The following is a 70,228-nucleotide window of genomic DNA, read 5'->3' as shown; positions in this document are numbered from 1 at the left end:
ATTGCTAGAGTGATATTTGTTATTCATCTCTTCAGAAGATGCTCAACTCACACCTCTATTACGCCTTGGAGCTGGTGCATGTGCTGGAATTATTGCCATGTCAGCAACTTACCCAATGGACATGGTACGAGGTCGTCTGACTGTCCAGGTATATTTTGGATATTTCTTCCTATTATCGAGGCAATTATTATTACAAATTCACTTTAATGGCTTAAATTTGTTTGAACTTTATTTCTTCAGACAGACATGTCTCCTCAGCAATATAGGGGAATATATCATGCTCTCTCTACTGTCTTTAGGGAAGAAGGACCCCGGGCTCTGTACAGAGGCTGGCTGCCTTCTGTCATAGGAGTTGTAAGTGAAGTGTTTTTTTATTTCTGTATTCTCTATAGTGCTAAAATAAATAGAATCCTCTATCAAATCGTCGGTGCATTCATTAACATTTCCGTTGTCGTATTCTGCACTGTGTTCAGTGTAGATGATGAGTTATAGTTCTGATGGGATACTTTTATTGGGTAATATTGTGGGAGGAAAGGTTTTATTCGCATTTTTGTATGAGATGTCTTAAGTGTTTTCTAATTTTTTTACAGGTACCTTATGTTGGTCTCAATTTTGCTGTTTATGAATCTCTGAAAGACTGGTTGATCAAAAGTAGACCTTTTGGACTAGTCCAGGACTCTGAGTTGAGTGTAACTACGAGGCTTGCATGTGGGGCTGCTGCTGGGACTGTTGGCCAGACAGTTGCTTACCCTCTCGATGTCATCCGGAGAAGAATGCAGATGGTAGGCTGGAAGGATGCTGCTTCGGTTGTCGTTGGTGATGGGAAGAGTAGGGCATCCCTGGAATATACTGGGATGGTTGATGCCTTCAGGAAAACGGTCCGTCATGAGGGGTTTGGAGCGCTGTACAAGGGTTTGGTCCCAAACTCTGTTAAGGTCAGTGATTAAAGGCATTATCTTGTAATTGATATTACAATCTTAGCATATCTTCGCGTACTTATGTTCTATCTAAACCTTAAAAACACATTTGTTGTTCTTTTAGGTGGTGCCGTCCATAGCAATTGCTTTTGTCACATATGAGGTAGTGAAGGACGTTCTTGGAGTTGAGATGAGGATATCTGACTAAAAAGCAAAGAGAACATTGAGCCACATGTTAAACTTTTGTTCTAAATCCGGAAGTGAGCGGGAATGGACTGCGTAGGAGAAGGTATAGTGTCAGTATTTTTTAATAATTGTAGGAGGAAGTTTAGAAACAGAGACCTATTATCTTTCAAGGAAATGATGTATGCACGCCCGATTGATATCTAGAGAATACGAGTAATTTTGCCTTGAGAGATTATATTCACGCACCCTGAATTACTTCTCTCACACCTTTTTAATTTTTTAATATTTTTCTATTAAGTGTTAGTGGTGTGTAGAAAATGTTAAAAAAATTAAAAGGGTATGGGAGAAGTAATTTGAGATGTGTGAATATCATCTCTCTTTTGCCCTTTGTATACTGCGTGCATTTTCGTGCGAATCAGTTTGGCAAACTAAAACCGATGCTGTATAATCAGCTGGCTGTTCGTGATTATGAATTCGAAACTCTTATTTCTCGTACGAACCAATAACATCTGACATTCGACAGGAATGAGTTTAACAAAGAATGAACCATCTGCATAATTTTATACATGCCTGGCATACTGACACTTTTCGTGACCTACCTAAATGCTTTATAAACACTAGCCTTCAAAAGAAACACAAAAAATGGAATCCATGACAACAATGCATGATGCAAAAGGACTAAATATTGTCGTGTTGCAAATTGCAATCGAAGAAAAAAAATTTTGATCAAGGCTGAGACGAAGAGGCCCTCCCCTGGCCTCTTGCAGGAGTTGTCTTCAAGAGAACTTCCTTGACATGATCGTACCGGCTTTGGTGATACTCGATCCAAATGCACAACTGTCTTATGGCTTCCCTTTTCTCCTCTCCTAATCCCAGCATGCCCTCCTTTTTCTCCTCCACCATCTTCTCCAAGTCCGCCGCTTTCTTCTCAAGTTGGCTCACGGCTTTGATCAGACTCCCCTTCTCCACTTCTTCCTTGCCTTTGCCCGCATCCTCTCGACCTGCTCCCCAAGCATGAACGCTTCTTCTTTCTTATCTCTCAGTTGTTTGATTAGGTCTTCCACCTCCCTCTTCAACTTCTCCCTCTCATTATTTGTTTCCGCAACCCAGTTCTTTGCAATGTGAAGCTGCTGTGACGTTTCCAGAATGCAAGTCTCATACTATGCATAGTCGTCCACAAATTTATTGATCACAGATTCAATTCCGCTCAAAGAACTGTTCACATTTTCTGAAACGAGTGTGATGTTTCTTTGTTAGGCTTCATTGTTTGCAGTGATTACACCAGACAACCTAGCAATCCTGTCTTCAAGTGCTCTCTGTTCTTCCAGGAATTTCAGTTCAGCCTTTTTGAAGCTCTCTTCTTTCTCGGTCAATACCTGCTCTGTAACCCGGAGCTTCTGGTTTGACAGGCGGAGCTTAACTTCAATATTGCGGGAGCTTTCAACCAAAGAACTAAGCTCGTACCCTTTTTCTTCTAGATCTCGTTTCAGATATTCAACCTCTTGCTCCAAATCAGCTATCATCTCATCTTTGGATTCAATTTTTTTACTGAAATCTTCTGCCACTTGCTCGACTTTCCTTTCTGCAGCGTCGCAATTGACCTTAGTGTCCTGGAACTGACTCTTCAGCTGTATACATTCCTCCTTTAACTTGCTGCATATCTCCTCCTGTTCATTCAGCAGTCTTTGATGATCAGCGATTTTGCTCTCTAAATCAACCTTTTCATTTTCCAATTAGTCTCTTCTCAAATTCAACAATTTGATCCTTTAGCTCCACAATTTCTGTCTCAACTGGTCACTCTCAAGGCTTTTAGTTCTTATCTTCTCTTCAAGTTCTGAAATTTGGGCTTGTAATGAGTTTCTTTGTTCTCAATCTCAATTTCTGTATCTCTTTTGTGACCTCGCAAAGACTCCAGCTCCAGTTTCAGTCCTGTCACAAGAGCCTCTGATCCGATGATTTCAGCTGACGTTTTACTCTCATGCAGCTCATGCTTCTCAGACAGAGTTGAATATTCCTTTTCCTTCTGATCCAATTGCTCCTTCAGATGAATAGATTCACTACTGCTATCCTCATGTTTTTTCGTGAGAGAAGAAAGCTCAGCTTCTCTCTTTTGATACTGACTCAAGTACTGAAATTCGGACTTGTTGTCCTGCATTTACCTCTCCCAGTTGTTTTACTTCAGTTTCTGTGCTCTCAATTTTCACTTCCATCTCTCTTTTCTGAGCTCTCAAAGATTCCATTTCCAATTCCAGCTCTGCCACAGCAGCCTCTAATCCCGTAATTTGAGCCAATGTCTTCTTCTCATGCAGCTCATGCATCTCAGAAAGAGTTGAATATTCCACTTCCCTCTGGCCCAATTTCTCCTTTAGCTGACTAGATGCAGTTGTGAGTTCTTGTATCACATTCTGTGCCTGCTGAATCTCAGTTGAGATCTCCACAATTTTCAAGGTTTCTTCCTCCTTGGCTTTCAGATTGTGGCTTAGATCTGATACCTTCTGCTCCGCAGATTGCAGATGCTGCTTCATATGGATAACTTCCCCTCGAACAGATTCCAGTTCTTGCTCAAGGGTTACTTTTTCATCTTTCAGCTGATCAACCATGGTTCTTAATTCTGCTGTTACATTTTCTCCACCTTCAATCGTTCTCAGAGCGGTCTCTTTCTCCTTAATCAAGTTATCTCTCTCTCTTTCCAGATCTTCCACTTTTTGATTCAGTTCAGCTTCTATCTTTTCACCAGCTTCCAGTTTTTGTTTAAGTTCACTATTCTCGGCCAAAATTTGTGATTTTTCAGCATCTAACTTTTAGGCGTCAGCCTTCAAGTCAATGACAATATTCTTCGTTTCTTCTATCTTGGTCAAAGCCGCCGCACATTCTGAGCTTAAAGCTTCCTTCTCTTCACTTGTTGCTGTCAGTCTCCTGTTCAGGTCAGCAACTTCTTGATGCGCCAATTCAAGTTCATGCTTAATCCCATCAGTGATTTTCTGAAAGTCACTTTCCAGCACTCCATTTTTACTGCTTCTGTCATTTGAAGAATGTCTGGAATCTGTGTCTGAACTTGATGAAGAGCTGCTGTCCTTTTCTTGTTTGCTCCAAACTTTCTTCAGCACTCAGGTTCGGTGATCATATTGTGCATAGAGTGATTGGCACTCTTTGTGGAAATCCTGAATTAGCTCCGGAAGTGGTTCCTTTTTGGAGTTCTCGACGGAGGTGTCATCTTTTTCTTCAGGATCTTCAATATTTTATTCACCTTCTCCTCAATATCTGCAGTAAAAACAGAAAACTTCCTTAAATTTCCATTTGATCGATCATGTAAGATGCAAGAGCGAAATATGTAACCATAGCAAAGTTTATCCCAATTGCATTGTATAGTTCCTGCAATGCCATCTCAAAGCCTAATGAAGAATGTTAGTAGAAAACTTACCGATTTTAGTTCCTTGCAGCTCTTCATGATTCTGTGAATTAATGTGACTTCCAAATAAGGACTTAATCGACTCCCTCACGCGGTGATTTGGCATCGCTTCAATTTCTAAGCTTCCCCAATAGATGTGAGTTATGATGAGGCTGTATCCATCTCCAGCTTGAAGTCTGAATCGCAAAAAAAATACTTCCCTTTTAAATCATTTAGAAGCATAAGATGTAAATAGATAATCTCAAGTGTTAAAAGCATTCGGCATGAGAGTTAAATAGACAATTGACCTTTAACATTTCTGGTCGTTAACTTTGTTTATTCTAAGAAACCTCAACTTAATGAGGTTTGTACGTATGTTTACCCAGGCATGGACTTCTTACTCATTTTTTATCCTCGCTCCATTCTCACTGTAAAATTATCATAAGAAAAGCAATAGATTATACATTCTAGTTTAGTTTAGTTCACATGAGAAAGACTTAGGTGAAATAGGATTCACGACAACCCACTCTATGAAACAGGATTCACAACAACTTGCTCTATGAAACAGGATTCACGACAACCCGGTCCATGAATCTATACATGGTAATGGAAACTAGCATGGTCCTTTGCCATAGCTACTTTAGGAAGCATGTACAAAGCTAAACCAACAGCTTTACCTACCAGGAATTTCCAACCAACTAACCAAATCTGAATCCGCTTTAGACTGATTTTCAATCCTGCGCGGCATCAGTTTTTTTATACAATAATATATTTATACTAGGACGGTGGAGGAATAAACTTGAGTGAAGAGGATGAGTGCACTAATCTCTAAAGAATTAGAAAAAAAAAAAAAAAAGGGCTACTTTTAAAAATGTTTTATTGAATCAAAATTAGTAAAATTTGCCAAAAAAAAAAATCAAAATTAGTAAAAGTCCAAAATCTGAGGCCACGTCATCTTAAAAAAAAGAGGTAAATCCCCTATAAAGCCTATTTGGGATCTAGAAAAGAGGAAAAGGATCCTCGCCGAATCCTTTTGTGGGGATCTAGGGGATCAAGCAATCATGGGCGTTCATCATATATCGTGTGGTCAGAAATTATTTGAAATTTAAAATTTAAAATTGAATATAAATAGTATCTAACGAAAATTAATCTTACGATATACGATGAACAATCGTGATTGCTTGATCCTTTGGATCCCCACAAAGAGGATTTGGCGAAGATCCTTGTAAAAAATGAGTTGTTTCTTTTTGTTTATTTCCTGCCCATTTAACTAAGAGCTAGACAATTGTCAACAAATGCTAGAATGTATGTGTCCAATGTCTTATGACCTAATGAATAGGGTGTTGAATTTCTACAAATATATTCCTAGTCCCCCTCTCTCAATTTATTAATATTATAATAATTTCGAACTATCTCCCTCCTTGATAATAGTAAATTTTTTACACTTAGTCTAGTCTTTACTTGTAAGCGAGAAGTCTTAGGTTTGATTCTCACCAAAACGAATTTAAACCATATTATTACTAACCCATTGTGATGCTTAGCCTACCCCTCCTCTTAGTCTAGCTAATATCGTTGGTTAAAAAAAATTATTAGTAAATTTTTTTGAAAAAAAGTCAACGAATGGTAGAATAAATAAAAGTAGAAAAAACCAGATTAATACTTTTTTTTTTTCCATATCCACCCTCAGAATACTAATAGAATTACGTAATTGCCGCTTTTAACCAGTAAGTCCAGCTGACAATCAAATATAGGAAGAAAAATATATTTACCTTAATACGCTCTTTTCCTTCTCTTCAAGTCGTCTTCAGGAAGTTTAGTCAAGAACTGCTGACCTCAAAATCTTAGCAACCACCAGGCAGTAAGAAATAATCAAATATTACCTCAGTAAATGAACAAAGCGAGTGAAAATTTTAACCATACACACAAATTTTTGCTCAATTTTTTTTAATAAAATTCAATTAGAAAACTCGGTTGATCCGATTTCAGAATATCGTTAACAAACTTAATCCAAAGCGAAAAATCGAGCAACAAATGTATTTACAGGTTGAAGAGAAAGCGAAATCAAGCATGCATAAATCAACTATGGTGGAAAAAAAGTTTGATCCGATCAAGAACTTCAAGAAAATTAGTGACGAAAGTTATACATAAAAAAACAGAGACTTCTTCAGTTTAGAGAAGAAAATAGAGTTGATGATCACTTGAAACTAAAAGTCGGAAGCGATTCAGGAGCCGGATGATCGAGCAGAGAGAAGCTTGCAGTTCTCCAATTGGCAAGAGTGAGGAGAGAGAAGGAGAGAGAGAGAGGGTGGAGAGGAGAGAAAGGTTTAAGAAAATGAAAGGGAAAAAGAGATTTTGTTTGGATTGGAGCGCTCAAAATGACTTGTACGCCATTTGTAACTTCAAATTTCAGGTGTGGAATCTTGGACCTTCTGGTTCCGTATTTGTCCCTATGTAATAAAGTTATTCCAAGTGAAGAAAAACTATACGTGAATGCGTATTATTGAAATGAGACACTAATAATACATGTAAATATTATCATTCTCGATTGTTACTATTATTTACCTGTTACATGTAAGCATTTTTCGCCATCAAGACACAATTTCTAGTCAGGTTTTCGTCTGAATGCAATCAAATTCTCGAGACTTGAGAGTTAGTGATAATTGTGTCGTAAGATTAAGGTAATTAGATTATTGGGTACTTGATGGCCCATGATGTCTTGCCACGTCAGTAAATTTTTCGTGATGGTTCGTTTGTTGTTGTTTTCGTTGTCCCACTCAATGTAACCGTCAGTCTACCATAAAACTTCTATATAATATCGGGATCAAACCAATTTTATAACTATAACGATGTTATCATATATACAGGTGTACGAGAAGAGACACTTTAGTAGTTGAACATGCCAATTCTTAGATGCAATATTAGAAAAACAAAGACACATAATTTCTTAAAGTTTCAATGCATACTTTGGAGAAATATTTTATTTTTTATTTTATTGTTTATTGACTATTACTATGAGGCAGATTTTAGGACGAGATTTAGAAAAATAATAATTTATTACAACCTAACGTAAATTGCATGGCCCCCGTACGGTCAAAAAGTCATTGCAAAATTGGCACATAAGCCAAACACAAATTTGGGGAATAAATTGATATGATCGACCAAAAAGTCATTGCAAAATTGGCACATAAGCGAAACACAAATTTGGGGAATAAATTGATGTGATCGAGTGATTGGAAAAATTGTATTTTGTCCTTACATAGGATTGACTCCATATTTGGATTCTTGGATGTGGTGCTTGTCCATTTGTTAAACGTAATTCCATCATGAGACCTTCCAGTAGGAGATGTTAACAATTCAATGATGAGATTTCACTTTTTAATATTAACAAGAAATTCTACATTTAAATTCTCCCACTCGTGATTATAAAAAAATTAAGATCGATATAATAAACATTTTATTTTTAGTTAACTAAAAAATGAATGTTTATTGGAGAACAATATAGAAATAAATAAAAATAACAGAACTTGAAATTCTAAAACTTTATTAATGAAAAATACATGCAATACAAAATAAAATAACATAAATAAATATAGAAATTAAAATGGTACTAACTTGACTGAATCATAGATAGAGGCTAGCGCAAAAGCTATATCCTTCGAACAATATTTCTAAGTGCTTGTGGTTTTACTACGTCTGCTTGACCAATATACAACTATCTAATCTACAACCTGCACTAGATTATAGAATTCTGGAAAATTGCTTTGTGTAAGGTTTTGTATGGGAGAGATAGAAAGGAAAAAGATGATATATGATGGCACTGAGAGTCTTCACTTATATAGACTATTTCATATCTTTTCAAATACATTTTGGATGTATCTAAAACCACACAAGTCTTTCCAAACAGTTGTGTCTATTAATCAAAACGTTTTGTAATTAATTTAATTAAAAACTTAATTCGAAATTAAAATTAATGAACTCTGATTAATTTTAACTTCTTAGGCCCCAAGTGCCCTTGTCTTGATTAATTAATATTAATATTCTATTAATATTATGGTATAATTATCACAAAGCCTAATCTACACAATTAGTGGCCCAAACTTCAATTCTCATTCCAAATGGTCTAATACCTAATCATTAATAAAGGTGACCAACTGAATATAAGGACCTCTAGGGAACTTGAGTTCCCTGATGTGGGACTAAAAGGAGCTCAAAACTCCAACAATACCCCACATTTTGAGCCGACTATTAGGTCCTAGGGTAAGGTGAAAAATGAGAGTAAACAATAGATGTGATACACATTAGGAGATGTGTCTTTTGGACTTGAACCTGCCTTAGTATATACTCATCGGATTTACTAAATGACGCAGTGAATATAAAATCTTGAATTGTTCATCTCCGCAGTAAACCAAGACAATAAGCAAAACATATGTCACACCAACACATCGCAAATTCATATGTTTGTGTTCATTTTGGTCTTGAACAAATCTTGGATTCATGAAAGCTTTAGAGAATGTAGCCATGTAATTCTCATAAATGCGATCCCACATTTACTCTCATATAGATGATATTGATTAAGAATAGGCTGCTACTATTTCACTTGATTTACAAGTATCAATATCATTAAACTAATGTATCCTACACCCATCAGCAGTCACCACGCTTCTTCCATCATAGGAATGGGTATGTAAGTGTGTTTCTTCTTTGAATCTAGCCAAACTAGTTTGCCTATTGAACCTAGACCATGGGATCTCCAATCAACTAGGTTAGGTTTCCATTTGACAATTTCATTTTACTCTATTGGCTTTAAACCTATTCCCCTTGATGTATGCTTAACTTGCTATCTTGACAAACCTTTAGTAAGCGGATTTGCGATATTATCTTTTGACTTAACACAGTCAATAGAAATTACACCACTAGAGAGCCATTGCTTTATTGTATTATGCCTTCGTCTAATTTGTCTAGACTTCCCATTGTACATACTATTATTAGCTTGATATTGTGCAGTTAGACTATCACAATGTATACATATTGCCGTTACAAGTTTAGGCAATATGGAATCATCTTCCAAAAAATCTCTTAGCCACTCAACTTCTTTCTCAGCCTTATCGAGAGCTATAAATTCTGATTCCATCGTTGACCGGGCTATGCACGTTTGTTTGGAAGATTTCCAAGATATTTTTGCTCCTCCTAAAGTAAATGCATATCCACTTGTGGATTTCGTATCAGTATTATCGGATATCCAATTCGCATCAGTAAATCCTTCAAGCACATGAGGATACCTCATATAATGTAATCCATAATTCATCGTGTGCTTTAAGTATCTCAATACTCAAATGAAAGCTTCCCAATGATCATGCCCTGGATTGCATGTATATCTACTCAGTCTACTCACTGAGTATGCTATATCAGGCCTTGTACAGTTCATAATGTACATAAGGCTTCTAATAACTTGTGAATATTCATGTTGAAATATAGCATCACCACTATTTTTCTTTAGTTTGCTTTTGGCATCAAAAGGAGTAATTGCATATTTACTTTCCAAATGATCATATTTTCTAAGTGTAGCTTCTGTATAATTGGATTGTGTAAGAGTGTTTCTTGGTTTCTTTTGATTTTTATACCAAGAATCACATCAGCTGGACCAAGATCTTTCATATCGAAACTTGATTTCAATATCTTCTTGGTCCAATTTATTATCTCTTTGTTAGTTCCCATTATAAGCATTTCATCTACATATAAACACAACATAACGCAAGCATTATTTTGAGTTTTTGTGTAGACACACTTATCACACTCATTTATCTTAAACCCATGTGTGATCATAATATGGTCAAATTTTTCATGTCATTGCTTTGGAGCTTATTTAAGCCCATAAAATGATTTCACAAGTTTACAAACTTTGTGTTCTTGACCTTTAACCACAAACCCCTCGGGTTGTTTCATATATATTTCCTCATCTATGTCTCCATTTAAGAATGTAGTTTTTACATCCATTTGATGCATTTCCATGTTATGGAGTGCATCTATAACAATCAACAGTTTTATTGAAGTAATTCTCGTTATAGGCGAGTATGTATCAAAGAAATCCAAACCATGTTTTTGATGGTATCCTTTAGCTACCAAGCAAGCCTTATATTTGTCAATTGTACCATCTAGTTTTAATTTCTTCTTAAAGATCCATTTGCACCCAATTGGCTTATTGCCAGGGGGCAAATTGACTAATTCCCATGTATGATTTTGCATAATGGAATCTACTTCACTGTTAATTGCATCCTCCCAAAATGGAGCTTCAAGAGTGGACATGGCATCTTTGAATGATTGAGGTTCTGTAATAAGGTCACAAAATCAAGCCCAAAATCCTTTCGAATTTTTGTCCTTTTACTCCTTCTAGGTTCAAGTTTTTCTTCTTCTTGAACTCTAGATGAGGATAAACCATCATCATGTTCTCTAGGTTCGTCATTAACTTCAGATACATCATGATGTAATCTCTTTTTCAAGAAATTAGACTTGCCCATTTTGTATGGAAATATATCCCCAAAAAATATTGCATTTATAGATTCTATAATAGTATTGACATGTTTATCGCTTACTTCGGAATGAAAAACTAAGAATCTATAAGCTAAACTATTAGATGCAAAACCAATAAAAACACAATCTATAATTTTAGTCCCTAATTTTGTCCTCTTTGGCAATGGGACTTGTACTTTTGCCAGGCAACCCCACACTGTAAGCAATTTAAACGTTGGGCTTCTTTCTTTCCATAATTCATATGGTGACTCCTTTCTCGTTTTAGGTGGAATTCAATTCAAAATTTTATCTGCAGTAAGTAAAGCTTCACCCCACAAATTGTGTGGAAGCCTAGAGCTATTCAACATGGAATTGATCATGTCTTTAAAAGTCCTATTTTTCCGTTCGGTAACACCGTTTTGTTGCGGTGTATATGGGGCTGTTGTTTAATGAATTATGCCATGTGTGGCACAAAATTTAGCAAAGGCATGAGACCCATATTCTCCTTCACTATCGGACTTTAAGACTTTAATCTTCTTGTTAAGTTGATTATCAACTTCTGCCTTATATTTCTTAAACATATCCAAGGTCTCATCTTTGCTATGAAGTAAAATAAACATAACAATACTTATTGAAATCATCTATAAATGTTACATAATAGTTCTTTCCACCACAAGTTGGATATGATCTAAAATCACACAAGTCATTATGAATTAAATCTAACAAATCATTGGATTTTTCATGCATTGATTTAAAGCTTTGACTTGCAAATTTCGATTTTGTACAAGTCTCACATTTAACATTATCTAAATAATCAAGTTTGGGCAGCAATCCTAAATTATGCATTGTGAAAAGAGAACGAAAATTTACATATCCTAACCTAGAGTGCCATAAGTTGGATGAATCAACAATATAAGCAGAATCATTATTTATTTTATTTATAGCATTAGCAAGTACATTCAGTATGAATAATCCATCAGCAAGGTAACTTTTTCCCTACAAACATTCCCCCTTTAGTTAGTACAAACTTATTGGACTCAAAAACTAGTTTGAATCCCTTATTACTGAGGATAAGACCAGAAACAAGATTCTTCCTTATATCGGATACATGAAGTACATCAAGGAGGGTTAATTCCTTTCCAGAAGTGAATTTGAGAACACATTTCCTTATTCCAGCCACCACAGATACAGATGCATTTCCTATAAACAGCTGCTCGTTTCCCTCGCCTTCTGGTATGAAGAGAATATATTTCTGTCACCACATACATGGCGAGTCACATCGGTATCTATCCACCAATCAACGTGGTCAGATACAAGATTGATTTTAGAAATCATTACAGCTAGGGCATCCACATCATTTTTAATCAGGTTTACGTGGTTTGTTGTTGCCTTGATTTCTAGGACCTTGATCCCTTCGATGGCGACATTCTTAAGCCCTATGGCCTAGCTTTCCACAAACCCAACAACTTCCCTTAATTTTCTTAAAGTCTTTGCCTTTCACACTGGGGACAAAGTTATTTTCATTCTCTTAGTTTTCTGGAATTTCGGCCTTTACTTTGATGAACTTCCTTCAACAACATACGCCTTGGCTTCCATACTTGAAACCAAGCCCTTCTCGTTCTTTCTATTGTCTTCTTCAATTCTTAGCCTTACAATGAGATCTTTGAGGGTCATCTCTTTACGTTTGTGCTTGAGATAGTTCTTGAACTCCTTCCACGAGGGTGGTAATTTCTCTATAAAAGACGCCACCTGAAAAGACTCATTGATCACCATCCCTTCAACATAAATGTTATGGATGATTTTCCGGAGATCTTTAGTTTGAGAGACAACAGACTTGGAATGTACCATTTTATAGTCCAAAAATTTGACCACGACAAATTTCTTTGAACCAGCATCCTCTGTTTTATATTTTTTTTTTCTCAAGTGATTCCCAAAGTTCCGTATCTATTTTGCATACCATGTAGACATCATACAACGAATCATCTAATGCATTGAGAATATAGCTTCTACAGAGGAAGTCATTATGATTCCAAGCATTTATAGCCGTCAGAGTTCCTGCACAAATATTATCTCCTTCTACACTAGGCACAGTCTCACACATAACATTAGCCAGATTCAGAGTTGTCAAATAAAACAACATTTTCTGCTGCCATCTTTTGAAGTTTTCGCCTTTAAATTTCTCAGGCTTTTCAAAATGAGGTTTAGTTCCTGATTGTTCTATACTGTTCGAAGATTATTGGAGAACAATTCAGAAATAAATAAAAATAACAGAACTTGAAATTCTAAAACTTTATTAACGAAAAATACTTGCAATATAGAATGTAATAACAAAAATAAATACAAGAATTAAAATGGTACTAACTTGACTGAATCATAGATAGAGGCTACTGCAAAAGCTATGTCTTTCGAACAATATTTCCGTCCCATTCTTGTGCTTGTGGTTCTATGATGTCTGCTTGACCAGGATACAACTATCTAATCTACAACCTACACTAGATTATAGAATTCTGACGAATTACTTTGTGTGTTTACTCTTTGTAAAATTTTGTATGGGAGAGATAGAAAGGGAAAAGATGATATACGATGGAACCGAGAGTCTTTAGTTATATAGGCTATTTCATACATTTTCAAATACCTTTTGGATATATTTGAAACCACACAACTCTTTCCAAACAATTGTGTCTATTAATTAAAATGTTTTTAATTAATTTAATAAAATTTAATTAGAAATTAAAATTAATGAACTCTGATTAATTTTAACTTCTTAGTTCCCAAGTGCCCTTGTCTTGATTAATTAATATTAATATTCTATTAATATTATGGTATAATTATCACAAGCCTAATCCACACAATTATTGGCCCAAACCTCAATTCTCATTCCAAATGGTCCAATACCTAATCACTAATAAAGGTAACCAACCTAATATAAGGGCCTCTAGGGAACTTGAGTTCCCCGATGTGGGACTAAAGAAACTCTAAACTCCAGCATTAGAAGCTAGTGCATGGTATCAGATTACGTTGATATACCAATCAGTTAAACTTGAAGAATACGGAATCAGGGGGAGATACATATCGGGGGAGCATCCATGATACATGCATGTTGTACTCTTTTTCTTTCCACTAGGATTTTCCATCTGGATTTTTCCTATTAAGGTTTTAACGAGGCAACATAAGCATACTTAACACTATATCAACAATCCAAGCAAAGTTGTACTCTTTTTCCTTTGCTACGATTTTTTTTTTACTAGGTTTTTCCAAGCAAGGTTTTAATGAGGCAACTGAAGTTGATATGTAGGCATCCAATGAGGAGTGCTGTAAAATTATGAGAATGAATGCCCATAGTAGTGTATTTGTTATTATGTGAAGTTTTCAACATTTCACTTTTTGGTTTGTCACAGATGTAGCTCTATATAAAGAGCACTTCATGTGTGATTACAAATACACAGCAAAGAAAAGAAGTCAAGCAATAATATCAGTATCTCTCCTTCCTCTTTTTGGAATCTTTTGTTATAGTTATGAAACTAAACGGTGTGATAACTAGCACCGTTTATCTCCTGTCCCTAGTAAAGGTTATCTCTCTAACTTTTTCCTATTTATAACACGTTATCAGCACGACTCTTTAACCTTAACTAGTGTTCATCTCCCTTCACCAAAACATGCTTTCTCCAAGGATTTTACTGTTCTTCTTCCTCCTCTGCTTGATGTACCCTCACCAAGATCTGCTAGCACCATGCCTGTTCTTAATTCTCAATATAACAATTCCTTATATTTTTTATTTCTTATTTGGTGTAGCTCCTGACTACTAACGCAATGTTTATTTATGTTAATTTTTCTGCGACCAAAGATGGTACGGTACAATCGCCATCTTGAATTGTAGATTTAATTTTACAGCAATTTTAGGTGGTGAGGCATAATCGCTCACCTTGCTTTGCATATTTAAATTTTCCTGCTGCTTGAGTGGTGCGATATAATCGCCCACCCCATGCTATATTGTTTCAATGTGAGTGGTGTGGTACAATCGCCCTCCTCATTAATCATGTAAATCTCGAGCCTGAAGTTTCGAGTGTTTATCATTTTGGCCTAAATATCAAAATGAAAAATTTGTAAAAACCAAAAGTTCTAACACTACATTCCTCTAGAGTATATATTATTGCAAGTTCTTACACATCTCATTTTTCTTTTAGAAAAGAAAATGGTGAACTTGAGAAAGCTTGATTTTGTTGCCCTGGATATTATTGGGAAGAATTACCTTACCTAGGCAGTGGATACAAAGATCCATCTACAGGCAGGGAACTTGGAGGAACCATCAAGGAGGAAAACATTGCATCCTTTCAAGTTCTGGCACATGCCATGATCTTTATCCATCGCCACCTTGATAAAGGACTGAATAGCGAGTACTTAATGGTTGAAGATCCATTAGCCATTTGAAAGGCATTGAGAAATAGATACAATCACTAGAAAACAATGATTCTTCCAAAGGTTTGTTATGAGTGGACGCACCTAAGGATCCAGGATTTCAAGACGGTTGCTGAGTATAACTCTGCAATGTTCAGAATTAGCTCCCAGGTGAAGTTTGTAGGGAGGCCATCACTGAGGAAGATATATTGGAAAAGACTTTCAGCACCTTTCATGCCTCCAACGTGTTCTTGCAGCAACAATATAGAGAGTGAGGCTTTATTAAGTACAATCAACTGATATCGGTGCTCCTTGTGGCTAAACAAAACAATATTGGATCAGCGCCGTTCCCAAAAGTGAATGTTGCTTCCCATGAAGTGAATACCACATCATCTCATGACAATAATTACAAACGAGGATGTGGCCATAAGCGAGGCTGGTGGAATGGGAAAAGCAAGAATCATGGTGCCCAGTTTCATAACCAGGGTCTAAGGTATAATTCAGGCCCGAGCTTCAAAAATGTAAATTGCCACAAAGGCAAAGCTCATATGAATAACACTCCTAGAAATCCTGAAGGAGCCTGCCATAGGTGTGGTGGCAATAGGCACTGGGAGCGTACATGTCACCCCCAAAACATTTGGTGGACCTGTATCAAGCCTCCCTCAAAGAGAAGGGTGTCGAAACCAATTTTCTGGACCAGGCTAAACCAATAGATATACCTGATCCAGTGTTCGATTTATCAGGACAATTGAACATAACCCATCTGGATGTCTCATATTTCATTGTGGAAAGAGGAAATGAAGTGTATTGGTCTAATTGAATCATTTATGTTTGACGTACTGTTATTATTTGAATTTGTAGTTTAAGCTCACATTTTAATTCAATAAAAGTGCCATTTCATTATGAATAAATTGTTTTTAACTATGATTCCCTTACTCAGAAAGCATGGATAAAAATTATGGTTATTCTCAAAACAAGAGAAATGACGAAGATATTTGTCTTGCAAACAGTGTAACCACACATACAATACTTCGAGATCGAAAATATTTGGGTATCAGCCATTTCACATTAATGAGTTTTTGGTTGTGCTAGCCAACCACCAATACTCCTCAGTATAACTCATGTTTGGGCATCACACAAACATTTCACATTACAAGTTTTTGGTTATGCTATTTATGTGCCTATTGTACTGCCACAACGCCTTAAAATGGAACCTCAGCGCAAACTGGGAATTTATGTCAGTTTTGATTCACCATCTATCATTAGATATTTGAAACCCTTGATAGGTAATATGTTTGCAGCTCATTTTACGGATTGTCACTTTGATGAAACGGTCTTTCCGTCTTTAGGGGGAGAAAAGATCGTTCTAGAAGAACGGAAGAGCTGACATGGGTTGTTACCTTATCTTATTTTGACCCACGAAGCACTCAATGTGAAAATGAAGTGAAAAGGATCATTTATCTTCAAAGTATTACTAATCAAATGCCAGATGCATTTACTGATGCTACGAAAGTGACAAAATCACATCTATCAGTGGCAAATGCGCCTGCAAAAATTGATGTACCTGTAGCATAACCAAAAACTCGTAAATGTGAAATGTGAAATGTTGGACTAATGCCCAAATATTTTCGATCTCGAAGTATTGTATGCATGGTTGCGTTGTTTGCAAGACAAATATCTCCGTCATTACTCTTGTTTTGAGAATAACCACAATTTTTATCCATGCTCTCTAAGTAAGGGAATCATAGTTAAAAACAATTTATTCATAATGAAATGCGATTGAATTAAAATGCGATCTTTAAACTACAAATTCAGATAATAAGAGTATATCAAATAGAAATGATTCAATTGGACCGATACACTTCATTCCCCTTTTCCACAATGAAATGTGAGACATCTAAGTGGGTTGTGTTCAATTTCCTTGATAAATCGAACACGGGATCAGGAATATCCATTGGTTTAGCCTGGTCGAGAAAATTGGTTTCAACATCCTTCTCCTTGAGGGAGGCTTGATACAGGTCCATTAGATGTTTTAGGGTACGACAGGTATGCGCCCATTGCCCATTGCGACCACACCTATGGCAGGCTCCTCCCTGATTTCTAGGAGTGTTATTCATATGAGTTTTACCTTTGTGGCGATTTAAATTTTTGAAGCTCAGGCCTGAATTATGCCTTGGACCCTGGTTGTGAAACTGGACACCATGATTTTTGCATTTCCCATTCCATCGGCCTCGTCTGTGGCCACGTCCTCATTTGTAATTATTGCCACAAGGGGATGTGGTATTCACTTCAAAGGAAGCAACATTCACTTCTGGGAATAATGTCGATCCAGTAGGTCGAGACTGATAATTTTTCATTAGGAGCTCATTGTTTTGTTTAGCCACAAAAAGCACCGATATTAGCTGGTTGTACTCAGTAAAGCATCATTTTCTATACTGTTTCTGCATGAGCATGTTGCAAGCATAAAAGGTGTTGAAAGTCTTTTCTAGCATATCTTCTTCAGTGATGGTCTCCCCACAAAGCTTCATTTGGAAGCTAATTCTTAACATTGTAGAGTTATACTCAGCAACCGTCTTAAAATCTTGGATCATTAGATGTGTCCACTCACAACGAGCCATTGGAAGAATCACCATTTTCTGGTGATTGTATCTATTTCTTAATGCCTTCCAGAGGGCTAATGGATTTTCAACCGTTAGGTACTCGCTCTTCAATCCTTCATCAAGGTGACAACAGATAAAGATCATGACCTTTGCCCGATCTTGAGAGAATTTCCTCCTTGATGGTTTCTCTAAGATTCTCTACCCCTAGATGGATCTTGATGTACACTACCCAAGTAAGGTAGTTTTTTCCAGTAATATCTAAGGCAACAAAATCAAGTTTTGCCAAGTTCACCATTTTCTTTTCTGAAAGAAAAATGAGATGTGTAAGAATTTGCAATAATATGTCTTTTGGATAAATGTAGTGTTAGAACTTCTGGTTTTTATATATTTTTCATTTTGATCTTCAGGCCAAAATGATAAGCACTTGAAACTTCAGGCTCGAGATTTACATGATTAATGAGGAAGGCGATGTACCGCACCACTCTCATTGAAACAATATAGCATAGGATGGACGATTATACGACACTACTCAAGCGGTAGGAAAATTTAAATATGCAGAGCAGGGTGGGCGATTATACCGCACCACCTAGAATTGCAATAAAATTAAATTTGTAGTTCAAGATGGGCAATTGCACAACACCATCTTTGATCGTAGTAACAACAACAACAAAACCTTTTCCCACTACATGGGGTCAGTTATATGAATCCTAGAACGTCATTGCGCTAGGTTGTGTCACTTCTTCCATTAGATCCTAGTACTCTAAGTCTTTTCTTAGAGTCCCTTCCAAATTCTTCCAAGGTCTTCTTCTACCCCTTCGACCCTGAACCTCTGTCCCACAATCGCATCTTCTAACCGGAGCGCCAGTAGGCCTTCGTTTCATATGTCCAAACCACCGTAATCGATTTTTTCTCATCTTTCCTTCAATTTTGGCTACTCCTACTTTACTTTGGATATCCTCATTCCTAATCTTATCCTTTCTTGTGTGCCCACAAATCCAACGAAGCATTCTCATCTCCGCTACACCCATTTTATGTATGTGTTGATGCTTTACTACCTAACATTTCGTGCCATAAAGCATTGCCAATCTTATGGTCGTCCTATAAAATTTTTCCTTGAGCTTCCGCGGCATACAACGGTCACATAACACGCCGGATGCACTCTTCCACTTCATCCATCCAGCTTGTATTCTATGGTTGAGGTCTTTATCCAACTCTTTATTCTTTTGCAAGATAAATCCTAGGTAGCAAAAGCGATCGCTCTTTGGCACTTCATGATCTCCAATCCTCACCCTTAACTTATTTGAGCCTCCATTTGCACTAAACTTGCACTCCATATACTTTGTCTTTGACCAACTTAGGCAAAGACCTTTAGATTCCAACACTTCTCTCCAAAGGTTAAGCTTCGCATTTACTCCTTCGTGAGTTTCATCTATCAACACTATATCGTCTGCAAAAAGCATACTCCTTCCTGGGTTTTATCTTTCGGTTTGTCCTTCATGAGTTCTTACGGCAGTCCTTACTTGATCATACCTATCATATGCCTTTTCCAAATCTATAAAGACCATGTGCAAATCCTTTTTCATATCTCTATATCTTTCCATCGATCTTCGTAAGAGATAGATTGCCTCCATGGTTGAGTGTCTTGACATAAACCCGAATTGGTTATCTGAAACCTATGTCTCTTGCCTTAGTTTATGCTTAATTACTCTCTCTCCCAAAGCTTCATTATATGACTCATTAACTTAATACCCCTATAGTTCATGCAATTTTGTACGTCGCAGTAAAATTCACATAAATAAACACTAGGTTAGTAGTTAGGAGCTACACCAAACGAGAATAAAAAATACAAGTAATTGTTATATTGAGAACTAAGAGCAAGCACGGTGCTAGCAGATCTTGGCGAGGGTACATCAAGCAGGTTGGGCAAAGGAGGAAGAAGAACAGTAAAATCCTTGGAGGAAGCATTTTTCGGCGAAGGGAGATGAGATCTGGTTAAGGTTAGAAAGTCGTGCTGATAACGTATTATAAATAGGAAAAAGTTAGAGAAATAACCTTTACTATGGACAGAAGAGAATCGGGTGCTAGATATCACACTGTTTAGTTTCGTAACTATAACACAAAAGATTGCAGGAAAAAGAGGAATAAAGAGATATTGATATTATTGCTTTACTTCTTTTCTTTGATGCGTATTGTAATCACACACGGAGTGCTCTTTATATAGAGTCACATCCATAACAAACCAAAAAGTGAAATGTTGAAAACTTCACATAATAACAATCATACTACTGTAGCCTTTTGGAAAACTGCACATAATAACAAACTACCGTGGAATTTTGAAAACTAACAAATATATTGCTATGGCATTCATTCTCATAAATTTACAATAAAGAAAAATATATTTACCTTAATACGCTCATTTACTTCCTCTCCAAGTCGTCTTCAGGAAGTTTAGTCAAGAATTGATGACCTCAAAATCTTAGCAACCACCAGCCTGCAAGAAATAATCAAATATTACCTCAGTAAATGAACAAAGCGAGTGAAAATTTTGACCATTCACACAAATTTTTTGCTCAATTTGTATATAAAATTCAATTCGAAAACTCGGTTGATCCGATTTCTGAATATTGTTAACAAACTTAGTCCAAAGCGAAAAGTTGAGCAACATATGTATTTATAGGTTGAAGAGAAAGTGAAATCAAGCATGCATAAATCAACTATGGCGGAGAAGAAGTTTAAACCGATCAAGAACTTTGTTTATTCTAAAACGTCAACTTAATGAGGTTTGTGCGTATGTTTATCCAGGTACGGACTTCTTACTCATTTTTTATCCTCGCTTCACTCTCACTGTAAAATTATCACAAGAAAAGCAATAGATTATATATTCTTGTTTGATTTAATTCACAGGAGAAAGACTTAGGTGAAATAGGATTCACAACAACCCGTTCTATGAAACAAGATTCACGACAACCCGATCAATGAATCTATACATGGAAATGGAAACTAGCATGGTCCTTTGCCATAGCTACTTTAGGTGGCATGTACAAAGCCAAACCAACAGCTTTACCTACCAGGAATTTCCAATCAACCAACCAAATCTGAATTGGCTTTAGACTGATTTTCAATCCTGCATGGCATCAATTTTTCTTCTACAATAATATATTTATACTAAGGACGGTGGAGGAATAAACTTGAGTGAAGATGATGAGCACACTAATCTCTAAAGAATTAGAAACACAAAAAACAAAATTAATAAATAAGGCTACTTTTAAAAATGTTTTATTGAATCAAAATTAGTAAAATTTGCCAAAAAAAAAAAAAAATTTAGTAAAAGTCCAAAATCTGATGTCACATCATCTATTTTAAAAAGGTAAATCCCCTATAAAGTCGATTTGGAACCCAAAAAAGATAGTTAACATGTAATACCTAAAAAAATGAGTTGTTCTCTCTATATATATATATCCAAAATAAAATTGTAAAAAATGAGCTGTTTCTTTTTGTTTATTTCCTTCGATTCACACCAAAACAAATTTGAACCAAATTATTGCTAGCCCATTGTGATGCTAAGCATATCCCTTATCTTAATCTAGCTAATATGGTTGGTTAAAAAAAAGTATTAGTAAATTTTTCTTTTGAAAAAGAAAGTCAACAAATGCTATAATATATAAAAGTAGAAAAAAACCAGATTAATACTTTCTTTTTCCAAAATGTACCCTCAAAATACTAATAGAATTACGTAATTGCAGCTTTTATCCTGTAATTCCAGCTGAGAGTCAAATATAGGACAGATTTTTCAATGTGATCGGACACGAAGTAGTACACCATGTGTCATTATACAAATGGTGGGATATATGTGTTAAAAAGTTAATAACTTAGGCCCTGTTTGGTACATCGTATAAGGCACCGGATAGGACTAATAATACGGTGTAACGTGTTTGGTGACCGTTTGGATTAAATAAGCACCGGATTAAATAATCTGGGCCCACATTTTTTACCCAATGTTTACCTGCTTAGTAATACCGTGCAAATGCACGGTACAAATTAGTCGGGCTTCGGTTGGAAAGAGCAGTCTTCCTTACCATCTCTTCCTCTACAGGCGCTCTCCAGTGCTCTCCAGGTGCTTTTTCTTCCTCTCCAGGCACTCTCTTTTCCTCTCATCCCAGGTTCGTCTTCTCAACTTCTTCTTCTTCGTTTGAATCACAGTACTTTTCAGATTTCTTCTTCTAGGATTCCGCCCCTCCCTCTATTCTTCCCCCTCCTCCTATTTTTCTTGCAATTTTCTTTCAATTGATTGAATCTAGTTATCATTTTCTCTCTAATTATGCAATTGATTATGTAATTTTGTGTTTTAATTAAAATTTTTGAATTTTAGGGTTTTCTATTGGGGTCGAATTTAGGGTTTGTTGTTGGTGTTGAACTTACAATTTTAATTCTGTGTGTGTGTGTGTGTGTGTGCGCGCAGCGTGTGTGTGTGTGTGTGTGTGTGTGTTTGTGCAGCGTGTGTGTGTGCAGGGTGTATGTGTGTGTGTGTGTGTGTGTGTTTATGCAGCGTGTGTGTGTGTGTGTGTGTGTGTGCAGGGTGTGTGTGTGTGTGTGTGTGTGTGTGTGTGTGTGTGTGTGTGCACTCGTGTGTGCGCGCGCGTGCTTGCAATGCAAGAGAAAACCAAGGGCAGCGTGTGTGTGTGTGTGTCTGTGCTTGCAATGTGCGCAGATTGTGTGTGTGTGCTCGCTTGCAATGCAAGAGAAAACCAAAGGCTCTGTGTGTGTGTGTGTGTGTGTGTGTGTGTGTGTGTGTGTGTGTGTCTGTGCTTGCAATGTGCGCAGATTGTGTGTGTGTGCGCGCGCAGCATGTGTGTGCTTGCAATGCAAGAGAAAACCAAGGGCAGTGTGTGTGTGTGTGTGCTTGCAATGTGCGCAGATTGTGTGTGTGCGTGTGTGTGCAGCGTGTGTGTGTGTGCAGATTGTGTGTGTGTGTGTGTGTGTGCGCGCGCGCGCGTGTGTGTGTGTGTGTATGTGTGTGTGCAGATTATGTGTGTGTGTGTGTGCGCGTGCGTGTTTTACAAGTTATGTGTGTGTGAAGATTTCTGAATCAGTTGATAAGTTGGGTGAAGTTTTACAAGTTGCTTTTGGGAAAGGAGTGGATCCAAAACCTGAGATTGTTTCAGAATTGTCAAAGATGGATTTGTCTATTGAGGATCAAATCAAGGTACTAAATATCCCTTTCGAAAAGCCACAGAATGAGAGGACATTCTCGTCTTTGGATGGTGCAATGAAAAAAGCCTTTGTACTCATGTTACTTGGACAAAGTAACCCCAATTGACATTTCAAACCAACAACAATATATTTTGTTAAAAGTTGTAGCATGCATATATTTTGTTAAAAGTAGCATGCATATATTTTGGCTATCTGGACAAACTGTTTCTTACTGAAACCACCTTGCATTTGTATATTTTATGAACTTGGATATGTGGTTGGATTATATATCGTAACGATTGTAGTTGTTTTTTGTGAACCTTTTTTTTATGTTATTAGAAAATATTTTGAATTTGATGTATGAAATTTACTATTTTTCTTTGTTATTTGAAAATTTATTTGGTTTTCAATAGGTATAAATATGAGAAAAGTTCAACAAACAAAGAAAGATTTGTTAAATTTTTTTTTCTTTTGTCCTATCCGGTTCAGTACCAAACACAGTATAAATAATACGGTCATTAATCCGATACAGCACCAAACGCCCGACTAATTTAGTCAGTACTATCCGGTGACTATTTATCCTATCCGACAGAAATAGTCAGTACAATCCGAGCTGTCAAACGGGGCCTTAAAAACTACAATTTTTCACTACTTGTATAAAAACACGTTGTGTATCATCACAATAAAAAATTTCTCCAAATATAGGAAAAAATATATATTTACCTTAATATGCTCTTTTACTTCCTCTCCAAGTCGTCTTCAAGTAGTTTAGTCAAGAATTGTTGACCTCAACATCTTAGCAACCACCAGCCTGTAAGAAATAATCAAATATTACCTCAGTAAATGAACAAAGCGAGTGAAAATTTTAACCACACACAAATTTTTGCTCAATTTTTGAATAAAATTCAATTCAAAAACTCGGTTGATCCGATTTCAAAATATCGTTAACAAACTTAATCCAAAGTGAAAAATCGAGCAACAGATGTATTTACAGGTTGAAGAGAAAGCGAAATCAAGCATGCATAAATCAGCTATGGTGGAGAAGAAGTTTGATCCGATCAAGAACTTCAAGAAAATCAGTGATGAAAGTTATACTAAAAAAAAAGAAAAAAAAAAGACTTCTTCAGTTTAGAGATGAAAAGAGAGTTAAGGATCACCTGAAACTGAAAGTCGGAAGCGATTCAGGAGCCGGATGATCGAGCAGAGAGAAGCTTCCAGTTCTCAAATTGGCGAGAGCGAGAGCGAGAAAGAGAGAGAGGGAAAGAGAGAAAGGGTGGAGAGGAGAGAAAAGTTTAAGAAAATGAAAAGGAAAAAGAGGTCTTGTTTGGATTGGAGCGCTCAAATTGACATGTACGCCATTTGTAGCTTCAAATTTCAGGTGTGGAATCTTGGAACTTTTGGTTCCGTATTTGCCCGTGTAATAAAGTTATTCCAAGTGAAGAAAAACTATATGTGAATACGTATTATTGAAATGAAACGCTAATAATATATGTAAGTATTATTATTCTCAATTGTTACTATTATTTATCCATTACATGTAAGTAGTTTTCATCATCAAGACACAGTTGCTAGTCTGGTTTTCATCTAAATGCAGTCAAATTCTTAGGACTTGGGAGTTTGTGATAATTGTGTTGTGTGATTGAGGTGATAAATTATTGGGTACTTGATGGCCCATGAGGTCTTGGCACGTCAGTAAATTTCCCGCGTTGGTTGTTCATTATGGAAAGGAATTCTCTCCGAATCATTTTCTCCTAATCCACCAAGTTCGGAGATCCGAATCATTGAAATTTGATTCAACGATTAAAGTTATTATAACTTTTAAAACGGGCTCCTGTTGAACTTTTAAAGTGGGCCATTGTTTATTGTCGTTGAATCAAATTTCAATAGCCTGGATCTTCGGACTTGGTGGATTAGGAAAAAGGGATCCAGAGAGGATCCCTTTCCATTCGTTGTTCCACCCAACGTCATCATCAAGCTACCGTAAAACTTCTATATAGCTATAATATCAGGATCAAACCAATTTTATAATTATAAAGATGTTATCATTGTTAGAATGACATGTCAGCAGCCACATCAGCAAAGCCATATCAGCAGAGTCTGCTAGAGTTGTTAGAATCTGTTGAGAGTTAGTTAGCACTATAGCCGACTAACTTGAGATATAAAAGGACAAATTGTAATTCATTTGTACTAAGTCGAATATAAAGATCAGATTCTGATTTCTCTTTCTAAAAGTGTTCATCTCTCTTCTCTCTTACATTTTTGTAGTCTTAACATTTCTTTTCAGTTTTCTAGTTTGGTTATCATGGTATCATTCGCCTGGACGATCCTTGGTGCTATCGTCTTCCACTGAAGGTTACAAACTGGTGATCTTGTTGGGGAGCGTCGATTTGAGTTTCTTCATCTGGGTCTTTCAATTTGTTCGGTTCAAGGTCTCGGATGATTGGTTTCTTAGGTTATACTCTTGAAACTTTATGCACAGTTACTGTTTGATAAATTGTCATAGTGAGAAGTTTGTTAAGTTTTCTTTGAAATTGTATTGAAATTCAAGAATGTTTGGTGAAATTTATGATTGATTGAGGTTAGTGCTAAGAAAAATAAGCATTTTGATGAAGAAAGAATTGTTACAAGCATGTCGATTAGAGGCAAATATAAGCATAAGTGAGAGTTTCTTAAAGATTGAAGATAGTGAATTGAAAAGTATGAAATCAAGATTGTGAGTTATAAGATTGTTAATTCAAGATTGAGAATTGAAGGTTGTGCATTGCAGTTTGTGAATTAAAAATTGTGAATTGAAGAGTGCTTGGTGCAAAGATTGTTACTGTAAAGATCGTGTTGCAGTTTGTGTTGAGAATTGTCTCTGAAGTTTTTTGAGTTGATATGGCGTCTAATAATGTCAAGATCAAAAGTTTGCTAGGAATGATAACTGTCAAGCTCCAAGATGATAATTTTATCAAATGGAGTTATCAATTCCAATCGGTTCTCAAAGGTTATGATCTGTTTAAGTTCTTTAATGGGGAATCTCAGTGTCCACCAAAGTTCTGCATTACTCCTGAATGTGGTGTCACCAAAGAAATTACTACAGCCTATAAAGAATGGGTTGAGAAGGATTTAGCTTTGCTAAGCTGATTGCAAGACTTTCTGATGAAGCCATGGATCATGTACTTGGTTGTCAAACGTCACAAGAAGATTGGGAATGTCTTCAAGACCGATTTGCTTCTAGTTCGAGAACCAATTGAAGATAGAATTTCATAATGCACAGAAAGAGACTAAATCTGTGGATAAGTTCTTACTCTAATTGAAAGGAATTAGAAATCAATTGGTGTCAACTGGAGAAAAGATCACAGAAAATGATTTTAAAATTGCTATGATGCCTGGTTTGCCACCAGAGTTTAAGGTTATTAAAAGAGTGTTGCTTGCTAGAGATACATCAATTTCACTCAAAGATTTTTTAGCACAACTTCTTGGTGCTGAAACTTATATTGATTCTAAGGTTACAAGTCTGTCAACCACAATGTCAACTATGTGTATTCAAGGTGAGCCTAGCAATTCACAGAAATATCAAGGAAGTTACCAAGGATATGAGCAAGGGGAGAGTTCTAATGCTAACAGGTCTTAGGGAGAAGTAAATTTTGATGGAGGATCTGGCTATGCTGGAAATGGGGGAAAGTCATTTCAGACACAGCAGAGGAATACTTACAACAATTATAATAATAGAAGATACTCTGGACATCCTAACAACAGTTTCATATACTAAAGGCAATCAAAATAGTTTTGGTGGGAATGGTTCAAATGGGTTCTTCTCTGGAAATGGTCCAAGACAAGGAAGTGGTTGGTAAGGTAATAAAAACTACAGATCATCAGTGTCACGAGAATCAATCTTAGCACCAGATCAATCTTTTGGGAATAATAATGTGTGTCAAATTTGGAAAAAAAAGATCATATAGCACTGGACTGCTATAACAGGAACAACTACTTATATCAAGGCAACCCTCCACCACCTCACTTGCTGGTATGACTACTCAATGATCAAATGGTATTGGTTCCAATCCTAATGTTCATGAGTTCTCTGTAGCTGTTACATGGGTAGTAGACACAGGTGCCATTCACCACATGACAACTAATTTAGATATCATCAATCAGGTTATTCCTTGCAATGATGATACTAAGATCACTGTTGGAAATGGTGAAGGTTTGCAAGTTCAACACATTGGATCCTCATCTATAAAAACATCATTTAATGATCTTATTCTGCATAATGTTTTACATGTTCCCAAAATTACCATGAATTTGTTGTTAGTTAAAAAGTTATGTAGGGATAATGGTTGTTGGTTTGTGCGTGATGATTTGGTCTTGTTTATATAGGACAAGGCAACAAGAATGATCTTGTACCAGGGAGAGTGATGATGGTGAGCTGTTCAAAATACCAGTTAGTGTGTTCTCTAATTCATTTGCCGCAAGGTTGGGGAAGTGTGCTGCATTTATAGGGAAGAAAGTGAAGACATCAGTATGGCATAAGAGATTAGGACATCCTTCAGAATAAGTATTGAATTCAATGTTGTAGAATGCACAGTTGCTATTGAGTAGTGAGTTATCTAGTTCTATATGTTCTGCTTGTATTCAAGGCAAGATGAGTAAACTGCATTTCCATGTAAAACAAGAGAGATCAAAATTTATATTTCAGAAGATACATTCAGATGTTTGGGGTCCTTCACTTTAGAAATATGTAGAAGGCTATAGATACTACATCAGTTTTATAGATGATTTCTCTAGGTTTGTACGGATTTACCCTATGATGAATGAATCAGATACTTTTTTCTGTATTTGTCAAATTTCACAGCTTTGTGTTTAATCAGTTCAATACTAATATTAAATGTCTTCAATCTAATGGTGGAGGGGAATACATGAGTAATATATTCCATAATTTTTTGGCAGATAAGGGCATTACTTATCAGGTATCTTGTCCACACACCCCTTAGCAAAATGGAATTGCTGAGAGGAAGCATAAACACTTAGTTGAGACAGCTTTGACTTTGATGACAGAAGCACAAATTCCTACATCTTTCTAGTTTCATTCTTGTTCACATGCCGTTTCTTTTATTAACAAAATGCCTTCAAGAATTTTGGAGATGAAGTCTCCTTATTAGGTTTTGTTTGATCAAGAACCAGAAGTATACAATCTTAAGATCTTTGGAACTGCTGTCTATCTACTAATTAGACCTTTTAATGCAAATAAACTACAACCTATAGCCATTCAGTGTGTGTTTCTGGGTTTTGCTATGGGGTATAAGGTTGTTATCTACTATGATATCAAGTCTAGAAAATTCATTATCTCTAGACATGTGATACATGATGAAGATGTGTTTCCTTTTCAACTCTTATGTCAATCTAGTTCCAAAAGTATTTTGCAGGCATACACCAGCACCGCATTCTCATGTTATAGTTCACTCACCTAATGCAGTTGGAAGTTCAACAGGAACTAGACAGAGTTTGCAAGAGGTTTGTACAGTGATTCATAGTGACTCCACCAACACTTTAGTGCCAAATAATCATATTTCTGATCTGAACGATATTGAGCAGACACCAGATTCACAACAGTGTATTTCAAGCATTAATGCAGAATCTTCAGAGATACAACACCATCATCATTCACCCTATCATCACTCTAGTACATCATCAATGTTGCTTGTCCATTCATCCACACAACTTGATGTAATTCTTCTTGTTTCTCCACAATCCAATTCATCTTCAGCCAATGAGTTAATTCCACATTCGATGACAACTAGATTAAAGAGTGGCACTATACCTAGAAAGAATTATGCATCATTGATTGCATTATGTCTTGAATTACATTCTCTTCAACTTACTTAGGATGAACTATTTGTTGGAGGGTATTCCTTTCTGTTTGAGATTATTGATACTTCAGAACCTTCATTATTTCGAAAAGCTACAACATTGCCTCAATGGCAGGTAGCAATGCAAGAGGAATATGACTCACTTTAAGCACAGGGCACTTGGATTTTAGTACCATCTCCAAAAAATAGGGCTATTGTTGGAAGTAAATGGGTGTATAAGGTTAAAAAGAATCTAGATGGGAGTATTGCCAGGTATAGAGCTAGGTTTGTAACTTAGGGGTTTACACATGAGCATGGTATTAACTATTTAGACACTTTCAGTCCTGTGGTAAGGCATACCACTGTTAGAATGATTCTAGCCTTGGCTGCAATAAAGCATTTGAACTTGAGACAACTTGATATCAAGAATGCATTTCTGGATGGTGACTTACAAAAATAGGTGTTTATGAAACAACCTCAAGGTTTTGTAGATGCATCTCATCCTACCTATGTATGCAAGTTAATCAAATCCTTATATGGATTGAAGCAAGCCTCACAAGCATGGAATTCCAAGTTTACTAGTTATTTGGAAGCCCTTCAATTTGTTGCTTCACCATCTGATACAAGCTTCTTTTCAAAATAGATGGCTCAGATATGATATTTCTGTTGCTTTATGTGGATGACATTATTCTCACAGGTTCAAATCCTTCAAAAGTTCAACAAGTTATTCAAGAGTTGTCTTCTGTCTTTGAGCTCAAAGATTTGGGTAAATTGATCTATTTCTTAGGATTGCAAATTCACTACAAGAACAATGGAGATATATTTGTGAATCATTCTAAATATATTAAAGACTTGATTCACAAGGCAGGTATGGACTCTTGCAAACCTGCAACAACTCCATGTAAGCCACATCAATAATTACTTAATGCAGAAGGTACTGTTTTGACGGATCCTACATTATATAGAAGTCTGGTTGGTTCATTACAATATCTGACCTTCACAAGGCCAAATATTGCATATGCAGTTAACTCAATGTGCCAATTTATGTCTTCCCCAACAGAATTGCACTTTGCATCTTTTAAACGAATACTGAGATATCTTTAGGGCACAAGTCAACATGGGGTTTTGTATTCTTCAGACACTATACTTGACATTAATGCCTTTTCAGACTCGGATTAGGCTACTAATCTTAATACTAGAAGATCAGTTACTGGATATGTTGTGTTTTTGGGTAACAATCCGATATCTTGGCAGTCAAAATGACAAAATTCAGTTTCCAAAAATTCTATTGAAGCTGAATATAAAGCTTTAGCACATACCACAGCAGATGTTGCTTGGGTGATAAATATTTTGAAGGATTAGGTGTTGGTTTGTTCACAACCCCAGTGATTCACTGTGATAACATGTCCACTATAGTTTTGAGTGCTATTCCTGTCTTCCATTCATAGATTAAACATTTAGATACGGATTATCATTTTGTTCGTGAGAGAGTTCAAAGAGGTGATTTGAAAGTAAGATACATTCCTATAGATGAGCAAACTGCTGATGTTTTAACCAAAGGTCTTCACAGTCCTGCATTTATTCGACATTGCTACAATCTCCAGCTTGGAAATCCCAGCTGAGATTGAGGGGGGATGTTAGAATGACATGTCAGCAGCCACATCAGCATAGCCATATCAACAAAGTCTATTAGGATTGTTAGAACCTGTTGAGAGTTAATTAGCACTGTAGCTGACTAACTTGAGATATAAAATGACAGATTGTAATTCATTTGTACTAAGTCGAATATAAAGATCAGATTCTAATTTCTCTCTCTAAAAGTGTTCATCTCTCTTCTCTCTTACATTTATGTAGTGTTAGCATTTCTTTTCATTTTTAATTACCTAAAAAACGATGCAAAATTATATTTACGTGTATACAACCCAGGAATTTAATGTATATCATGGATGATGAAATGCCCTTATGAGCAACACATCACTTGTTCTATACAAAAAGAAAGAAGAAATAATCGAAAAGAGTCTATAATGTGAAACAAACTTTATCAAATCAATGGCCATAACAGAGGCCTAAATTGCAATCCTGCCTCTGGCAGCTGTTGCAGCTGACCTCTTTGACACTGCTTCCTTCAGATCATCATAGCGGCTCCGGTGATGATCGATCAACACGCAGAGCTGCCGTATGGCCTCCCTCTTCTCCTCCCTAAGACTCAGTAAGTCTTCATCCTTGTCCTTTACTTCTTTCTCAAGATTTGCCACCTGACTCTCTAGTTGGCTTAACCCTTTTACTAAGTTCAGCCTCTCCCCAGCTTCCTTGCCCACGGACGCTTCCAACTTCCAAACTTTTTCTCTCAACACACTCTCCTGCTCTTCCTTTTCATTCATTTGTGTGGTTAAGAAATCTACGTTGTGCTTTAAACGTTTGATCACGCCAGCATTCTCGCTAACCCAAGTTTTTGCAGACTCAAGCTCCTCCGTCATTTTCACAATCCGATTTTCAAAGTTCTTGTGTCCCTCCTCAAATTTAAGCATCACTAAGTCCAATTCAAGCAATGTACATTTTGCTATTTTCGATATTTGCTTCAACTTTGTGTCCGGATCTTGATACGTTGCTAGCTTTTCTTTAAGATCTTCGTTTTCTTTCTCGTACATCTCTTTGAACTTCTTGTGGCTTTCCTTGTTTTCATTGTGTATTTGTTCTGCTACCCTGATTCTCTGATATAAGAGGCGCACGCTATCTTCAAGATTGATTCTATACTTCTCTGCCAATTCTTCCATCTTCCTTTCGACAAATCGTACATTTAACTTGGATTCCGAAAACCAAATTTTAGCTTGTTTATGCTCCTTGTTGAACTTCTTCATAGTTTCTTCATGTTCCTTAATAATCATCTGCTGATCGGAAATCTTGACTGTCAAGTTATGGTTTTGATTTTCCTTCTCACTCAGTATTTCCAAATACTTTTGGTTCTCTCTCTCAATCCGGCCAATCGTGTCTGTCAAGTTATCGTTTCGATTTTCCATTTCAGTCAGTTTGTTCAAATAGTGCTTGTTTTGTATCTCAATCTGCAAATCCAACTGGCTTTTCTGAGCCTGCAAGGAATCCATTTCTTGTTTCAAATTGCTTACCTGCGTCGTGAATTTCATAAGTTGAGCAGAAGCTTCAATATTTCCATTCTCGCATTCTTCACGAAGAGCGTAAATCTCATCCCCTCTCTCAGTCAACGTTCCCTCCAACCCAAAACTTCTAGAAATGAGAATCTCATTTTCTTGTCTCAACCTGTTGTTCTCATGGTTTCTGTTTTTAATCTGCTTTTCCAAATTCTTCTTTTTATTGCGTAGAGAGTTCACTTCTGATTCCAAGTCCTTCACCTTCGCGATAAAATATTCTTTTTCTTCCATCATTTTCTTCTCAACTGTGTCCCTTTTTGTTAACTCGTGCTTTAGATTTTCCATTTGTTGCAGATGCTTGGAGATTTCTTTGTTCTTCTTATCCAGTTGCGTTTCTAATTCAGTTTTTTGCTGGCGAATGATCTTCAATTCCTTCTGCATTGCATTGACCTGCTCGCTTAAGCCCTTGACTTGCGCTACTGATTCATTCTTTTTACTCACCATCTTTTTCTCCTGTTCACCTTTTTGCAAACACAACGAATCAACTTCCTGTTGCATATTTTCGGCCTGTGTCATCAATTCTGAAATTTTTGATACTGAGCTCTCCTCATTTCCCTTGAGTTTGTTCTTGAGATCAGATATTTCATCATCTCTTTCTTTTAAAACTAACTCAAGTTCCAAAATGCGCGCATGTAATCCAATATTTTTATCTCCTAGCTGTTTAGCTTCAGCAGATTTACCTTCCTTCCATGCTTCCAAATCTCGTTTCTGGCTGCACAAGGATTCCAACTCCATTTTAAAACCAGTTAACTGTCCCTCCAACTCTTTTACTCGAGCTGATGAATGATTCCCATGAGCCTCGTGAGCTTCGACAAGAGCTGAAAGTTCCTTTACTTTTTCATCAACTTCATCCTTCAAATCATTGTCTACAATCTCTGCTTGTTTTAGTTTTCTCAATGCTGCCAAATATTCTGAATTTATTGCTTCCTTTTCTCCATTTCCATATACTGACTTTCGCTTTAGATCACCAGAGCCTTCCGAATGTTCATTTTTGAGTTCATGCTTGATGCTGTCAGATCTTTCCAATCTGGCATTGTTACCTTCAATGTCTTCTGAAGAATAGTACTCGGAATCTGAGCTGGAGGGAGACATGGAAAAACCTTTTCGCTCTTTCTTGCCACGAACGATTCTCCCAGACTCTCCTACAAGATGATCATACAAAGCATATAGTGACTGGTACTGTTCGTAAAAGTTCTCAATGAGCGCAACAAGTTCTGACTCCTTCTTCAAATCTTTTCGGTTTCCATCTTTCTTCCCTAGGTCTTCGTTTTTTATAAGCTTGAAGATCCTCGTCACATTATTTTCAATTTCTGCAGATAACACAAATTCTCTAAGAAAAATAACTCTAACATCAAATGAAGTGGCAACGGTGAAGAATAACATATTACCGCAAAATATTTAGGGTAACAATTTTTAATGGTTTCCTTGGGTAACAAGCAAAATGACATAAATTTATATGCTAGAATGCAGTTTTGGAAATTTACAAAAGAACTGATGCCATACATTTGAACAAGAAATACTAACAAGTAACAAGGCTTGCAAGATCACATGAGCACAAAAAGAAGACAATCAATTTTATAAATTGTACTCAGCTATTGATCCTTTTCATGGTATTGCAGAAACTGAAATTTATGAATGCCATGAAAATAAGGGCTATTGTTTCAAGATTCACCGATCGAATGAGTGACTGGCATTTTAATCGAAGATCAAGGGTTGAGAGGAGAGAAATTTGGACCTGTTTTAGTCCTCTTCAGCTGCTCAGTTTTTTCAGGATCAACATGATTGTTAAAGGACTTAGCTATCTCCCTCCAGCGATGCTTTATCATCTCGATTTTGAATATTTCAGTAAATACTCATAAATCACCACACATAAACACAAGCCTCCATTCGTCTTGAGCGAGGCATATCGAAGACCTGAAAATCAAACAAGAACAAGATTAACAAGAAATAAAAAATCTCATCAAGTCAAAAAGGGAAAGAAAGATTCATACTCCGTATCGAAAATCCAAGAAATAGAATTCTCTTACAAAGAGTGTACGTTGTGATTAGAAATTAAGATTGACAGAGAAATATTTATGAATAATTATTTCATTACCATGACAAGGATTTCTATCGGTTGGCGATTCGTCAAGTTTTCATTAATTATTTCTTTTATTGAATGAAAGTTGTAGCATCAATTTCATCAAGTGGTGCCGGCAATCGTAATGAAAAGGTTGGACTGAAAATTTAGTAAGTAAAAAATAAACTAAAGACTAAAGACGGAAACAAGAATAAAATCACATTAAACTTTTCTTGATAATGTATATGCCCTAGTTTAAGATACATACAGAGATTTTTGGAGTAGAGCGCATTGGAAAACCTCATTGCTACTCAATTTTCTTCAACTTCGATTCCATCCTTAAATTGCAAAGCTGATTATTTAGGGCATAGGAGGTCCTTTATATCGTAAACCTAAATTCGAAGCGATTCAACAATCCAAAACTAGAAATCTATACTCAATTTTCTTCAACTTTGATACTTTTGCATTCAAACCTAAAATTGAAGCGATTAACCAATTCAAGTCTCAAAACCTATTGTCTAACTCGAAATGATCCTTCTATCCCCTGAAACAATCAAAGTTGAAGGGTAGAAGTGAGATTTTCTCAACGTGTCTTCGTTTTGCAAAAAAAAAACATTATGTACATACATAAACCATAGAATGACATTTGAGAATAACCTTTACTAAAATGACATTTGAGAACAACCTTTACATTGCCCAACAAAAAACAAAGAAAGAAAGAGTTGCTCCTAAGGATTTGGCCACTAATTCAAGATCGCATTTCCCTTAATTTACATATAGAAAGGTGACACCTCTTACCTAGCTATTGCCATACCAAAAGGGCTTAAACCCCTTTTTCATAAAGGCTTCAATTAAATGTAGGGTTGGTTGCTTACCACTTCCTACTTGCTCTTAAATTTGCCAAATTTTAAGTTTTTTTTTTTTTTTTTTTCTCAAATTAGACAATGAGAAACCTTATTTGTTGATGTTACATTTCATTTGTTTTTATAAGACAAACGCTACGATAATTATACTAAATTTATCTGAATTACGTAAACAGAGAAAAACAATAAGTAAATGATGGAAACACATCAGAGAGAAATAAGAAATGGAATTTTTTTTCTTCTTCTCTTGAAATCTCCTATTTTATAAACAATTATTGGATCAATAAGGCGCAAGCTTTGAGGTATTTGAATAATTGAATAATATTTCTTAGCTCATCTCAGAATGTAAAATAAAACTAAATAAAAAAATTTATGGAATTGGAACTAGTAAATCTTTAAAGCAAATCATGCAGTAAAAACAAAATTATCTTCAAGAATTTACCCAAAAAAATTACCTGCAAATCGAATGCCATTTTCACCAAGCCAATCAATTTTTATATGAGCTCAGAGGATCCAAAAGAAATATTTGATTGCAACTGGAGCAGAATTTAAGATCTTTTTTCTCAAAAACCAAAAAATAAAGAAAAAGAAAAGCAGGATTTTGGGAGGTGAAACTTGAAAAAGGGAAATAACTGTAATTTCCTTGGTTTTCTTTACTGGTCATTTGGGTGTCCTGCCTACCTGGAGAACCAAAAATTGGCACTTCTGGTAATGGAAATACCTTTTGATTTTCTAAATATTACAATAATAAGCCAATGGAAATCAACGTCTCAGATTCGCGCTATCTCGGGAACAAAAAGAGCGAGATGCTAACACTTGTGCATTATGAGGTACACGCAAAATATCAGTATTGTTGGAAATATTAATGTGTAAATTTAGAGAAATATCGGTAGATGTATTGAATATCAATATCGATATTGGTTGCTTTCAATGGAGATGAAGGAAATTTAAAATGAAATTTTAAGAATTGTTAAATATTGGTTTAGATGAAATACAAGAGTTTTTCCAATATTTACATATGAGTCAGAAATATCGACGATATCTGCTGAAAATATCGATCGTATTGAAGACCCTCTATTAATAGCATGCACGTAACTCTCATGTGTGAGTCGAAAATTGTATTTCTTCCCTTTATTTTGTTCACAGCCTCTCTTCTCCCTCCCCCTCTGCAACTATTTTCCACCGTCAGCACAAAGGCATAAAGAAAAATCCTAAATTAGCAAAACTCAAAGCCGTTTCTATATTTAAATCTCAACTGTAACCTTATCTTGCTGCCTAAAAATCCGTTCTTCAACTTTTCTAAAATTCAAGTCATTTATTTATTTCTATCAGCAAAAAGAAATATATATTTTGAGTTTTAACGATAAAGATAAAATAAAAGATAAAGTGAATAGTATCAGGATTGACTTTTTAGTGTAAAAATGTGATTTTTCGTTAAAATGAACAACACCAGAAGCTTTTTGTTAAATTCCCAAATTTATTCCTTGCATCAAATGCCTTGATCAAGGACCTTAGCAAGAATTCAATGCCAATTAAAAGAAAAAGAAAATTCCAGAAAAGGAGAATATCCGTTAAACCATCTTCAAACCAATGGTGAAAAATATCAAAGTTTAGTTCTGTATTTTCAACTATCCATCTATACGTATAAGGTTAGGCAGTTTTTTCTTTCAACAGTAAGGGGCCTATAATTCTCCCCCAAACTTTATAGTTTGTTCAACTTTTGTATTTGACTTTTTTTTTTTTTTTTTTGCTAATAATTTTGAATTAGTATTTATATCATCTATCTTATTTTATTTTTACAGACATTTTCATGTAAAAACTTTAAGGTAAATCAGTGTGTATTTGTAGTGTACTAGAGGAGTTTTAGTGTTGGATGAGATTTGGATTAATTAATAATATTATTTTGACCGCTTGATTTTTTTATTATAAGAAATTAATTAAATTGAATTTGAGCTGTTGAATTAAAAAATGTAAATGGACACGTCACACTGGATCAAAACAATGCCAATGGCGCACCATGATGGGCCATAGAAAAAGGGTAAATAAGTCATTTAATATTAAATTTTAATGTGGGGTGCATTCAATATTTTGTGGAGTGCTAATATAAAAGCCTTAAAAAATCTAGAACATCAAATGTGTTTGGCAAAACAAATAAAAAGTGTTATTTAAAAAATAAAAATAAAAATTGCTGTTAACGACAATAGAAAAGCTACTAAGGCTGGGTTCGGTTTACAAAATTCAGAAAGTTACAAAGATACAATTGATGTTAATAATCCACGTGTTATACCATGAGCGAATAATGGAAGATCGCTTTTCTTCAAGTGCACAGATAACACCACAGCAGGAAAATTACCAAGGAGCTTGGAACATGAAAGGAATTGCAAACTATCCGGCCAAAGTAGAAAACAATGTGTGCAAGGGTATAGCCCAAGAACAAGTACTTGTATCCCGAAATGAATTGCAAAATCTCAAGCCACGAGGACATATTTGTCGATTAAAACAAGTTTCGTTAGACATTACCATCGAGCATGGTTTCTCAAAATCAAGATGATCATTAGCCAAGCAATACAACACTTTTCTCTGTATTTACACAGTAGAGGAAACTACAAGGTGCAAAAACTTACTAGTCCTCATCAGAAGACACCTTTTGCCTCTTCCACTTGTAGGCAGCTTCCAATATCTTGAGATTTGTCGTCTGAGCTTCCTCCGGGAACATGTAATCAATATATTCCTCGTACCTGCCAAAGTCTCAACAAAGATCGGTTAACATATGGAAAACTAAATGAACTCACCAAATGGAACCAACACAAGAAGATCAAAGCTACACTCCATTTTTCAGTATAAAGGATTCTCTACACCGAGATGAATAAATGAGAAACGAATATAAAAAGTTAAGAACATAAAATGACATGAGAGTTGATCACATACCCAGCAGGGCCGTCTTCAGTCATTATTGGCCTCCTCTTCTTCAGTTTCTTTGGAAGCTTAGATTGGACTAAGCTAACATCACCCAAATCTCCAAAGCTCGCCTCCATGTTCAACCACTCTTCGAGCAACATACCTCTTTCTTCCTTCAACTCAGGTGCTGAAGTTCTAAAGTAGTTAACAGCTTTCTCAAAAACCCCTGATGTACAGAGAAAAAAAAAAAAAACAAGGGTGAGATATTTTCAACTGTAAAAGAATATAGATTAGCCAACTCTCAATTACTATTCTATCCATTAACTGCTTACTTCGAGCACGGAGAAGACATTGTTTCTTCTGTTCAAGAAGATAATCCTGGGCTTGGTCTTCGGCCATATCTGAATCCACACCATCTTCCACTATAGCAGATGCCTCAAATTTCGCATAACTGATCCACACCTTTAGGTGTTTTGTTCGGTCTAGGAGTCTCTCGTAAAGTTCTCTAGTTCTCTCAAATTCACCCTCTGATATTTCAAAGTCAATGTATGCCTGTTGTCAATTATCAATCAAATTAGTAACAAATGTTATGTTGTCATCTGAACCTGTACTGCATAAACTAGTAACATCAACCTTAGCCAACAAATTAATATTTTTCAAAGATTTTCTAGAACAGGTTCACAGTTGCTACGTTGAGAAGCTAGGAACATGTTCTCTGCATCAAAAACTAAGCTTTAGACACAAATCAATCAGTAGATAGGTTATAAAGGACCAAAAAAACTTCGATACAACTGAGAATAATAGGTATTTTGCAAGGTGTTGCTTCTGTTATTTCTTCCAATTCAAGTTTTGCAAGTCAAGAACTATAACTAGGCACTGGTGCAACTAACATCCATGACATATTATGTTATATGTAATGAAACATCATAGAAGAACATAAAAGTGCAAGAAAGATTAATATATTCCACAAGAAACTATCAAAATTCAAACAACAAAAGGTGTATTAGAAAGAAGGATGTCCCCATGTCTTACCTTCCACAACAACTCAGGCATGTCAAGTGATGGTTGGGCAATCGCAAGTTCAAAAAGCGACCTGGTTCGTTCTGTCTCGCATAAAGATTGCTCTAACTCTGCATACTTGGTCCACGCATAACAATTTTCTGGGGACCACTCCAGATACTTTTCGTACAACTTCCGACATCGATCCATATTCCCAAGGTTCAGCTCGATCTCAATATACTTCTTAAATATCTGTTTTAAGGAAGCATATTATAAATATTAACTATAAATTTTGACTTGTTGAATGGGCATTGTTAAAATGAGTATATGTATTTGCTGAATATACCTTACCTTATCTTTAGGTGCCTTGCCTATTGCATTGCCAAGGATCATTCGTGCACCCTTGAGATTCAGCTGCCGTATTTCAAACTGGGCGGCAAGGAGCCATATTTTTGCAAACGAAAACTTCTGGTGAGGAATCAGATTAAGGCACTCCCTGGAAAAATTTCTAGTATAGTGAGAAATCTGTTCAAAGTATTCAGGACGTGTCCACGTGCCAACTATGTCAAAGGTAACAAATGTAAACTTATACAGTGAACCTGTGTTTTAATTTGCATGAATATTTTCACCAAATAACGGCAATATGCATTGCAAAAACTCCAAATTGTAAACCATCAAATTAGTTGTGCAACAAAAAATGTTTAAAAAACTAACAACAAATCATGCCTTACAAAGAAAAAACTGAAAGCTCATCAGTCCACTGTCATGATAAACTATACATATAATATAAGAACACCAAAAATACAACTTTATACCCAAATTGCTCAAATAAAACATTGGTTTTCTACAGGTAATAGTTTTCAAGCATATCCTCATATACATTCAGTTATAAAAAATAAATAAATAATTAGTCCCAGTGCACTATAGCAATTCATGTACTGAGAAAGCTGAACAAGATTTATTTTCAATTTTACACGTAAGTAGTCACGTATCATTATTGACTTGAATAGTAGTTAAGGTAAAATATGGCAAGAACAAAACAATCTTCAGGTACATCAACAAAACCATAGGCTAACAAAATGAGGCATACTTATACACATCTCGTGTACGCTCCATGTCTGAAGCATCAAGCTCCTCGTAGAGTGCATAGTTAATCCTAAAATTGCAAAAGAAACAAACAATCAGCAATAATTATTCAAACAAATGAAGCTACATCAAAGTCAAAGCATAAGCAGAGTAGCTAATTAACCGAGGCTTAGTATGTGTACCACATACCATAAATAAATGTATCGTTGCCAATATCGCTTCTCCTGAGCCGGAGGAACATTAGCAATTGCTCGCTCATAAATTTCTCTAATTCTATCCTTATTCCCTGCACTCTCTTCTAGCCTTATATAATCAAACCACGCATCATAATTAAGAGGGTTCTTCCGAACCTCATCCTCATACTGAAACCTCCTCTTTCCCACAATTGCATCCTCAATGCCTTGTCTATCTCCATACTGCTTCTCGAAACCCACAAACTTCTTATACAAGTCATCGGCCCTTCCTTTGGGAATATGATCAAGTGCAAACTTATAAATACACCTTGCTCGATCAGTTTCTTTGCACCGCTCTTCGAATTCAGCGAAAGCCACAAATAACTGCTCAGCCTCCTCGTCATCGGCTAGAATCTCCACTGCTCTCTCATACACATTTCTCGCCCTCACAACCTCACCATTCTTCATCTCAAATTTGGCAAACCGAATCCACGCACCAACTTTTGGATGACATTGCACAAACCGCTCAAAAATTGCTCTAGCACGCTCCACTTCATTATAGCGAAGCTCAAACTTGATGAAGGAGAGCCAACCTTGCTGGTCCGGCATCCAATTCATCCACCTCTCGTATATCTGTCGAGCACCGGCCACATTCCCTATAATCTCTTCCATGTGAATGTACTTGTACCAGAGCTGGTCAACTCTGGGCAAGAGTGTGACCGCACGGTCCCACACGTTTCTCGCATGGTTAATGAACTTGTTCTTCATCTCCACCTCAGCATACTTAAGCCACAGGGTGTGGTTCCGATAATCGACCTCAAGAGCACGCTCCCAAACAGAGCGAGCACGCTTGAAGTCCTTCTGGGACTCCTCCCATTGCGCATACTTGATCCATACACTGACATTCCACCTCACACGCCGGATTAGGTCCTCAAATTCCTTGCGCTTACGGAGGCGGTAATCAGCAAGCTCAGTGGGATCAGTGATCTTCTGTTTGGGAGGTCGGATTTCAGCCTCCTGACGCTCACGAGCCTCCCGAAGAATTTGCTCGGCGGTGATTTGTACAGGGGCTGGGGTTTTGTTCTTAACCCTAGTTGGTCGTGGGAGCTTGACCTCGGTGTCCTTTCGGGTTAGGAACCCTAGGGATGGGTCTGCGTCCTTGTAGGAGCCCATGGCTAGGTTTTTCTCGCCTGGAAACAAGTAATTTCAAAGTTTTAACCTGGAATTACTGAAACTTGATATTTTAGAACAAACTGGAATCGGAGAATTTTATCACGGATTGGAGTTTTACCTGGATTTCGGAGAAGAAATCTCGCAGTTTCAGAGCGCGGGATCGCCGGAGAGACGAGAGGGAATAGCCGTTAGGGTTTTGAAACTAGAGGAATTGGGAAACAGGGGGAATGGAGCGCTCGTAGAGGGGCTCGTGGAGGATCCGAAGGGGATTGGAGGAGATGCGCGCATAAAGTTTCGCTATAGCATCACGGTTTGGTTTTTAATTCTTTTACCTCCGCTTCGTGGGCAAAGAGGTTAATGCTAGCTCAATCATAAGATATTCAGTTCAACACATAATTCGTCAAATTTTAGTTCGACTCTTTCAGGTATCAAATTTGAGACTGAATTTATATGTCATGGTCTACATCAGTTTTTCAGGATAAAATTATCTTTGTAACAAGAGGCATGTTTATGGATTAAGGAGTTGCTAATTTATATTCTAAACTTTTAACTTTAATTTTAACCGATTATCCTCCTAATTTATATAATTAGCCAGTTTTCCAGATGTTAGATTGTTGAGTTTTTTATCTAATTTTCTATCTATTTTGATTACATGACAAATATTCAAGGGCAGTACTGTAATTTAACCCTAATGTGGACATCATTTTACTTTTTTCTTCTTCTCTTCCCGCTTGTTGACTTCATATACTAGCAGCTACAAAGTATTGCCCTTGAGCATAATTTACCAAAACAAAATTATGTTTTTGACCTCATACAATTGTCATGTATTGTCTGCATGACCAAGATAAAGAATTTCAAAATCTAGAGTCGAGAAAATTAGTTATTTATAAAAGTTCAGAGAGTAATCTGCTAAAATTAAAGTTCCAAGTGAAAATTAACAACCCTATATAAGTTTGGGAAGTAAGTTGACAAGCAATTCATGACAAACACAGCTGATGAGATCAAGAATTCAGATTCCTGGGACTGATTCTAGAATACGCAGCGATAAAGATTTATTAAGAACTCGCAATAATTGGTATGTGGGAACAAAGGATTAAGACAAGGAGATATGCACTGATCGACTGGGAGCCATCTTTGATGGTTTGTGTAAATATGCTCGGTATAGTAAGTTTGAAGTACATGGCATACTAAGAAATGGAGATTTCAGCAGTTCCTCTAAAGTAATTTCCTCTATGAGTTTTGATCGGAATGAAGACTATTTTGCTACTGCCAGGGTTTCAATGAAAATTAAGATTTTTGAGTTTAATGCTTTCTTCAATGATCCTGCTGATATTCATTATCCAGTGATTGAGATGTCAATCAAATCAAGGATCAGCTGTGTTTGCTGGAACAACTATATAAAAAACAATCTGGCTTCATCTGATTATGGTGTAATCAAGGTCTGTATATCCTGTGACATATTGACTGTTTTGTGTTACTGAAAAAAAAAAAAGAGAAAGGATCTTCGCCGGATCCTCTTTGTGAAGATTCCGGGGATCTTTCAATCATATCCGTTCATCGTACATCGTGCGACCAGTATTGTCAGGTTTTGTTTATATTCAATTTTAAATAAAAAAATTTACAATAATTTCTGACTGCACGATGTATGATGGACGGATGTGATTTGAGGATCCCCGGGATCCTCACCCGAAAAAAAATAGTGCTGTCTGAATGTTGACCTGATAGTGTCTGCATGTTCATCCTTTTGATATATGTGTCACAGAAGTAGTCTAATAGAGATCTATGACTATTTAAGCTTTGTCTATCCTTGTCTTTTCTCATGGATTTGTTTGTGGCTCATTTTTCTCCAATATATTGTCTAATAAGTGACTATTGCTTGCCCTTATTTTTAATTAATACTTGCATTGCATATAACGTAATATATACTTTATTGATATCCAGTTATGGGATGCCAGCACTGGTCAAGAGTTTGCTCAATACACTGAGCATGCAATGAGGGCTTGGTCTGTGATGCTTCTGAAATCCCTTTTTTGGGGGGATGGTTCTTTTCAGAGAAACAGTTTAGATACCATTAAGCACGCTGCAAATGTATGCTGTGTACAGTTCTCTTCTCACTCCTCTCATTTTCTGGCCTTCGGGAGTGCGGACTACTACACCTACTGCTATGATCTTCATAATACTAAAATTCCGTGGTGCGTATTGGATGGGCATAAGAAAGCTGTAAGCTATGTGAAATTTTTGGACTCAGAGACCCTTGTTTCTGCATCCACTGACAACACATTAAAGATATGGGATCTTAGCAAAACCAGTATGAGTGATCCATCCACCGATGCTTGCAGCCTAAGCCTTGGTGGGCACACCAATGAGAAGGTTGGCTACCCCACTAATTTTTTTATTGGCTCTTTATGCTAGAACCTATTTCTATTTCTGTGCGATTTTGAGATCTAGATAACACTTGCTCTAACTACATTATAACTGTTTGACCAAGTTTATGTTTTTTTTTCTCAGTTGGTCACACTTTGGATGCTTACTCACCCAGAACTTTGTCGCGTTATCCGTTTCAGATGGTTACATAGCTTGTCGTTCAGAAACAAATGAGGTGCATATTTAATCCCCATGCTACATGGTACTTGTATTAATAAAATGAAGAATGAATGGGCCTCCAGTTGAGTTATAGGGAAATATTAAACCAAAAATAAAAAAAAGGTAAAAGGAAATATTGAAGATGAGCTGGTAACTTCTAGACAGTGCTTGTGCGAGATATACAGTCTAATCATAATCTAATCAACTGCTTTAACCTTTTGTGTTGATATCTTCCAGGTTTATGCTTACCATAGATCTCTGCCTATGCCAATCACTTCACACAAGTTTGGCTCCATTGATCCTATTTCTGGAAAGGAGACCGATGATTATAGTGCACAATGGGTTTCGAGTGTCTTCTGGAGAGGGAAATCAGACATGGTGGTTGCTGCCAATTCAGACGGGTGTATAAAAGTGTTGCAGATTGTTTAAGGAAAAGGTAACTCCTTTCACATCAATTAAGAGGTCATTATCCTTTTGAAACCTTCTAGAGTTTTCTTCTGGTGGCCCACTATAAAGTTGAAATTGTAAGTTCATACGGAGAAACCTTAGAAAGTAAGATGGAACTGAGAACCTCGGGTTCTAGCCACATCCTTGTTTGATAGGTGCCAAACCGACTGAATGACTGATGTCGTACAAATTAGCTGCAAAATATAGTATCTGAAGGACATCAGCTGGTTATGAAAACATTTTGAATCTTCAAATCTGAAGATTGTCATACCAGCACGAGAGCTGACAAGGTTTAAACAGTGTCGTATTGCAATGAATAAAGGAGATTTGAGGATTTGTTTGGGGTACTCGGCTTCAAAACTTTTAAATTTTGACCGAATGTGAAATCAGGGGAAGCAGGTTGCAGATTAACATATATTCTTGGAACAGCTTTGTCAATCATTTTCACACTAGCTATCAGATAATGTGGTCAGCTATTTAGGTCAGAATATATGTTCAATATTACGCTATTCATTTAGAGTAGCTGCTTGTTGAGAAAAACATCCGAAAAGCATTTGTAACACTTCCAACGAAGGCGATCTCAGTTGAGTTGTTTTCAGTAGAGTGTAGAAAATAGGGTTCATCTATCGTGAACTCTTCGGCGACCAGATTTATAGGACAGTCGTTTTTGGGAGACCACAGAATTGAGTTTGTATCTCATATGCGATTGCGCGATTTTATCTTGCAGTTTAAATTTATGTCATCTGTGAACCATAGCCAAACATCTTGATAAAGGTATGGATTGCGTCCTTTTAATTTTATCTTGCATCTATGATACGCTGAATTGTAACTTGAATGAGAAACCACATTCTTCATGTCGTGATTTCCTCACGACCCTTTTTCCCCGTCACACCCTTGTTTATTTCCGGTTTTTGAGAGAATAAATCAAAGTGGAATAGGAAATAAACAGGAGTGTGCAAAAAGAGAAAAATATATAGAGAACAAGTTGCATGAAAGACTATGCGGATGCGGAATTACGTTCATATAAATGCCATGCGAGAACATAAAAACTGAAAACGAAAAAACTTTACTATAAGATCTTCAAACCTAATGGACCTATAACAGTAAGAAATTTAAATTTACGGAGATTTTTAGTTAAATGGAAGGGAACAAAAACTGATCTGTACTTGACAATATGTATCGTGGATTTTTTTTTTACTGTTTGCTAAACTCTATTCGACGCCTGCAAGTTTCTGGTGTCATGTATGTGATGTGAAACAAAAGAAAGCCTAATGTATCTCCGAGTCCGAAACGTGCCCCCTCGTTCTGTGCCTGCTTCGGCTCGCACTACTCTTTGTGTTCATAGGACTTGGCGGTGGAGGGCTTTGGTTTGTCTTCATACTGCGTTGACATGGTTTTGCAGGTGGAAGTTTCGGTGAAGCAAGTTTTGGCGATGGAAATCTTGGCGACGCAAGTCTTGGTGTTGAAAGTCTTTGTGTTGACGTCCTTCCTGTGGTTGGTGTTTTTGATGTCCCAGTGTAACCTGATCAACATTTTCCCAGTCAAGATTGTTAACGGAGAAAGTACAGAACCCCCTGGCTTAAAAAAGTAATCAGCTGATTGTAAAGAAATGGATTAAGGTGAAATTATTGGCTGACCTGAGGCTTTTCTAGCTGTCGCGTCTTGACGTTTCTTGGCAGTGAGAGTTCTTTGCATTGGAGCCTCGGAAGAAACTGACCTCAGATCATGAACAGACCACACATCAGAGCAAACGGACCTCGATTCGCTTAGTGGTACGAATGGATCTTCTGAAATGGACACAGTGTCAACTTTGCCGTTTGGAGATTTTTGCTTGCAAATCGCTGATGCTGTATCACTTAAGGAATCCAGACTCCTAACCCTCACGATGTCTGGGCTAGTCTTTTCCTTCTCCCCTAGCCGGTAAGAGAACATTTGGAATGGAAGTTGCGATATTGAGGATAAATCGGCGTATTCGGCAGCTGAACTATTCTTCAGGAACCATGACTCTATCTCGCAGTAATCCATAGGAGGGGATTGCAGTAAAGGCTGATCGTCATAGGGGTTCAGAGTAAGGAACTTCTTTATGTAGCGCAAAACGCGACAGATGGACGAGAAGCTCAGGCGCTGAGACGGGTCACTGTGCCAGCATCTCTTGGTTAAATTGACGAGGTATTTTGGTGAAGGGTAGGGGAAGAGAGGCCTCCCTCCTGCTCTTATAGTGTTGCTCATCTTGTCCCCTTGGAGATGTGAATCTTCGAAAGGAACCTTCCCTGTCAAGATCTCAAAGCAAAGCATGGCGAAGCTGTATACATCCGCTTTCTCCGTGTATTTGGTAAGACCTTTGTTTCCTGGTTGCTCTTGCTCAGCTAGGACTTCCGGGGCACACCAAATCAAAGGGTTGATTTCGTTCTTCTGCTGTGATTTTCGATAAGTAGGTTTGCGCACGGATGATAAACCGAAACCCGAGACTTTTACTTGAAAATAGCCTTCTGTGCAGCTCCTTGCCTTGAGAAAGACATTCAATGGGTTCAACTCCCCATGGTAGATCTTCCTAGAGTGCAGATATTCCATGCCTCTTGCAATCTGAAGCATGATATCAACCACTACCGGGATTGAAAACAATACCTGCCTTCTCGCGCCGCAGTTTTCCTTCATGTAGCAGCGCAGATCCTTGTTCATCAACTCCATAACAAGAAAGCATTCCTTCTTCTCCTCATCATAAAACCCCGAAAGGTACTGCAGCACATTGGGGTGGGAAAGTGCGAGGAGAGTTGAAATCTCCGAATTCAACGGCTCAATATCCCCAAAGAAGTGTCTCATGGCAAAGTTCTGCCCCAACCACTGGATCTCCTTGTACTGCGTTCCTCCTCCTAACCACCGCCTAACGCTGTAGTACTCAGATTCCAGTAAGATTGAGCTCGGAAAGAGCTTCCCATTTAAGGTTTCCGACCCACTGAGTTTCTTGAGCAGCAAGTCTCCAAGTTGCTGCTCATTCCTCGTCAAACCAAAGGATCCTGAAATCTTTTTCACCTTCAGAGTTTCGACAAGCCGCCATCTATCTTCCCTCCAAGCACTCTCCAACCTGTTGCAGATCGCCTTCGGGACCAAATACTGCTTCCCAAATCTCCATTGGAAAAGTTTGGGGTCATTCCACTCTCTATCATACTTCCTTGTGAGCAGAATCCTCTTCTTGTGCATCTCCTCCTGATCGAGCCCCGCAATCTCTCCAGCATTCTCAATTGCCTCAATCATGGCCGTGTGGTAGCAGAACAAGTTATGAATGTGAAATTCGACGCAGTCCTTGTTCTGATGGAGGAGGACTGTTTTCCCCCACCAGTTTTTTGCGTCCATGCAATGCCGAATGTACAGCTCCCCTTCCTTGAAAACTCTGTGCAGCTCCCTCAGAGGCTGCTCGAGCGCTTTCCATTTCGTCTTCTTCTCTTCGAGTTTCAGGTTCAGTAGGATCTCCTCTCCGATCGTGTCAAACGCCAACGTGAACACATCATGCAACAAACAGCACTGGCATTGATTGATCAGAATCTCATCTCTTAACATCATCAGAGCCTTCATACTTCCCAAAACCTCCCCAATATGCCGGAATTGTTCCATTCCGGCTCGCACGGCAAAAAATTTCCCGACAGAAATCAAGCAAACAAACTCCAATCGAAATCTCAAGATCCTCTGCCAATACAACGATCAAAACACGAAACGAACACAAGGGGTTTAATTACATTTGATCATCAAAATTACAACTTTATAACCATACATGCATCAAAACCCAAAATCCCAAACCCTCGCAAGTGTCCCTTTGGAAAAGTGTGCGATTGCATGACAACATGGTTCGAACTGTCTGTTGGTGACTAATCTAACACCTAAACTAACAAAATCTGTCGTTTAACCAAAAAAAAAAAAAATCTCGAACACTCCAAAATTGTTCCATTTTATTTGAGATTAGGAAAATATCAAGAAAATTGAAAATAATGAAAGGGTTTTCATTAAATTAATAAAAAAAAAAGCGTACCTCGAGTCAAAATTCAAGCTGAGCTGGCTGGAATTCCAAGAAGAACACCACTACACGTCGAATTCTGTCCCTGACCCAAGAATCTGATCAATCCAATATCAACAGGAAACAAATCAAAGATTAAGGAAACTGAAAAGAATAAGGAAAGGAAAAGAAAAACCAGACAAAAAGAAGACAAAAAAAAAGAAAAAATTACAGACCGTTTGAGTTTCTGGTATTGTCTGGTGTCTAGTCGGAATCAAACTAAAAGATTCAACGTTGTCCCTCCAAGGAAGAAGGAAGTCGTGGTCGGACAAGCATCCATCTGAACCGCCTGCCGATCAGGCGGTTTGGTGGTCATTAGACAAAACCGAACCAGAACCAGAACCAGAAAAGTGAAGAAACATAGTTTGACGAGCAAAAACAAAACAAAAAACAAATAACGGGTTTTGGGGGGCGGCCGTTGGTCAACTTGTGTAACGAATTTTTTATTAATATTTGGAAAAAGAAATTGGAACACCTGATGAGTGATGACCCAAGAGGAGGAACAAGAACAGGTCCGTTTTGAGGGTTTTGGGTTGGGGGTGTTGGAATGGGTCCGTTTTCTGTGGGACCCGCGTTTTTCGCGTTCCTTGAAGAGATGAAAAACAACGTTTTATTATTCTCTGTCAAAATTTTACGTAAAAAAACAATGTTCTGCTGCTGCTTCAGCTGTTGCCCTGTCCCCTCTGCATGTACTCGCTTGTTTTAGTGGGAGAACAGTGTTGTTTGGGTTAATATTTTGACTTTGAATTTAAAGGAAAGAAAGCCCAAAAGAACTAAAGAAATGAGACTTGTCCGAGGCCCAGCACCAAGCCCATCCATCAATCTCAAAGACAATATAACGATCCCTCATTAATGCAAAGGTTAGGTGCTTACAAGAGAAGTGACAACCGATGGAAATCAACCTACTCTCAGCCCAAAAGTACTTTCTGAATGGCAGAATATGTAAAAAAGGTGATGACTCACTGAAGTGCTTTCAGGCAAAGCTTGCAACAGCCAAGATCATTGCTATAAAAGGGAAAACAGGGTCCAAAGACAAGGACACTCAACCAATCAAACAAACAAACATACAAACTCTGCTCTCAAGCCAGATTTGCATCTAAAAGCTGTAATCAACCCAGATCTCAATCCTTTTTAGGATCATTCCCTACAAAAGCCATCTTTTGTCTAGATTAAAGCTTTGCTATCACCCCTAGTGGCGTAGTATCGATTCTCTCATGTAAACTTGTATACCATCCATCCATTCCAAACACACAACCCTTTGTAATCACAAAGAGAAAAGACTGCAAGACGTTCAACCTTGCCCGACAAGGTGAAATCTTGCCCAACTCTCTTTGTTTCGTCTTTCCATTAGTAGATCTGGCATCATGATGTATTCTACAATATATATATTCAAGTTATTTCCAGTCTTTTGGTGATCAGAAGCTCCATTGGTCCTCAGATCTGGTTCACTTAGTGGTTTTACTATCATAAAAGATGAATGGGAATTAGATCGATGGCTTAAGCCAGATCTGGATTTCACCTTTTAAAGCATACAAGATAATGAACTAAAAGTCCTTGGTCTCAAGGCACAGAAAAGAACTTAATGTAGACTTAACCCATCCACGACAATCCTTTGATAACAAGAAGTCATAATAACTTGGGGTGCAAGTAATCGACTTAAATACACTTGTTCTACATTTGCCATACTGAGACGGCAGTGGCACACCTAAGCACTTAGCTAGTTTTGATTGTGAGCTTCAATGCCTACACCTAAGGCCCTATAAAGGCACCTTTTAGAATTAACTTTGCTCTCCTCTTGCAACCTCTCAGCAAGAAGGAACTTGACAACCAACCAAAGTGCCAACTCCTCAGGGAGCTGTGTGCTCAAGCCAGGGATCTTTCCTAGTGAAATTCTTGGCTGAACAGGTATGACGTCATATCGGGACCGATTGCCTAGCGAAAGACTCAAAGGTGTTATTTAGGCTTTCGAGTTTGAACAATGAGTTGTAATTGGGTAACCATATGAAATGCTTGAGCTAGCTCAAGCGGTGAGAGATTTTAAAAAATAGTAATTTAAATTTTATTGGTAAATGAATGCAAAGTTCTAATATAATTAGAAACGAATTAGTATAAAGTTTGAAGTTCAATTTGTTAAGGGCATCTACTTTTGCATCTAAAGTATCTCGTTGGATTTTCCATTTTACAACATAAGTCTTGGTTAAATATCTATCCGTCTTTCTTTCCACATCAGGATGTGATCAGTATTCCATGTGCTCACATTTTTAAAGCTTTCAATCAAAATAAATTAAATGATGGCAATTTTGTCTTTCAAGCCGAATTATTACGTGAAATTAGCTTGGATGTGGCAGGGGGCAGCGTCCAAGTGCCATGAGATGCGCGGCACGTTGTAAAGATTATATTAAGTGCTTGATTTCGACGGTAAGAGCATCTCCGATGAGACTAGTTGAAAGAGGAATTTTGGCTATTTAAACTAAAAATTGAGCAAAACTCACACAAACACAAGTTCAATAAGCTAGTTATTTTAACTGGGAGTTTTGCATTGTGCACAGTTCCTCGCTAAATCTAGCGAGGAGGAGGGAGAAAATAACTGGCTCGCTAAACTTAAAATTGTCTCCCTCTCTCCAACGTATTAGGGGCGTTGGTGGAACGGATCTGCGGTGGTGGTGGTGGTCAATTGGTTCTGCGTCAATTAGATTTGCGACGGTGGAGCCGGACTAATATGCGAGATTAGTGGCGGAGGGTCTGCTGGAAAGATGATAAGGAGTTGAGGGTAATGAATAGGACCTGTCCAACACTTTCTTCCATCAAGTCCATGCTTTCCAGCTGTTAGTGCATACCGATTGTAATTGACATTTACGTGTAAGTTGAGTCTCAAATGTAAGGATTACTTCTACTCAAGCTAAAAAAGATCGATGTCCGTTGTTCTACGGTAACTAAGTAGGTCATCGGAAGGTCATCGAATGTTTGAACAAATAAATACACAACCCAGCACCATTTTTCTTCCCTAGAGTTTAGACAAGTAGTAAAATACTTGAACAAAGACAAGAACATTCAAGACAAAGCTAGTAAACACAATAATGCGTGAACAACATTCGTGTTTCACAAAAACATTACATTATATATTTTCGTAAAGAGAATCAATCCTGCAATTCATTAACCTAAGATCAACACAGCAATGATTTCATGATTGAACGTGACAAGGTACAACGAATCTATAATTGCTAATGCGAAATTCCTTCGTTAACTGAAGAAGAAAATTGACAACAAACTACAATTTAATCAAAAGATAACAAAATTAGACGAAAAGATATGAGCTGATACAGATTCAAGATTCAAAAAAGCTGCAGAGAAGGTGTCAACAAAAGAAAAATAAAGAAAAGAGAAGCGAACATTACAGGTAGCCCGAAAAGCCACTTACGCTACCAGTATACAATATATTTTTCACAAAGAAGCTCCTAGAAGTAGTCGACGAGTCCACATTAAGAAAGAGCACAAGGGAATGTATGGACTCACATGCTTAACAATGTTGTGCCAACTAGTGATGATCCCTCCATCTTGGACTTGAAATGGGGAAAAACCCTGAAGGAGACAATGGAAACAAAACGCCAGGAGAAGGTGGGGGTTGAGGCCCTGGACCTAATAGCCCTGATTGGCCCATTGGAGAGAACTGAAAATTGGGGGTCCAGGGTGGAGGAAACTGCATCCCAGGTGAAAGCAATGGATAAGGTGACCGTGGAGACAACAAGTTCATGTAACCCGTTGGGGATGGCAATAAAAACTGTGAAGTTGGTGACGGTAAGAGGGGAGGACCATTCATCTGTGGATGCTGTAGATTAGGCGCATGTGCCCCAGGGGCATTCATTCTCGGGGGTGGGTGAGCAGATACGGATGGGTTAGGAAGTAAACCGGTTGATGGTGGCTGAGACTGCATTTGACCTGGAACTTGTGGTTGAGGCTGAGGTTGGTTGCCCCTTGGAGTTGGATCTAACATTGAACTCTGAAGGTACCGCATATATGCTGAGATAGGAGATTCAGCTGTACTTTGCCACATTGAATCTCCATGTGGAAATGGTGGCATTGGTGTAGGTGATGGATGTCCAAACTGAGGAGGCCTAACGAAGTTATTATTGTAGGGAACCTGTGGTGGGCCAGCAGGAAGAGGAGCTGGAGGTGTGTTTAACGGTCTGTTGTTGATAGGTGCTAATGGGGGAGGTCGAATTCTCTGCAACCGCATACTTTGGGGCTTTGGCGGATTCTGGGGAGGTCTAGGCAAAGGTTCTTGCGATGGCGAACCGGTAAGCTGCTGAACAATGTTCCGGAAGTCATTCTTGCTTATATTGTACACCTGAGGCTGAGGTTGTTGCCTGGCGTCATTATTACCAAATTTGGGTTGGTGCAAAGGACTCTTCCTTATATTTTTCCCCATTTTGTTCACACCCAAATGATCATTATGCATGTTTGCAGAGTTATCCATCTTGAACAAAACTCCAACAAACTCACACCAGCTACCAATTTAACTTTGACAGTGTCTCACAAAGTTAAACCATTCTGATAAACTTTGAAACTGTAGCCAAAACTTGAAATTGAAGCTTAAACACCACTTCCCAGCTGCCTGAATCTCAGCCTCAACTAGGTCAGAGAAAATATACGTATTTGGCTAAACATTATTCAGTGTTGCATACTATAAATGGAAGAACAATTCAATTCAGTTTTGGCAACCTGCATGCTAAAAACCGAAGGTCAAGTAAATCCCTCCAAAATGAACTTAAAACAAATATCTAATATCCAATCTGAAATTCAAAAACTGAACCCTTATCAACATAAAGGTTAGAAGTCCTAAGACCAACATAAAGAATTGGAATTCAAAAACTACAATAAATAACCCAAAGGTTATGAAGGAGAGTATAGCAAATTTAAAATGCGATGGGGTAATGGGAAAGTGCAGATAAAATACTGGAGTAGAAAAAGGTATATGCTGATACAGTTTGTGAATGACACAAAAGAGTAACTGCTTGAAATGAAAAGAGATGGATTCGCATGTGAAAAGGGACTTAACCACTTGAGACGGAAAAAAAAAATGGATTTGTATGTGTAAAGGCAATTAAAACTTGATTTCCATTTATAAATGAAATTCTACTGTTTTAGGGTAGTTAATTGACCAAGGGAACATGTGGGGTTTTAAAAAATTCAACCAAAATCCCCCTTCTCTCTTCTGATTTGTGTTGAAATATAGGAACTTGCAGGACTCATAAGAAGTCACTCAACACTGAAGTATTGGAACAACTTTGATTAGTTAGTGGTGCTCCATCAACATTTGTCCCAATTTCAGTTTGAAATCTGTGATGCCCATGTTTCATTGCGTTCATTTTGTGTTGGGTCCAATATGGTTAATCTAGGTTTGACATTGAATTCTAAACTAACTTTGTATTTTTTTTGGTTTTATTTGTAGAAGGCAACGACCGAGTCCTTCCTATTGTTTCAACTTTCATAGATTGTTTAACAAAGGTTGTAGGAGACAAAAAGTATCCTCCTCAAAACCATTAGGCAAGGACTGTTATGTCTACCCCTATCTAACCACAGGCTTCTGTGAATCAGTGCTTCTATCGCTTAATCAATACCAATGAAATGCTCATTCCAGCAAAATTTTAATTGTGATCTTAACTCAAATTATTGGAAGACTGACTAATCTTTATGAAATTCAAGTTATAGAACACTGGTTCAGTATATAAGGAAAAGGCCTAATGGTTCTAAGCTGTCTCTGGTAAGCCCCTCTGACATCTCTTCATTTGCTAAGAACTCTCGAAATGAATACATAGAGATGAAGGCCAACCACCTATAATGTTGGAGGGAGATTTCTTTGCCGTCAACTGATGACTCAATAGAAGTACACTTCAAACCATAATTGCCCCTTAGTTTCTTTATGTTTTCCTTCTCTCCCCTTCTCTCAACCATGTCCACCTCATGTAAGATTTTTCTATTACTCCAAGTCCAAATTTTGAAACGGAATACAGTATACCTTGAATTTGTTTTAAATGTTTTCACGACCTTTTCCACTGCATATATTAATAAATTTATGAGTAAAGTAATCCTGTTAGTGTGCAAATCTAATAAATTACATTCTAATTTTGTTAGTTCAAAGTTCAATTCACCATTTCACATTAACAGCAAGCAACCAGAACATTCACAGCGAGCAACCAATACATTCACAGAAGGCAAAAGGTTGAGATTTTAACCTGCAGGTGCAGCAAAAGCAAGCAACAGCCCCCAATTCAATGGTCAACTCCTTCTCCAACACAAGAACCCCTACCTACGTTACACAAATTTAGAGAGATTACAATTACACTAATAAACCCCACTTAGTGGGAAAAGGCTTTTTGTTGTTGTTGTTGTTGTTGTACAATTACACTAATAAAATTGAAGCCAAAATTTAAACTGAAACCCTTCAAAACCCTAACTGCAACATGAAAAGGAAATTGCAGTTGAACCCCCAACTGAATTCAAACCCCTCTACAAAACCGCTCACTGATATTGAAATTAAACAAAAACCCTAACCCCAAAAACTGAAAGTTGACCTCATATAGTGATATTACCTTAAATTTGAGTTCCGAGCTTGAAAAGGGAGAACGGATTCGTCTGAAATTGCAAAGAATTGAAGAAGGTGGGGGGATGTTTATACTCGATTTTAGGGTTTTGGATTTGGGGAATTGGGGGTTTTCAAGAAGGTGGTTGTAGTGCCGGGGTTGCCGTCGGTAATGGCGGTTTTAGGACTTGAGAGTGAGAGAGAGAGAGAGAGAGAGAGAGAGAGAGAGAGAGTAGTGACCAAATGAAGAGGGAACGAATGTTTTGGATGTTTCCGCGAAAATCCCGTGGGTGCATCATGCCCTAAATCACGGTCCAATCAAAAGACAAAACTAATAACACCAAGTCCACCGGTTGGTACAAGTCAACGACAAGGCATAAACTTGATCCAATATGGAGATAGCAATCCAACCCGTTAAATTTATGACTGGATAATCATTTCTAAATTATGAATATTATTCGATTACAATTTTGAATATGATTACATTGGTTTCCGATCCGTATCTATTTCTAAATTCATCCCCAATGGTATAATTGTGTGTGTATGAATATATGTGTTCATTCTCAAGTGTTGAAATTATTTGATAGTTTGTTTCGTCTTTGTTACATGGTACATGCTACATTTGTTTTATGAAGTACATGCTATATTTGTTTTTTGTCATCTATTTCCTTTATTCATGGGGCCTACTTACCTTAATTTGCTATAATATTTGACTTATCATGAATACTTTCAAAATGATAAGTCAAAAATAAAACTGTCTAATTTTTTTTTTTGAAGAAAGTATAAAAATAATATTAATAATTTGATTTGTCAAAATTTGGTGGAGGTTTCAATAAGTCATTAACATTTTCATTAAAATGTCGATGGAGAAATAAGACAATGAGGTGAGTTTAGCAACACCCTTATTTATTTCTATTTATCATCATTTAAAGATTTTTTTTTTAAAGATATTCTTTGGGACCATAATTTTCCTTGTCATATTCAAATATGAATATCTCAGAAGTCTAGTCTTGGACTTAACAACATTTGCAGCGAAGTTGCACATACAGAGCAATGATGTCACCATCATCCTATTCCGGAGCAATAGGCGAAGAACGACAACTTCGCTGAAATTAACCATGCTTATTCCACAAAACACGGAAACCTAATCCAATAAGGAATCATCTAGTGCAAAATTAATAAAAATTCATAATGATTGATATATAAGTGTGAAAAATGTAAACAAAAATATACAAATGCACATAATGATAATGTCACATGCCCGCCCGGGGCAGATCACTTCCCGGGCCCGCTCCACCACCGTAGCACGATATTGTCCGCTTTGGGCTTATCATTCCCTCATGGTTTTGTTTTTGGGAACTCACGAGCAACTTTCCAGTGGCTCACCCATCATGGGATTGCTCAAGCCCCCTTCTCGCTTCAGAGTTCCCGAAGCCAGTGAGCTCCCAAAAGGCCTCGTGCTAGGTAGGGATGAGAATATATATATATATATATATATATATATATATATATATATATTTATATATAAGGATCACTCCCCTGGACAATGTGGGATGTCACAATCCACCCCCCTTAGGGGCCCGACATCCTCGTCGGCACACGTGCGACCAGGGTTAGGCTCTGATACCAATTTGTCACATCCCCGTCCGGGGCGGATCACTTCCCAGGCCCACTCCACCACCGTAGCATGATATTGTCCGCTTTGGGCTTACCATTCCCTCACAGTTTTGTTTTTGGGAACTCACGAGCAACTTCCCAGTGGGTCACCCATCATGCGATTGCTCAAGCCCCCTTCTCGCTTAACTTCGGAGTTCCTACGGAACCCGAAGCCAGTGAGCTCCCAAAAGGCCTCGTGCTAGGTAGGGATGAGAATATATATATATATATATATAAGGATCACTCCCCTGAACGATGTGGGATGTCACAGATAAGCTCTACAACTTTCGCTAAGGGGTCAACTCGATTATTGTTTACATTTATGCTCCATTCTTCTCACCAAATTTCATTTTTACAGATTTTCTTTTTTTTAAAACATGATTTTTTTTAGCGGATGCAGAGATAAACAGTTTGGATCGTTGACTATAAATTCTGAGCAACATTTTCACTAACCATAAAAATCTGAAAGTGATATCAACAATCCAAAACGTTCATCTTTTTGCAACCATTAAAAGATCATGTTTTTTAAAAAAAAAATTTGAAAAATGAAATCTGATGAAAAGAATGAACCGTAAACGTAAACGATAATCAACGATTAAATAAAAATCTAGGGATTATGAATTATGATGTCAAATCTTGAAGTTGGCCTCTTCATAAAAGTTGTAAAACTTGTTATTACGAGTTTTTGTTTTTTACTTTTTTCACACTTATACATCATTATTATGAATGTTTATTAGTTTACACTCAAACAAATAATACTATTCTTGAGGGTTTGAAGGACTTTAAAAGTCCAAACGACGATGTAACCATCATTCAAGTGCAGAGGATGTAAACACGAGTGTTGCATATTTTTTCCACATTTTTCACACTAGTACGTTAATTATTATGGATTATTTTTTATTTTATAATGTAATTTGATTTTTCCTACCAAATACCAAAGTAGATTATAATAATAATTTACATGTGTGAAAATTTGATAAGTTTGTGATCATACTTTGCGCTTTGACGATATCATCGTCATTTGCATTTTAAAAAATGAACTTTAACGAAAAGTTTCCGGTACTGTTCACTTTAACGAAAAACCACATTTTTACACTAAAAAATCAATCTTGATACTATTCACTTTACCCTTTATTTTGTCCTTATCGTTAAAACTCCAAGTTTTTAAGTCATTTTCATTTTTTAAAATCCTCCAAACCCTCGTGAACAACATTTTTATGTGGAGTTGAAAATCTATAATAATTTTTTTATAAGTGCGAAAAATGGGAAAAAAGTATACAAATGCCCGTCATCGCATCCTCTAGCTTTGACAATGATTACATCGTCATTTGGATTTTTATGGTTTAGTGTTTAGGATATGTGGATACTATTTTAGTGACAACATGATTTGTAAATAGGGTGGTGCTGTTCACACACCCATTGTCATCTCTCACACACTCCTTCAGTTATTGATCGTCAAATCGAATGAATTAAAAAAGATCAAAGAAGAAGAGTATCTGACAGATAAAAAGGAAATTCAGATCATCTCCGGATCATTCACTGCGGATCCGGCGGACCAATTCACCCTGGCCATTAATTTACGACGAAAGAGTAATTTCACACTTTTTTAATTTTCTTGACTCTTTCACCCAAAATGAAGACTTATTTTCATTTAAGATACGACATATGTCATGAAATCAACAAAAACACGGTAAAGGCGACCCGATTGGCAGTTCTAGGTTGGAGTGGAAGGAGATTTAATCAGCAATGCCGCCAGACTGCCAATCTCTCAGCCGACAAGTTTCGCACCCAAATCGACGCTGATTTTATCATCGCCGTACACATGTAACCGGAAAGTCCAATGCCCGAATCAGCGCGTACGTTTTCTTAGCAAAGCCCCAAACTTTACGCGAGCAACCGCTGGTCATTTGGAAGAAGACGATGCAGTGGTATTTCGTTGCCGCGCTGCTCACCGTGCTCACCAGCTCTCAGGTCAGTAAACCTTCAGACTCTACGTTTTCTGGTCGTTTTGTTTACTACCCTTTGCGTTTCACTGTTTCTGGATCTCTATTCGCTCTTAATCCTCTGAATCTGAGTTCTGCAATGTTTGGTTTTTGGACCTAGTTTCGAAATTTGAGAAATTTTTGTTCCAGTTCAAGCCCAAATCGATTCAGTGTAGCTGTAATTTAATTCTCACCGAAATAATTATTTTTGAGTTTTTTTTATTACATTTTATTTAATATGCAGCTTTCTGTTTGTGTAATTACGTCTTACCCAATACTTGAAATGTGAATTTATTAGTGACAATGGCGAATTGATTCCCGTTTCCGACTGATTTTATTATTTATTATTTATTTTTGAAATGGGGCTTTAAATTGTTATTATTGTGTAGTTTGGCCTGCTTATGTTGACTGAAAGAGGTGCTGATGGAATTATATCATCTAAACTTTGGCTAATATTTGAGCACTGAAAAGTACAACTGCGGGCGCTACATTTCTCGAGCTGTTTAAAGAACAAAATGAATAAGAAAGGAAATCAGTTTTGTGTTTTTTTTTTTCCAATTCCAAGTTTCTGACCATTGAGTAATTCAAGTGAAAATGCTCGAAACTTGTACAAGATATGAGTTGTTTCTTGAGATCTTAGGATGGATGAACTCGCATGTAGTTTTGTAGCACTCACGGTAAGGGGTCAAATGGAACTTCAACAATTCATAATTTGTATGTTTTAGGAAATGTCGTAAAGGATTTGTGATGTAAGTGCTGGTTTTGGATCAATTTGCTATTTCTGACCCGGAAGAATCCTATGAACCACATTGGAGTACAAACTAACATTCATTTGCAAGAGACTGAGATTATACCAGAATTATTTGTTTTTTATTTACAAATTTGAATCAGTTAGTTGCAACTCGAGGAAATGCTCATTTTTCAGTATGAATCTTTCGACAGCAGTCAAGTTGGTATTTTATTTTAGCATGGATTAGGCATAGACTGAGTTAAGAGACATGGGTCTCAGACAATCAATTCGGGTTCATGTCAGGGCGCTCGATCATAGAGGCAACGTATCTCTTATGAAGATCGATGGAACGATATAGGAGATATGAAAAAGGATTTGCACATGGTCTTTATAGATTTGGAAAAGCGTATGATAGGGTCCCAAGAGAGATTTTGTGGAGGATTTTAGAGAAAGAAAGGAGTACGAGTAGCATATAAAAGATACATATGACGAAGTAAGGATTATCGTAAGAACTCATGCAGGACAAACTAAAAGCTTTCCTATAACTGTAGGGTTATATCAAGGCTCATCGTTAAGTCCTTACCTTTTTGCATTGGTAATGGATGAGTTAACGGGACATATTCAAGATGATATTCCTTGGTGTAATGCTTTTCACAGACGATATAGGGTTGATAGATGAAACTCAGGACTCAGGAGGGAGTAAATGTGAAGCTTAATTTTTGGCTGGAGGTGTTGGAATCTAAAGATCTTCCCCTAAGTAGGTCAAGATAGAGTATATGGAGTGCAAGTCTAGTGGGAAATGAGGTTCAAATGAGTTAGGGGTGAGGATTGCAGATCAAGAAGTACCAAAGAGCAAATGCTTACACTATCTTGGGTCTATCTTGCAAAAGAAGGGAGAATTGAATGGAGACTTCAACCATAGAATACAAGTTAGATTATGAAGTGGAAGAATGCATTGGGTATGTTGTGCGACTGTCGTATACTACTAAAGCTCAAGGAAATTTTTTATAGGACTGCAGAAAGGCTAGCAATGCTTTATGGCATGGAATGGTGGGTGGTTGATGAGAATTCTTAGTTGGACGCATGGGCACACGAGAAAGGACAGGATTAAGAACAAGGATATCCGAGGTAAAGTAAGAGTAGTTGAAATTAAAGATAAGATGAGAGAAAATCGGTTAAGGTGGTTTGGACATGTGAAACAAAGACTTATAAATGCTCAGGGTTAGAAGATGTGGTTACGAGACAGAGACTCAGGGTCAAAGGGGTAGAGAAAGGCCTAGGAAGATTTGAAAGAGACTCTAAGAAAAGACTTGGAGTACTTAGATCTAATGGAAGGCTTGGCACAAACCGAGCGTAGTGGCGTTTTAGGATTCATACAGCCAACCCCACTTAGTGGGATAAGGCTTTGTTGTTGTTGTTGTTGTTTTTGTTGATGATGGATTGCTGAGTGTTGTTAAAGAAAAGGTTTCCTCAGTTTTTGACACACATAAATCAATTTTGCGACTTCCCATGCTGAGCGGATAGTTATACGCTTTTATTTTCTGGAAGTGGTTTCATTGCCGTTTTGGCATTATAGCAATCAGCGGCAGCACTGTCTAGATAAACTTTTATAGACATTTTCCAACAGAATATTGTTCTTAACTTTTTATATTCTGGAATATCAGGACTGAGAGAACTTTTGGCTCAAGCCTTTCTTTTTGTGTTGTGTTGGCAGAGGTTGACAGTATTGGTTTAAAAATTTAGTTATAAACATTTATCTCATTTTTCGTTCTGTGATAAATGAGTTTTCATTCATTTATAATTTTATTAACGTCAGGGAATCTTGACAACTCTCTCTCAAAGCAATGGAAAATATAAGTATGACTATGCAACTGTTCCGTTTCTTGCTGAAGTATTCAAGGTACTCATTGCAGCATTTTGCTTGTAAAGTCACTGTGCTTTCCTCTTTAAGCCACCAAATTAGAGATAGTTTTCCACTACACAATGACTCATTTCCTTTCCTCAAATATTTGATGCGTTTTCTAGTTGTACTGATATGTTTCATTGCGGTTCTTTAAATTACAGCTAATAGTTTCCAGTTTACTTCTTTGGAGAGAGTGTCGCATATCACCTTCCGTACGAATAACTACCGATTGGAGGAGTGTGCGCTTATATCCTATTCCGTCAGTCATATATCTAATTCATAACAATGTTCAGTTTGCCACTCTTGTTTATGTAGATACTTCCACATATCAGATATTGGGTAATCTGAAGATTGTTACTACTGGAATATTGTTCAGGTGCCCACTTTATTAGATTTCCTGGTGACATAATCTGAATGGTTTTCCTTTTTGTTTTTATTTAATTTCTCTTTGTAATTTTACTTGGTCCATTTATATCTTCGTTATTAATTGATTGATTCATCTGTATCATATGATACTTCAGGCTATTCCTGAGAAAGAAGTTGTCTAATCTGCAATGGATAGCAATTGTTTTGTTAGCTGTTGGAACAACCACGAGCCAGGTGATAATAGAAGCTGTTTGTTTTTTTTTTTTTGGTTATTGCATTGGGTTTTCTTTTGTCGAATATTTGTTTTCAGAGCTGTTTCAAAGATAGATGTTTGCAGTGTTACCTGCTGTTTGATGGAGCATGTTAAAGATATATTGTTGTCTATTATCATCTTACCTTTCTATTATGTTCTTGGTAGAATTCAGAAATATGATCTTTTTGTCCGACCTCCTAAGATTAGAGTGAAATTATTTGAGAAGCGTATATGCTTAACTTAAGTTCTTGTTTACTATTGTCTGATAAAAGAAAATGTGATTCGGGAATTTCTTGAGTGATGCAGTTTTAATAAGCTCTAAAGTTGATGAAATTTGTGCATTAGAACAACCGGCTGCTTATTTGTTGGTTTACTTTTAATTAATGTTGTAGGTTAAAGGTTGTGGAGAAGCGTCATGTGATTCTTTGTTCTCAGCACCAATCCAAGGATATATGCTTGGCATCCTATCTGCTTGTATGTCAGCATTAGCAGGTGTTTATACAGAGTTTCTCATGAAGAAGAACAATGATAGCTTGTACTGGCAGAATGTACAATTGTATACGTAGGTATCTTTTTTCCCCACCATGCCTTGCTTTCTGTGACTAATTTCAGTTACATGATTGTTACTATCTGAAAGCTCAGCGATTCATTTTCCATTTAGTTCAATAAGAATTTTTGTATGGACTTTCTTATATATTACAACTACAAGTCAGGCCTCTTTATGCACTCTTTACTATCACGATATAGAAAATATAGCATCATTTGCGAACTCATTACAGTGTCTTGTCTTGTGATTAGCATATAAACTTTCTTTGTTTGAGATATGTGCATGAGTTTTATTTACAGCATGATTAACTGTTTATTTAGAGTGGGGAAAAAAAGATTAACTGTCTGTTCTTCTGAGGATACACACTATATCAGTCCAATGACAATCGTTTTACAGGTTTGGTGTGATTTTCAACATAGCACGGCTTGGATTCGATGATTTCAGGGGTGAATTTGAGAATGGACCTTGGTGGCAACGCCTTTTCAATGGATACAGTCTTACAACTTGGTTGGTCGTGCTAAATCTTGGATCTACTGGCTTGCTTGTTTCGTGGTTGATGAAGTATGCTGACAACATAGTGAAGGTAATTAGTTGAACCTTTGGCATAATTTCCATCGTTCTCTTATAATAAGTGTTATTTTCATTTTAGATCAATGCAACATTGTATTATACTAGTGTAAAGCGATCTGTGTGGCAAGATCAAATATAGAGTTTAGCATCCTTTTAAGTAATTTCCTTTTTTTCCCTTTTATAGAGCATAAAATTTTCTGTGTTCTTTGGTTTAAAATCAATTACCACCGGCTGCTGACCTGAGTTTGTTTAGCTCTTCCAACTTACTCTCTTTGTTCATTTATTTGCTTCTTTCAGGTGTATTCCACCTCAATGGCAATGCTGCTGACAATGGTTTTGTCAGTATACCTTTTCACTTTTAAGCCCACATTGCAGGTATGTTCCATGCATGCACTGCCCTCTCACTCTCTCTCTGGAAACTATGATTAGGTTATTAATAAGCTTTGGTTCTCGTTCGTTTTGTTGTTGCAGCTTTTCTTGGGTATTATTATCTGTATGATGTCACTACACATGTACTTTGCCCCTCCAAACATGCTGATAGACTTACCGTTGCCTGTAAAAGCAACCACTGAAAGTCTGAAAGAAGTTTCAGTCGAACAAAAATCAGATTCGTGATGGTCTCTTTCTTCAAGGGAAATAATACTTTTGGAAGTTGCACTGAATTGCACAAACAGGAGGATAATATAGTTAGGTTAGCTTGAATCAGAAACATTCTTTATGCATCTCAATTCTTCTTTGGACCAGCAGTTTTTGCCAAAGAGAACACTTAAGCCTCGCTGGGATTACCCTTCTTGACGTTGGAGAGAAACTGATTCGATCATGTACTTGAACAGATTGACTGCTTTGCACGCGGCTGTAATTTCATTTTTCCTGTACGTATGTGCTCGCTTTGCCTGTTCAAAGTTTATATGTAATTGTGACTTGTTGAAGCATGATGAGGAGATTGATTTATTGAAATTCTTAATTGTTATTCATCTAAACTGTGACCAGAAGAAATGGTTGGTTCTCAGATTCTGATTTAACAACTCCCTGTTTACGAGATTAGATGGCCTTTGATTGTGACCTTTTCTGCTTCTGGGTGTCGTAGAAAGCTCTGGATACCTACTTAGTTCCAAGTTGGAAGAATATAATTGAAAAAATAGCTTACCGTCCTCCGGGATTTTTCGCTATTAGATCTTGTTCATTAAATTGTTGATCATCTTAGTCATTAGATTGTTGATAGATCAAGCATCTAGCTGCCAAAAGGTTACTTTTGAGAAAAATAAAATGGTGGTAAATTCTCTCCCTGGTGAGAGCGTTCTCTCCTATGTGAGAGTGTTTTCTCTCCCTGGTGAGAGTTGTTCGACTCCCTTGAAATTTGTACTTTACCAACTTTTCTGGGCCTTTTAAATTAATTCTCTAGTTGGGAACTTGATGAAGTGGTTGCTCTTTACTTCGTTCCTTTGGTAAAATCTCTTTGCGGCCTGGGTGTTTTCACCTATTCCCATTTGTTGGCTGGTGTTCTGACCAATCGAGAATTCCTCTCTTAGATTGTCCAATTTCTCAATCGGTACCACGAATCTTATGAGGATGTAGTCAGATCGAGGATGGTCGCACTCTGTCAGGTCAAGTGCAATCTATATCACTTGACTTCTTTACTAATTGGGACCATGAATCGAGGTACGTTCTCAACTAAGGTAACTGATAACAGGTATGGATGTAGTTGGGGTCCGGGATTCTGTATATTTTTGCTATTAGAAGATCAGGCACCTGTTCAATAGTCTGCTTTTGTTGGCAACTCGAATGGTTACTCCATCTCTGCATTGATGGGGGTTATTAATGGGTATTTCAATGGGGAATGGATTGAAACTATTGGGTTTATGGCAACATTAATGAGAGCTCAAATGGCTACAACAGATCAGTGGGTAGATGTTAGGGTTAAAGTCTGGCTCTGGTGCATATTTGTGGGTTTTGATTGGTTTGGGGGTGGATTTGAAGTTAAGGAGCGCATTTACTATGCCTTTACTAACCAGAAAAACAATTGGTATTCTTACTCTATTTTATACAGTAGAAATCAAGAATATAGGTTTTTCCACTGGGTTGTGAGACTAAGAAAAAGGTGAACTATACAGGAAGTGAAAACAGAAAACAAACTTCAAAGAGAATATGGCGAACGAAGTGGAAAAGTTGGCTGTTTAGTTGGAAGGTGGAATGGAGCTCTTAAACATGGAACTAGGAGTGAAGCTTATTGCGAAGGTACTGGTGGATCAACAACTTAATAAATGGGGTGTAAGGAACATTTTGAAGAGTGCCTGGAAAAAGTTTGGGGAGCTTCAGATCAATCGGGTTCAAGAAAATCTGTATGTGGTGCTAGTAAGGGATGAGAATGTTGCAAATTGTATCTTAGAGCAGGTGCCTTGGGCTGTAATGAAGCAAAACCTATCTATGAAAAGATGGATGGGGGATCTTGCGATGGAAGAAGTTCCCATGCACTTGGTTCCTTTCTGGGTGCAGATGAAGGGGATTCCATTGTATTTATGCTCGGGAAGAAATATAAATTGCCTGGCCAATAAAGTTGGGGAGCTGCTGAAGGTGGAGGATCTAACCAAGGCTAGGGGATTCCTAAGGATTCGAATCATGGTGGATACCGCTAAACCATTGGTTATGGGGTGCTGGGTTACAAGGGAAAGGAATAAGGAGTCTTGGGTAGAGTTCCAGTACGAACGATTTCAGGATTTCGGCTATAAGTGTGGAAGAATTGGACATGCTAGCCTTGAGTGCGAAGCACCTGACGGTAGTGGAGATGTGGCAAGCTATGGTGATTGGTCTAGAACTAGGATGATTAGAGATGTTCTGAAGGCCCTGAGGATGATAAATGTTATTCAGGGAAAGAGGGGACAAGCGGGGGTTAGTAGAAAGGAAAGGAATCTGGCTCAGATTAGGAGGGGAAACAATACTCTAGGAGAGGACGACAGAGTGGCAGTTGGAAGTGGAAGAAGAGGGTCATCATCAGAATTGAGAGAAAGTATTGCTCTGTGTAGATTGAGGGAGGGTCATCAATCAATTGTAATGGCAACCGCTTCGACAAGTATCCCTATTCATGCTTCGAGTGGAGGGTCAGGTGATCTTAACATTGATGGCTTGCAGCTGACGGGCAGGGGAAATGAAGGTGGAGCAGCTGGGTGAGATGGTTGGTATAAAACAGGTGGATGGTAGAAAAAGGGGAGGATCGGGACGAAGGCTGTGGTGAGGGACAATATTGTGGGGTTTACCTCACAAAACCCATTAGTGAGAATAGAAAATGAGAGGCAACAATATCAAACAAAGCAGGGAATGAGCTAGCATTTGGATGTGGTGCAACAACAGTATCATCTTTTGTGGGTCAAATGGAGGGTGAAAGCCTATTTCAAAGGATGGGCCTAAAGAAGAATGTGAGTAGCTGTAGAGCCCAAAGGCCGACTAAAAGGACAAGGAGACTAACTTGGCCCAATGTATGTGCTAGGAAGGGAGGGCGTAGAGGAGATGCTGTTGTGACTAGTGGTTTGAATGAGATCAGGTGAGGGACGCAAGCGCTTTGTCGGAGGACAATTTGTTGGAGGTCCCAGTTTAGGAAGAAAACATTTGGCCTCACCTTGAGGACATTATGGATAAGGAGGCAACAAAGAGGAGACAGAGGTTAGCAAACAAATGTGGCGGTGGTGGCAGCTGGTGCGAAACTGCCGCAAATCAGCCATGATACACCTGGTTTGGAACTGCTGTGATTTTGGGTCGGACACGGTAGTTTGAGCCTTACATGGGCTTATTAGACGATATAGACCCTCTGTGGTTTTTTTTTTATCTGAAACAAAAATGAAGAACCACATAATTATTGGAATTCGTAGGCGGTTGGGGTTTGTAAATAGGTATGATGTGCCTTCGATTGAAGCACTGGGAGGGTTGAGTCTATGGTGGGACGATAGTTTGGAGGTCAAATTGGTGTCGTCTAATAAGCATCTGATTCATATCGAGATAAGGATCGCAGATGATGAATGGCTTCATGCCTGGTGGATTTACGGTACACCATACAAAAATGAGAAAATTGATTTTTGGCAATGGATTTCGGAGGAGCTGAGACTGACAGATGTCCCATGGATTGGATTTGGGCTCGAGACATTAATGAGATATTATAAGATGATGAGAAATCTGGAGGGAACCAACAACACTGGATGACAATAACATTTTTGCAATCTGTTATGAACAATTTGGAGTTAGTGGATCTAGGGTTCTCGGGGCCTAAATTTATGTGGAGGGGAACTAGAAACGGTAGTTTGGTGCAAGAAAGGTTGGATCTTAGGTTGATTAATGGAGGTTGACAGATTCGATGTACAAATTCGGTGATCATCCATGAAAATGTTAGGGTGTCAGATCATTTCCCTTTCATTCTTAATACTGACCCTTTGGTTCTTAAATGTAAACCGCTATTTCGTTTCAAGGCCTTTTGTTGCAAGGAGGAGGGATGTAGAGAGACTATCGAAAGGTGTTGGAATGTGGAAAGGGTCGAGAGGGGGGTGAAAAAATGGCAATCGAAGTTGAACTGCACTAAAAAAGGTCTGACAAGATGGAGCTCTGATAAATTCAAAAATAGAAAGTATGAGCTTGAAAAGTTGAATTCGCATCTTGGGCATCTCTAACAGAATTGGGTGGAAAATAGTACAAAAATTGGAGAGCTCATAGAAACCATCAACCTTCTGAAGGCTTAAGAGGAAGCATATTGGGCTGCTAGATCAAGAATCTGGTGGTTGCAAACTGGTGACTTGAACACTACCTTTTTTCATCAGTCTACTGTCCTAAATGATGAGGGTACTTGAAAGAAGGACCTTACTGAAATCTGGTGGTTGCAAGCTGGTGACTGGAACAAATTAGCTTGAATTTGGAATGATGAGGGTACTTGGAATGAGGACCCTACCGGGGTTAGGTTGATGGTGGAAAATCATTTAAAAAAATTATTTATGTCTGATGGTAATCGCAATTGGGGTGACATTTTTGGTACCTGGTATTAACTAATGACATGAATGAGGCAATATGTAGTCCTATCTTAGACATGGAGATAAAAGATGCAGTGTTCAATATGGGAGAGTCTAAAGCGCCTGGTCTAGATGGGTTCCAAGGCATTTTCTTCCAATCATATTGGGATATTATTGTGGTTGAGGTCCATAGAATTGTCGCAGAGTGCCTTGTGGGCGATGGCTGCCCTTTTGTGATTAATTCCACCAATATTGCTTTGATCCCTATGGTCTCCAACCTGGAAAATGTCAGTCAGTTTAGGCCAATTAGTCTTTGTAACTATTCTTATAAGGTATTGTCTAAGATTTTGGCAAATCGATTGAAACCTATGTTGGAAAAGATAATTTCGCCAAGTCAAAATGCGCTTATCCAAGGTCGGCAAATCCAAGATAATATTATCTTGGCCCATGAAAATTTTCACTTCCTTAAGTTAAGGAAAACCAAGTAGAAGTTCGAAATGGGGATCAAACTTGATATGAACAAAGCTTATGATCGGGTTGAGCGGGATCTGCTTGAGGCAGTCATGGGACACCTTGGGTTCCAACGAAGGTGGATTGATATGGTTATGTGATGCGTCAAAAAGGTGGAGTTTTCTATTCTTATCAATGGGAGACTGGGGAAAGCTTTTAAACCAACCACTCCCCTTATTTGTTCCTCATTATCAATGAGGTTCTTTCATTGGTGATTAATAGGGCGGTACAACAGGGTTATTTGGAAGGGATTAGGATTTTGGCTTCGGGACCTGTGCTCTCACATCTTTTGTTTGTTGATGATACTTTAATGTTCCTTATGGCTACCAAGCAGAATTGCAGAAACTTATCTTCCCTTATGCACGTGTATTGCCGAGCTTCTGGACAACAAGTTAGCCTCCAGAAATCGGTTGTGTATTTTGAAGCAAATATTACGCCTCAGTTGACGTTGGAGCTTTGTGATACTTTAAATATGCCTAAGGTGGATGATCCAGGTAAGTATTTGGGAATCCTAACAATTTGGGGGATATCGAAGCGGGAGACCTTACAATATATCAAGGACCGGGTTTGGGCTAAAATTGAAGGTTGGAAGCGACGATTTTTAGCTTAAGTGGGGAAGGAAGTTCTTATCAAAGCTGTTGTACAGGCTATTCCTATGTATCAAAGTGTTTCTTTCGAGTGCCGGTTACTTTGTGCAATGAAATTGACGCGGTTGTGGCAAGGTTTTGGTGGGCGGGGATAGGCAAGGATCGTGGGATACACTGGATTAATTGGAAGGATTTGGGTTGCTCAAAAAGGGAAGGAGGTACAGGGTTTCGTAATTTCAAAGACTTTAATATTGCTTTGCTCGCGAAGCAATGTTGGCGACTGATACATGATCCCGACTCTCTATAAGACCGTGTTCTGAAGGAGAGGTATTTCCCAAATGTTTCTTTCCTTGAAGCAAAGAAAGGCAGAAGAGCCTCTTGGGTGCGGGAGAGTCTGTTAGAAGGGAGGGATCTCATTTTACAGGGTGCTAAATGGCAGGTTTTGGGAGAACATGAGGTTAGGTTTTGGGCGGATAACTAGGTCCCGGGCATCCCAGAGGGGCATCCTACCTCTTCCCTTTTCACGAATATAAACAGGGAGTGTAAGGTTGCAGAGTTCATTGACCCGGTATCGAGGGAGTGGAATATTAATCTCCTTTCCAATCTTGTATTAAAGGAAGAATGGGTAGCCATCTCTCACATTCATGTGGGGCCAACTACTAGAATGGATAAACTTGTTTGGCCGTTCAAAAGGAATGGTTCATTCTCAGTGAAGTCTGGATATAGGTGGTGCTACAACCACCACCCTACTGTGAACCTCAATCGTCATTCCTCTTCTCAAAGTATTGATCCCTGGGTGTGGGATTGGGTTTAGAGTTGTAAAGCCCTTCCAAAATTGAGAAACGTTTTGTGGAGGGTTCTCCGTGATGCTTACGCCACTAAACTCAACCTGTATCGGCGTCGGTGTGCTATATCTCCACTTTGCCCCATTTGTGCACAACGTGATGAGACTGTGGAACATATTCTTCTACTTTGCCCATGGGGATCTAGGGTGTGGAAGGAAGGTCGTTTGCACCTTCAGATTGATCGATGCTCTATCATAACTTTGGGTGATTGGT

The 70,228-nt window shown here is 37.5% G+C and overlaps 8 protein-coding genes and 2 long non-coding RNA genes across 12 annotated transcripts in view; 4 read left to right on the top strand and 6 right to left on the bottom strand.

Moving 5' to 3' along the window:
* Positions 1 to 1,331, top strand: part of LOC103928866 (mitochondrial adenine nucleotide transporter ADNT1) — a 3,699-nt gene extending 2,368 nt beyond the window's left edge. Inside the window, exons 5-8 of one of the 2 annotated variants that reach the window (XM_009337969.3) lie at positions 39 to 148; positions 241 to 354; positions 591 to 935; positions 1,042 to 1,331. In XM_009337969.3, the coding sequence (XP_009336244.2) occupies positions 39 to 148; positions 241 to 354; positions 591 to 935; positions 1,042 to 1,125 (653 nt within the window). In that variant the 3' untranslated portion in view covers positions 1,126 to 1,331. Of the gene's footprint in view, positions 1 to 35; positions 149 to 240; positions 355 to 590; positions 936 to 1,041 lie in introns of both variants that reach the window. The other variant, XM_009337968.3, reaches the window with a different exon arrangement.
* Positions 1,332 to 1,829: 498 nt separating this feature from the next.
* LOC103928888 (COP1-interactive protein 1-like) lies at positions 1,830 to 3,703 on the bottom strand. Its single transcript, XM_048566603.1, has 4 exons — positions 3,263 to 3,703; positions 3,003 to 3,141; positions 2,386 to 2,811; positions 1,830 to 2,104 (listed from the first exon to the last, which is right to left on the bottom strand). The coding sequence occupies exons 1-4, from the start codon at positions 3,701 to 3,703 to the stop codon at positions 1,830 to 1,832; spliced, it is 1,281 nt and encodes a 426-aa protein (XP_048422560.1).
* An 18,299-nt stretch (positions 3,704 to 22,002) lies between these two features.
* On the top strand, positions 22,003 to 23,569 carry LOC125469419. The gene is made up of 2 exons (XR_007251723.1): positions 22,003 to 22,153; positions 23,071 to 23,569. It is a non-coding gene; the product is annotated as an uncharacterized LOC125469419 (long non-coding RNA).
* Positions 23,570 to 30,941: 7,372 nt separating this feature from the next.
* Positions 30,942 to 33,561, bottom strand: LOC103928889 (COP1-interactive protein 1-like). The gene has a single exon (XM_009337995.3). It carries the CDS (start codon positions 33,559 to 33,561, stop codon positions 31,081 to 31,083), a length of 2,481 nt encoding a protein of 826 aa, XP_009336270.3. The 3' UTR covers positions 30,942 to 31,080.
* A 3,993-nt stretch (positions 33,562 to 37,554) lies between these two features.
* Positions 37,555 to 41,821, bottom strand: LOC103928867 (crooked neck-like protein 1). Its single transcript, XM_048566670.1, has 8 exons — positions 41,548 to 41,821; positions 40,273 to 41,446; positions 40,088 to 40,153; positions 39,349 to 39,493; positions 39,031 to 39,249; positions 38,331 to 38,550; positions 38,029 to 38,224; positions 37,555 to 37,838 (listed from the first exon to the last, which is right to left on the bottom strand). Exons 2-8 carry the CDS (start codon positions 41,427 to 41,429, stop codon positions 37,724 to 37,726), a joined length of 2,118 nt encoding a protein of 705 aa, XP_048422627.1. The 5' UTR covers positions 41,430 to 41,446; positions 41,548 to 41,821; the 3' UTR covers positions 37,555 to 37,723.
* Positions 41,822 to 42,424: 603 nt separating this feature from the next.
* LOC125469376 (protein SPA1-RELATED 2-like) lies at positions 42,425 to 44,441 on the top strand. The gene is given in 4 exon segments (XM_048566633.1): positions 42,425 to 42,868; positions 43,371 to 43,799; positions 43,969 to 44,028; positions 44,250 to 44,441. Coding segments are annotated over 4 exon segments (1,125 nt in total).
* Positions 44,442 to 45,727: 1,286 nt separating this feature from the next.
* Positions 45,728 to 48,851, bottom strand: LOC103928868 (mitogen-activated protein kinase kinase kinase 7). The gene is made up of 4 exons (XM_009337972.3): positions 48,681 to 48,851; positions 48,481 to 48,563; positions 46,097 to 48,140; positions 45,728 to 45,981 (listed from the first exon to the last, which is right to left on the bottom strand). Exons 3-4 carry the CDS (start codon positions 48,066 to 48,068, stop codon positions 45,728 to 45,730), a joined length of 2,226 nt encoding a protein of 741 aa, XP_009336247.2. The 5' UTR covers positions 48,069 to 48,140; positions 48,481 to 48,563; positions 48,681 to 48,851.
* Positions 48,852 to 51,799: 2,948 nt separating this feature from the next.
* On the bottom strand, positions 51,800 to 52,978 carry LOC103941202 (protein HAIKU1-like). The gene has a single exon (XM_048566677.1). The coding sequence runs from the start codon at positions 52,976 to 52,978 to the stop codon at positions 52,040 to 52,042; it is 939 nt and encodes a 312-aa protein (XP_048422634.1). The 3' UTR covers positions 51,800 to 52,039.
* Positions 52,979 to 53,030: 52 nt separating this feature from the next.
* Positions 53,031 to 55,313, bottom strand: LOC103928869. The gene is made up of 3 exons (XR_007251706.1): positions 55,095 to 55,313; positions 54,738 to 54,811; positions 53,031 to 53,223 (listed from the first exon to the last, which is right to left on the bottom strand). It is a non-coding gene; the product is annotated as an uncharacterized LOC103928869 (long non-coding RNA).
* Positions 55,314 to 58,388: 3,075 nt separating this feature from the next.
* LOC103941205 (CMP-sialic acid transporter 1) lies at positions 58,389 to 64,048 on the top strand. Of its 2 annotated transcripts, XM_048566697.1 has the most exons (8): positions 58,389 to 58,711; positions 61,269 to 61,352; positions 61,517 to 61,731; positions 61,877 to 61,955; positions 62,367 to 62,536; positions 62,918 to 63,104; positions 63,389 to 63,466; positions 63,563 to 64,048. In XM_048566697.1, exons 1-8 carry the CDS (start codon positions 58,661 to 58,663, stop codon positions 63,704 to 63,706), a joined length of 1,008 nt encoding a protein of 335 aa, XP_048422654.1. In that variant the 5' UTR covers positions 58,389 to 58,660; the 3' UTR covers positions 63,707 to 64,048. The 2 variants fall into 2 exon arrangements, with proteins under 2 accessions (XP_048422654.1, XP_048422655.1); XM_048566698.1 differs by lacking the exon at positions 61,269 to 61,352.
* The last annotated feature ends 6,180 nt before the right edge of the window (positions 64,049 to 70,228 follow it).

The sequence above is a fragment of a genome, unplaced genomic scaffold, assembly GCF_019419815.1.
Source record: "Pyrus x bretschneideri cultivar Hongxiangsu unplaced genomic scaffold, Pyrus_bretschneideri_v1 Contig42, whole genome shotgun sequence".
NCBI lineage: Eukaryota > Viridiplantae > Streptophyta > Magnoliopsida > Rosales > Rosaceae > Pyrus > Pyrus x bretschneideri.
Note: the sequence above shows the minus strand (reverse complement) of the source record. Positions and strands in the feature narration are given on the sequence as shown.

Excerpts from the sequence above, each read along its gene's own strand:
- LOC103928868 (XM_009337972.3), bottom strand. The coding sequence starts at position 48,068 with ATGGAACAATTCCGGCATATTGGGGAGGTTTTGGGAAGTATGAAGGCT. Across the intron at positions 45,982-46,096 it reads GACAGCTAGAAAAGCCTCAG|GTTACACTGGGACATCAAAA; the intron begins GTCAGCCAATAA and ends AATGTTGATCAG.
- LOC103928889 (XM_009337995.3), bottom strand. The coding sequence starts at position 33,561 with ATGTTATTCTTCACCGTTGCCACTTCATTTGATGTTAGAGTTATTTTT.
- LOC103941202 (XM_048566677.1), bottom strand. The coding sequence starts at position 52,978 with ATGGATAACTCTGCAAACATGCATAATGATCATTTGGGTGTGAACAAA.
- LOC103928867 (XM_048566670.1), bottom strand. The coding sequence starts at position 41,429 with ATGGGCTCCTACAAGGACGCAGACCCATCCCTAGGGTTCCTAACCCGA. Across the intron at positions 40,154-40,272 it reads CAACGATACATTTATTTATG|GATTAACTATGCACTCTACG; the intron begins GTATGTGGTACA and ends TTGCAATTTTAG. Across the intron at positions 38,225-38,330 it reads ATGTCTTCTCCGTGCTCGAA|GGGTTTTTGAGAAAGCTGTT; the intron begins GTAAGCAGTTAA and ends TCTGTACATCAG.
- LOC103928888 (XM_048566603.1), bottom strand. The coding sequence starts at position 3,703 with ATGGTTGATCAGCTGAAAGATGAAAAAGTAACCCTTGAGCAAGAACTG. Across the intron at positions 3,142-3,262 it reads AAGTAAAACAACTGGGAGAG|GAGCAATTGGATCAGAAGGA; the intron begins GTAAATGCAGGA and ends ATTCATCTGAAG. Across the intron at positions 2,105-2,385 it reads CAGGATTGCTAGGTTGTCTG|GTCGAGAGGATGCGGGCAAA; the intron begins GTGTAATCACTG and ends CTTGGGGAGCAG.
- LOC103941205 (XM_048566697.1), top strand. The coding sequence starts at position 58,661 with ATGCAGTGGTATTTCGTTGCCGCGCTGCTCACCGTGCTCACCAGCTCT. Across the intron at positions 61,353-61,516 it reads TTCTTGCTGAAGTATTCAAG|CTAATAGTTTCCAGTTTACT; the intron begins GTACTCATTGCA and ends TTTAAATTACAG. Across the intron at positions 63,105-63,388 it reads ATGCTGACAACATAGTGAAG|GTGTATTCCACCTCAATGGC; the intron begins GTAATTAGTTGA and ends TGCTTCTTTCAG.